The sequence below is a fragment of the Azolla caroliniana genome, unplaced genomic scaffold (genome assembly GCF_043228905.1).
Source record: "Azolla caroliniana isolate FFs.n. ecotype wild unplaced genomic scaffold, voAzoCaro1.0.p SCAF_10, whole genome shotgun sequence".
Taxonomy (NCBI): domain Eukaryota; kingdom Viridiplantae; phylum Streptophyta; class Polypodiopsida; order Salviniales; family Salviniaceae; genus Azolla; species Azolla caroliniana.
Window position 1 is genome coordinate 9,983,339 of NW_028230445.1, and position 72,089 is coordinate 10,055,427.

Consider the following 72,089-nt stretch of genomic DNA (forward strand, 5'->3'; position numbering starts at 1 on the left):
GAAAAGTGATCAAAGAGACGGAAAACAGAAAGAGCTATTGCGGAGGCGATGAAGGTAAAGGGAAGTAGGAGGTTGGCCCCTCCTACATTAAAACATCCCTTGATCGAAAGAAGGGGCTAGAGTCCATGATTCTCAACAACAAGTCAAGTTGACACTTCGAGTTATATGTGGATCGCAAAGAAAGAATTCCATGAAGTGATCATCGACGTGATTTGGAGGAAGAGATAGGTGGTCGAAGAAGTAAGCAGAATAAATACTGTCACGATACAAGAGGAAGGTGAGGATGAGGAAACTACACTCTTAGTTGAAGTACGGAGTGCCAACATATGGTGTAGGCATGAGGAAGAAAGAAGCAATTACACTTGTACGCATTGGGTTCGTGCAACAACTAAAGCTACAATTTGAATCAGATATAATGTACCTTGTTGTCGTCGAGCGAGGGTTACAAAAATTAACCTTCAGTTGTAGGAAACATGGAGTCGTGAAGGCAACACAGAGAATCCATCATAACTTATCGCCATGGAAGCAAAACACATTGTTTAAACATGCATTAGAAATCTCTCTCAAAGGGCTTTCCATTGAGGTAAAGAACAAAAAATTGTGAAGATATTAACCTCTCCTAGAACCCAAAAGTGGCCTATGAGACAAACCATGATTATGCAAATATGGATGAATCCATTATTGAAACAACCCCATCATCACTCATCGGAATGAATGCATGTGGTGGAATGATCTTTGAGATGGTTTTACATGCATGACGTGTGTAGCTCATATTATGCCTGAGAGTTGTGGTGATTGAACTTCACATCCAAGGTGGTTTGTTACGGTGAAATGGGATTAAGGATGGCCAAAATAAGATGAACCTTCATTTATTGTCGAGCCATTTGAAGGAGAAATAAAGAAAGAACCATATTCTTGGGTTGGCCACAAGGTAGCAATAAAACATGGCTCAAACCATAAGAGTTAGCAAATGGGAATGAAATAGTCAAGGGTTTGAAACTCACTAAAGATAACAATCGGAAAAGATGGGTTAATAAAGATAAAAGACAACAAGAGAATGTGTGATAAAAGAAATTTTTACCAAATTTTTTTGCTGAAGTCAAGCTCTTGAGGGCCATAAAATAAGGAAAAGATCTCACTTTTGGGTTCACAAGTTTTCAAACTCGAACACCCAAGCTTTGTCAACAAACTGAATGTTGTGGGATAGCTTGTCATGAGGGCACAAATGAGGAAACTACGATGATGAGGCATCATTGCCGTCAATGGTAAACTTGCCACATTGAATCAAGAATATCCCCCCAACTCTTTCTTATCTATTTTCCTTTTACCCTGACTTGATGGGTTTAACATAATGTGTTTTAACTTATATCAAAATATGTATTTGTGTAATTTAGACTAATCTAATCAATTCCTACTAGTAAATTGTGGGTGGGTTTATACAACTTTCCTCCTATTGGTCCAGTTAAACCATATCGAAGGAGACATGACTAATTGAAACCTTGTGAAACTCGAAGGAGAATTTGTTCCTTCCACAAAGACTCAAAGAGAGATAAGTCCACCTAATGGCTATCCACAAGAGAATGCGCTCATTGGTTTATTACCAATAGAAATTCATTGATATATTTATACATAAAGCCATTGGTATTTTTATGTCCACGTTTTGATAACATTTTAAGAGAAATGCACAAAATCAAGGAATTCCAGTAAAATATCATTACCGAAATCCTAGTTTGAATAGTCTTGACTTGCTTTTTGTTGGTTACAAACAAGGACCATTCAAAACCCTTAAAAACTTAATGTTCCTATGGCCGCCACTGCCATGGAATTTCATGCCGGTAAGCTGACATGGCATTTACAGGGAATCCATACAAAGAATGGCATCCAGCCCCTACAGTTAAAAAACTACTTACAAATGACCAATTCAGATATACAACAAACTATCCCTCCCCTACTCAATGCAACATTCTTGTCCTAAGTGTTCAGTAAATATCATCAGGATTCATGTTGAATCTGCATCTTTTGGTTCTCAATCAGATCTGGAAACCAACATATAGCAGGTCTGAATATATATGTATGTGGCATTGCTAGGAAAAACTGTCTGAATTGCATCGAGAATAATCAACCTCCATAAATTGTTCTTCTTGTCCATAATCCCATGGCCTTTCTAAGGCCATAGGCTTTTCCAAACCGTGCACTGAATCACTATAGCCATCAAAGCAATGTACCCCACGATCCACACATGTGCCCATAGGTTCTTCCTGTTTACGTTCAGGACATGATTTATAGTCATTAAAGTTGATCCGGTGCCTATGATAGACACCATTTCCATTATTATAAGGCTGTGAAGACCCCTGCCTAAAGGATTCTTGTCGGTTGTTCTTCCTATTGAATGGGAAATTCTTTCTAAATCCTGTATCGTTCCTATTCCAGTGGCCATGAGGTTTTGACCATCTAGATGTGCCATTGCCTTGGAAGGCTACAGGAGGTTTCCGTTTGTGTCCCCTAATAGAACCAGGTTCATGGTGCTGCCAGTAGTGCATATTTGGTTTCGTATTCGGATCTTTGTCAAAATAGGGTCGTTTTAGATGGGGGGTTGGCAATATACGAGGCGACAAGCATGGGACAGCTGGCTCCAACTCGGGATCATAGCCTGGTGGTCCACTTGCCATGTCTGTCTCATTGAACACCGGCGCACGAAATTTTGGTCCGACTTCCTTGACATCCTTGATTCTAGCATCTCCAGACACATATGGACCCCAGGCATGAGCAGCCATAAGAGACTGCAATTGCCAGGGGTGAATTTCTGGCCCAAAAAGAGCATGCATTTGTTTGAAGAACTTTGAGGGTGAGATGCCAAACTCTATGTCGGATATGTTCGTGGCTCGATCACACGGTGCGCCAGACTCATTTCCAGGCACCATATTCTCTTTTAGCCCAGCTGATTCGGAACTGATGAAGGGTACAGTACCCCAAGTAGCGCTGCTATCATGCAACTGATGTGCAAAAGGAAAAGTTTGTGGGAAGTAAGAATATTCTTGAACAGAGGTATGGTCTACATGAATTTGTGCTACTGGAATACCCATACAAACAGATCCATCATGCGGGATATATCCCATAGATGAGCCTGAAATGAGCTGTTCGACTGGGATTCCTTGAACCACACCAGATGGATCTATCCCCTTCAAGTGAAGATCAGGAAATGAATGTGCATCTGGATATGTTGCATCAAGCTGATCTGCATCATCCATGTCACTTTCATGGATACGAACATCATGGTTGGTGTTGTTGTGGTGATTGGGAGGAAGAAGGCTATTTGCACAGAAAGGCCAGAAGATCTGTGGCAACCTACTGGCCACGACTGCATCTAACATCTCTTGTGATGGTTGAACCCACTCCCATGACTGCTTGCCTCTTCTATTATCATCCTCTACAAAAGATGCACCATATAATAACAGAATCAGGAAAAGGTTGCAAATTTCACCTGATAATTGAAAAAGAAGTAATAAAAAAACCTTATGTACCATTAGTTCTTCTGGATAGCCTGTAAGGTAGATTTTGGTTCAGTAAGTTCTTTTTTAATCTATGTGCAATTTGTTTGACCTGAGATACAAGTACATATCAATTACCCTTATCTGTTCTCATGAAATTAGGCATGAATGCAAAATCACATATTAACTCCTAAAGAAACTCAGGGAATTGCATTACCTCATTATCTGCATGATGGCAAAGATGCATTATAGTCTCTGTCAAACTGTTGAAGGCAATGAAACAGGATTAAGCATGTTCCATAGGCTGAAACACGAAGATCTAGCTTTTCTCCAACTATAGCATAAAAATTATAGAATCACAGACCTGTCTGGGCCAAGGTCTGCATTAATTTGCTCACGTGTCACAGTGCGTCTAGCTGCTAGAAATTCCACCACCTGATTAAAATAGGCAAGCAAAAGCTAGTAAAGAATTAAAGATTTTATTTTGGAGAGTAGACCTAGGAAAAGAGGATTAAAATTAAAACAAATGACAATCAGGTTGGCTCACACTCTCTTGTGGGCTCGTGTTCCCAGGACTTGGGTTGTGTTATCTGAAATGCTCATTCATCCTGTAAGCTTTTGACTGGATAAATATAATCAAATACTTACAGGGAGCCAAATTTTGGGGCCAATCATGGTGTAATATATCAAATAGTCTCAAGCACTACTAAGTCAACCTCAAGCAAAACAACGTGAAAACAACGAAGAGAAAGCAACTTGATCAACCTCTCTATATGTAACACAATCAACTTTTCTGACAACATGGTATGTAACCAAAGGTTGGAAATACCAATCTGAATCTCGTAAATGCTTCATATGCTACAGTTACATGAAGCTATTTGTTGGGGTTCTAGACTATCAACCTTTACATAGTGGCATTGAGACAGAAATGGTGCACTCCACTTTCAAGTCTCAAGTTCAAGCTAGCTCGAAGTTACCCTTTCTCCACTTCTATCATCATGGTTAGACTCCAAAATTGACGATTCATGTATTTTACGGCTATGATCTACCACAAATGATGATCCAGACTATAGGCTCATATTTTAAGTTGGCAATCATAGGAAAAATGAATGATGCGTAAAAAGATATAAATTTACACAACTTTCGAAGAAACATATTCATGTCTTTAACCTACATCAAGAACATTTTGACAAGCTCTTTTAAATACGACAAATCAAGTTAAAAACAATGATTAAGAATTACAATGAGTGAGGTAGGTTGAAAGAAGGAAGAGACACGCATGAATCCAATGGTTCTATCTATTGGATATTGCTGTCTCATGTTAATCTTACAGCCATAATCTTCCCACTCTGTACTTGGAGATTGATGAGTGTTCACGTTTTCAATGAGGTTTCACACTCTTATTATATGTGGGTTCCCATTTCCCACATTTAATCAGGGTGTAGCTCAATCTTGGTCATTCCTAAATGTTATCAGAGTAAGATTTTAAATTGGCTCCATTTTAAAGCATCAATATTTGATAAACATGCTCATATATTTAATCTATATACTTTCAAATAACATGTTAAAAAATGGAACTCAATGAAAGGAAATAATTTTTACTAGCTCTTTCTAAATTATAATAATCGATCAATCTAAAAAATATGTTTAGAAAGAAAGAAATGTATATATATATCAACATTTCAAAAAAGATTAAGACAGATTATGTTTATTCGTAAATGCAAGGAACAAAAGAGAAAATTGCAAAGATGTGTGAAAACTTTGAGTTCGTAAATGTAACAAGTTGTTGGAGATAAACATGCACAAAACAAAAGATAATGAAATCCATATTCTTGATTACAGAAGATATTAAGTTCCACAATAAAAATATTGTAGTATTATAGACATATAGAGATACTTCAATGATGTCATGTCATGTATAATGAAACTTTATTACTTCATATTATTATACTGCAATTAAAATTATCTGCAAAATCATGAAGTCGTAATTTTCTCTATGGTAGATTTATATTCTGGATATAATCTAGTGTGAATTAACAAGCGTATGCACTTTCCTTCCAACATCCATTTTTATATTCTTTTATAAAATTTCTCGTGGAAGGTTAGCTAATATCATGAAATGAAGGTCACATCCGACTAGGAATAATTTACATGCATAAAGAATAGTCATGACTCTTTATAGTAAGATGGACAAATACTTTTCATAGACAGCCAAGACTGTTCCTTATGGTAATAAGATGGGAAGTTACTTTTCGTGTCCTTGAGACATGTCATCATGCTTTTAAAGTATTCTATCTTTATATGTAGAAGGAACTCATCGCAACTACTGCGCACTCATCAACAATAACTATAAGATTTGAAACTCAAACTTGGAGATATCATTCACAGAAATAAATAAGAAGTTTGCATACATATAACTAAGACCTCTAGACCTTCATCTATGTTTTTATCAATCATTAGACTCTAAAAAGGGATAGTTCAAAAGAATTTTGTTTGAAAGGTTTCCATGTATCTTTCTTTTTGGCATACAATTTACTCCAAGACATGTCTCAAATCACATACACTCTCATAGTATAATCATTTCGCCCCATTGCAATAATGAATATGAATTCCATCACTGTGATATTCTCAATTCATTTCCATCTCTCATCTCAATCAGATCTTTTCCATTTCTGTATCATTTCTAGATGTGTATTGGAAGCATGAATGTGTTCTTTCAAGCACTTAACTTTAAAATTATGTTGTTTTTTCCGCATAAATTTCTTCCATTCTTTAGGATACTTTTGAACCACACGTTTTTATCAGAAAAAGGGGCAAACAAGTACATCAGTTCATGACCAATTCCATCATCATCTCTCAACCCATCTCTCATGGATATCTAGGAACTTACATCTAGTAGATATATATACTGCTTTAAAATATGCCTTCAGCATGGATCAGAACTGAAAGCAGAGAGATATGCAGCTAATGCATCCATCAATTAAATACTTCTAACATTATACACAATCTGAGCTCCTACGACAGGATTTCCACACATTTGAAACCTCAAATTCATAGTACTGATCATTTGTTACTGGATAAATGCCCAGAAAACCTCATGCAGTTGCCATTACACCATATATAGCCTGTCAAACCTCTCCACAGGAAGGTTTTCCTTCCCTAGAATATCCCCATGAATAATCAAAACCAACCATACAACAAAAAAACGCAGGTACCTGCCAGACTTCTATACATGGTCTAACCTTCCCTAGAACATCCCCATGAATAATCAAGACCAACCACACAACAAGAGAAAGCAGGTACCTTCCAGTCTTCTATACATGGCCAAAAACATGAAAATTTTCAAATGAAAGATGGAGACACTAGAAGGTTTTTATAATCTGGCATTGGAGACACAAGAAGGTTTGGAACCAGAAATATATTTACACAGGCAGTGTCCACAGAGCCACCAGTGACAACAGGTCAAAAAAATGTTCATTGGGAAGTTAAAGAATACGCTCTACATTTTGAAAGTGCAGATCTACAATGCAGTTATCTACATAAAAAGCAAATGCAAATGTGCACTTTTTTATTGACTTTTAAAATCCCCAATACATATAAGCTTGCCAATTGTCACCAGTGAGAATAACAAGAATAATATATTTAGCAAATAAAAAGTGCATAAGGAAACAAAAACTCTCAAAGTGCGGAAGAGAATTAGGAATTTTCAAACCTTCAAAAGTTTGCGGACAATGGGTGTTTCCCTGTAGTCTTTCCTGCTCATTATCATGTACTCATTCAACTTCTTCAAACCTGTCATAAAAGCATCCATAAAGATGTAGATATAGATACTTCAATGTTTCATGCATTCATTCATTGACACTTTAAGTGCAATTCATCTACCGTTTTCTATAAGGAGCTAAAAATTATTTATTGAACAGCTTTTTAAAATATTGAAAATAATGAAAACAAATCAGAAAACACCACAATGGAAATCATAACATTCTTCCAATTCCATCCGCCAATGGCACAGTTGCCATATCCATTCTTCCATAGGTTTGAAGAGATCCATATCTGCCTATGTCCATTTCGAACTGATTTGAAGAGATTCTAAGCTGCCCCATCACACTGGAGTGCATAGGGTAAATATGTGTCTATATAAGAAGGCTCGATAATAATAAACTCACCCTGCATGTGTAAAAAGAGTGCTTTGTAGTAGGCCATCTTGAAAGTGGAATTGGATATGTGCACATAGTCTTTCAACCACATAAGGGCTACATATCCACAAGAAAGTTGAGCACAAGTAGCCTCCTATTGGGAGAACCAAGGGCTCGTGAATGTTACTCCTTGACATGTGTAGAATAATTTGTATGCCAGCTTTTCCTCTCCCAAGAAGAATTCTGCTTCTGATCTTGTTAACCCTGCTTGTTTCATGTTAAACACCATCACTTTATCAAGGTTTATCAACAAATCCCAAATCCTTCTGTATACAAAATTACTTTAAAGCATGATATCTTCGTAGGCCCTCTTAAGAGTCGGAGATAAACACAATGTCATTGGTATACAGTAAAATAAATATGACTACCTGTGCTAAGAATGCTCTTGAACCACCCAATCTCTCTACGTAATTAGATATCTCATCTATATAAAGGCCAAAGAGAGTGATAATGGTTGTCCTTGTTCTATTGCAACTATGCTAGCTACGCTAGCCCCCACCTCAAACAATGCGATAAGAGTGCACACTTTCGAAAACCTCAAAGCACATTTGCATATTCATGTAGGATCTGAGGTGAGGTCAGTTGTTCGTTACGTAGTCCCTCATTGAACATTTTCCATCCTTTTTTACTTTTTTGTCTGAGGAACAACCATTACAGCTGTTTTTCAAATTTAGCCAAATACTCATAAGGCATTAAAAGGCTTTTTTTGCTTGTTTATATGTACAAATCCTATAAGTTCCTTCTCATTCCAAGCTTCTCCTTGTATCACAGAATTCCTCATAATACCAACTGTTTGTGTGGCTCTATCACATAGGGGCACATTGCTGACCGTGATGTATGAAAAGGATTTGTTATAGCATAATGCATTGACTTAGACAACCTTTGTGTGACTACTTCTAGAGATGCGAAAGGATCCAAATCAAGCATGCCATTATGCATTCCACAGTTATACATTGATTTGTTGCCAAACCAGTAGGTCTACCAGAGATGGTAAAATCCCCTATGTCACTAGTAGAATGCAATGTCATGAAACTGTATGATTACTAGTTGCTTAATTATTGTCTTACAGCTGGGGAAATGCATTTGTGGCTGCAAAATGCAATGACTTTGACAGTGTAGGGAAAAGCATTTGTTGTAATTGCAATGTCTAAGGCACTTTTATGAAACTGTATGACTACTAGTAAGGTAGTTGCAATTGCTTAAATTATTTTCTAAGAATAAAATAAAATGAAAATACTAATCTCTAACGCTATGTACAACCCTATATAAATGGTGTATGATTTTGCAATGGGAGGCATATCCATGAGGAATATTTGAAAAGAAACATCAATGAAGTATGTTATCTTAGTGTGTTGAAGTTTATACTTTGTTAAATCAAAGATTGTAGTTCCTAATACTACACAAGGTGGAAATCATCTATTGTAGCAACTTTTGCTTGATATGTGCTAACCCATAAATAATAAGTCTTAAACAATATAAATGAGAAGATTAACTAATTTATGGGGGTCTTTTGCTAAGCCTGGACTACAGAGACCAGGAGTGGGAGTGCTGAAGAGACGCACTAATAGTAATGAAACCTTGAGAGTTGATTGGGTTCATTCATGTTTGTGATGAGTTGGCCAGACCTATCTAGTTTAGCCTAAAGGTCGAGGGTTCGATTCTTTTCTTTCCAATCCATGATTTTGCTACTTGAAACCTTCCTCATCACTACCTACAGATAGAGGCTCATCACCTACACATACAAAGCGTGTGATAGGTGATGGCGGCACTGTGGTGAGTTGGCAACATCTATCTACTTTAGCCTAAAGGTCAGTTGTTGGATCCTTTTCTTTACAAACATCTTCTCATCACTACATATGGATAAAGGCTAAAGGTCAGGTGTTGGATCCTTTTCTTTACAAACATCTTCTCATCACTACATCCAATCCATGCTTTTGCACCTAAAACCCTCCTCATCACTACATATGGATAAAGGCTCGGAGTTGAGGTCAAGGGAGGGTTAAAGCATTTGATACATGTGAGTCAAGTGATCCAATTCGAGCTACAGGGAGATATTGAAGAAGCAAAGAACTTGAAGAACACAATAGCATTGTGGAAGATGGTCAATGAAAATTCTGAAGGATGTGAGGCAGCTCTTATGTGCATGTTGACACGGGAAGCTAGTAATAGAGGAAATTTTGGTATTCAGTTTAAAATTGCAAATATGTATGATGTGTTTATGAATTATATTGCAAAGAAAAATAGTGAAGTTGGAAAGCAAAATAAAGGTAAAGCTGATGAAAACGATAGATAAACATGATGATAATGTTAATATTTATATTATAGGTGTTACAACACAAGTTGATGTTGAAAAAAAACGTGGGTGAAGTTATTGAGAAAGATAGATGATGGATGATAAGGTTGAGAATACGTGATGGGTGTGATTGATGATGTGATGGTTGTGATAGACAATGTTAATGATGTGGATGATGTGATGGTTGCGATAGATGATGTTAATGATGTGGATGATATGATGGTTGTGATAGATGATGTTAATGATGTGGATGTGGTGATGATGATATGGAGGTGAGGGTCGATGTCGTGTTGCCAATCACACATGATGTGAAACCATACCCAAGCAAGACACATTCTCCCCTTACACATCATTACTAATTTGTTTATGCACATAATTGTGAATAAATAAAAGTGAAGTGTGGGTTTTGAACCCTTCAACCTTATGTTATATAACTACCAATAAGATAATATATAATTGTTTTAATTATTTAGTTACGAGAAAAAAAAGATGAATGTATTAACTTCTAATGATAGGTAAGATCCTATAAAAAGGACACCTCATTTTATAAGCAGAAGTGGTTTTATATAGAACATATGAGAAGAAACATCAACAAAGCAAGTTAGCTCAATGGATTAAAAGTGTATGTTTGTTAAGTTACAGATTGCACATGTAATCTTACATAGGGTAGAAATCAAAAAACAAAAAATTGAACGATATAAAAGAGAAAGTTGGCTCATTTATAAAGGTCTTTTGATTAGACAAATCTTGGGAGACCGAGCGGATTAAGGGAGTGATAAAAAGATAGACCACACTATTTGTAATTATATGCTGATTAATGAAATTTTGGGTTTGAATATTTGTGGGTGTGTGCTTCTCAACAAACATCTTTCAATCTACCGTTTTGCATTGTCACCACATCAAATTAGAGGCCTGACACTTGTCTATGCATCTGTGACACAATTCACATGAAGAAGAAGTTTGTCGACATATTAGATAGAAAGACGATATTTGTCGACATACATACACATAAATAAACCCAACCCAATTTTACATTAATCAACATAAAATTACAATTATTGAAGATTCTCTCTTCCTCATGCAATCGCTTTGGCCTCCAAAATATAGACTTAACAAAAAAACCCCAGAAATGAACCAACCCTTCTCTTTTATATGGTTCAGAAATTTCTATTTTTGGGTTGACATATATCAAATAAAAATTATTATCAGAAATGATTTTTCTCTATGCAACACTTTCAGCTTACAACCTGTAAATTAACAATTATACCCTATAACCCATTGAGCTAGCTTGCTTTGTTAAAAGAAATTCTCAAACATTCCTTATGAACACACCATTGCTTACGAAACAATATGCATTTATACAAGGTGTTATGTACCATTCGAACTATATTCATTTCTCTTTTATCCTAGGTAAATAATTTACGCAATTACAACTACCTTGTTAATCATATACTTTCATAACATAAGGTTGTGGGGGTTTGAAGCCAGCATTTCACTTTTATTTCTTTACAAATATGTATGTAAAAAAGTTGTATTTAATGAACAACGAGAGAATATACTTGATTTTGAAAGTGGTTTCAATATGCTTGATTTTGAAAGTGGTTTCAATATGCTTGATTTTGAAAGTGGTTTCACAGTGTCTCATTGGCAACACAGCATCCACCCCCCTCAAAACTAGCACATCCTCCAAGATGCACCCAAAATAAGGTTCACATTTGTATTATCAAGACTTGATCCACATGCCAGTGCTTCACGTTATTGGTAATTATTTGTTAACCATGATAAAGTTGGCTGCCCACCATCTTGAGGCACCTTGCTTTTTCCAAAAATGGCTCTTCTAGTCTTTATCACCCATATCCCAAACATTCCAACTTTGCTGATCGTCATCATTCTATCTCCCACTATTATCATCGTCCTCAATTCCCACATCATCATCCTCCTCTTTATTTCCCTTATCACTCTTATCATCGTTTCCATTTTAATCAACATCATTATTAAGTCACATCCACTTTCACATCATCCATGATATTTACATCAACATCCATTACACCCTCATTCACGTCATTATAAAACCCTACAATATCATCTTACCCATTTCATTATTCCAAATAATAGCATTATGTTTGACATACTCAACTTCCCTAACCCTATTTTTATCGTTATATCTATTATCCTTCTCCCGAATTATGTCATTATGAACATGATCGTCTTTTTCAACACATTCTCTAATCTAGTTGGATAGTTGACATCAAAAAATGATTCAAAAGATGGAGTATGAAAGATCTCTTAGAGCTTTCAAGTGATGCTACGAAATATGTAGTTACTGAGGACAGGTTAATGGTGTTAGGAATATGTCCCTCCTATGGGAGGAGCCGACTGGTCGGGCCGAGAGCTGACAGTCGAAGACATGGTATAGCCTACTGGTCGGGCCAAGAGCCGACAGTCAAAGACTATAGCTGACTGGTCGGGCTAAGAGCTGACAGTCGATGACAAATGGAGAGTCGACAGTATAAAAGGAGGTCCAAGTCAAAGACATGACCGACTAGTCGGGTCGATCGGATGGTCAAAGACTGATTAACTAATACTGTTATTAGGATAATAATAATAGGAATGAACGTAGCAGAGGCTACATTTCTAAATAGCCTATTTAGTGTATAAGTATAAATACACCTAGGGCAATGCTTGTGAGAAAAGAGAGAATAGAACAGAACTGTGGAACGAAGCAGGCTAGAGATGTACTGGAGAGATAGAGAGCGGCGCCATAGCCGAATGAGGTTTTGACGCCAAGAGCCTTGTGTGGCTGATAAACTCTGTGTGAAGTGTTGTATTCTGACCTCATCTGGTATTCTCTTGTGTATAGTGGAATCCCTGCTCGCGTGGTTTTCCCCGTTTAGGGTTACCACGTAAAACGTTGTGCATTGTGTATTTTGTCTACTACGCTGTTTTTCTATTTCCGCTAGATTTTTATATTTCAACATATCTTTCGTGGATCAACGATTCGATTCTTAACAAACTGGTATCAGAGCTTGAGGTGCAAGCATGGAAGGAGGTGTGAGCGGCTTCCCGAGTATGATAGTTCTAAACTCTCAGAACTATGCAGACTGGAAAATAAAGATGGAAGACCTTCTCATAGTGAAAGACCTGTACGAGCCCATCGACAGAGCAGAAATACCCACGGGGGTATTAGAGTCTGAATGGAAACTCCTAAACAGAAATTCGACGGCCACCATCAGCTAATGCGTCGATGTGAGTGTCCTTCAGCATGTAGCGAACAACACAAATGCCTACGAGATGTGGCAGAAGCTGTCAGGCCTATACGAGAGGAAGAATGCCCTCACCAAAACATCCTTGATGAGAAAGATTGTAAGGCTGAAATACAGGGACGGAGAAAGCACGTAAGCACATTCATGGGGTATGTGAATCAACTTGCTGCAACCAAGTTTCCCCTTGAAGATGCAATGCAGGCTATCCTGCTGCTGTGCACACTGCCGGATAGCTAAGAGAATCTAGTGGTGACTCTCAGCACCTCGTGTCAAGAAGAGAACTAGTCTCTACAAGCGGTGAAGACAAGCATCTTGAACGAGGAGACGAGAAGGAAGGACAAGGGTATCCAGTCCCAGTCCGAGTCAAATCTGACTCAACAAACCGGCAAAGGAGATCACCAAGGAGAAAGAAAGAAAGAAAGAAAGATATATTAACGTCTTTTAAGAGGCCAAAATGGCCTATAAGACCAAATAAGAGAGTACATCTTGAGTGTTGTCTCGTCTTTGAGAACAAATCAAAATAAAATAAATATTACACAGTAAATATAAAAGTAAATAAGATGAAAAGAGAAGAAACGAGGGAATCTGGTTTTTGGCACATGTGAGATTCTCAAGTTAGGTATATTGTAGCTTTTGTCTTCGAAAGATCTCTAGCATAGGTCAATCCAGAATAGAAATGTCCAAACTGGAGAGAAAAGTCTCACGCCAGGTCCAAGTCCAGAGGTAAGCTAACATGCTTTTATTGTGGAAAGCCTAGACACTTTAAGGACTGCCGGCACCTCAAGGACAAGAGTGTCGGAAATAATGTCGAACCCAGGAAGATTCCTGATGAAAAGGGCTACAAGTGCGGAGGAGATCCCGTTCATTTGTGAGCAGGCAAGCACAAATCTTGCAAGTGAAGAGTGCACCTGGGTAATCGACTCAAGTGCATCTTTCCATATAACTCCGTCGAGAGAGTGCTTCTCGACTTACACAGTCGGAGATCATGGTGTAAAGATGAGAGACAATGGTGAGTGCAAGATAGTCGGCATTGGAAGTGTATGCCTGACGACGTCGACTGGTTGTCGACTGATGCTGAGGGAAGTTCGACATGTCCCCGATATCAAATTAAATCTGATATCAACTAGAAGGTTAGATGATGAAGGCTACAGTGGTAGCTTCCGAAACGGCAAGTGGAAGTTATGCCAAGGAAACCTCATATTGGCACAAGCACAAAAAGAGGGCACACTGTATATGATGCATGCCCGACTAGGCCACATGAGTGAGAAGGGAATGCATATCCTAGCTGACCAGGAACTTCCAAAAGTGAAAGGAGTTCAATTGGAGAAGTGTGTCAACTACTTAGTCGGAAAGCATAATAGAGCAGCATTCCACATGAGACCACCAAGAAGAAGAGAAGGTGCATTGGAACTAGTGTACACCGACGTGTGCTATGTAGACACTCCACATCATGGTGGACAGTACTTCGTAACGTTTATTGACGACTATAGTCAGAAGACATGGGCCTTCATACTGAAGTCGAAGGATGAAGTACTGTCGATGTTCAAGGAGTTCCAAGCAAGAACCAAACGAGAGTCAGGTCAGAAGTTGAAGGCTGTCCGAACCGACAATGGTGGCGAATATAGAGGGCAGTTCGAAGAATATTGCAAGGCCCAAGGTATTCGAATAGAATACACTATACCGAAGACCCCAAAGTTGAACGGGCTTGCAGAGAGGATGAATCGAATGATCATGGAGAGAGTAAGGAGCATGCTCTCTCATGCAAAACTGCCAAAATCGTATTGGGCTGATGCGATGTATACAACTATTTATCCGATCAACAGGTCTCCCTCAATATCATTGAAAGGTGATGTCCCACAGAGGGTGTGGACAGGAAAGGATGTCTCCTACCGACACCTGAGGGTGTTTGGATGTTTGGTGTATATGCATGTGTCTAAGGATCAGAGGTTGAAGCTCGACAGTAAGCGAAAGCATGCATATTCATGGGATACTCGGAGGACGAGTTCAGCTACAGAATGTGGGACCTAGTCGACAGGAAGGTAGTGAGGAGTTGGGACGTAGTTTTCCCGGAAGACAAGACGATTGAGGACCGGAAGCAATAGAAGTCGGAAACAACTTCCCCATCACCTCCCACTACTACGGACTTAAGGCTAAGTGAACCGACACAGTCGGCTGTTCGGAGACAGCCAATCGGCACAACTGAATCCGAGTTGGTCGACTTGGAGCAGTCGAACAATACAGATGAGTCGGAATCGGTAGATCTATTGAAGTCGATCGAGGACTACGAGTCAGAATCAGCTAACCCTCAACGACCGATCGACATGAATGAACCCGAGCCGACGAGTGGAAAGAGATACCCACTCAGAGAAAGAAGAGCACCGACGACATATGCCAGTCAATACATTCTCTTGACTAATGAAGGTGAACCTGAGTGCTATGAAGAGGCCATTGCCGATGAGCACAAGGAGAAATGGCAGAGTGCGATGCAAGACGAGATGGACTCCTTGCATGAAAACTATACTTACGATTTGGTGGAGCTACCAAAAGGTAAGAGAGCACTCAAAAATAAATGGGTCTGTAAGGTAAAGACTGGAGAAGTTGACAGAGCACCCAGACATAAAGCCCGTATAGTGGTGAAGGGTTTTCAACAGAAAACGGGTGTCGACTTCAATGAAATATTCGCACCAATCGTGAAGATGACATCAATTCGAACTGTTTTGAGCATAGTTGCCAGCATGGACTTGGAGATCGAACAGTTAGATGTCAAAACAACATTCTTGCATGGGGAGTTGGATGAAGAGATTTACATGCAGTTGCCCGAAGGCTTTGAGGAGAAAGGGAAACAAAACCTGGCATGTCGACTGAAGAAAAGTTTGTATGGTCTGAAACAAGCTCCACACCAATGGTACAAGAAGTTCGAGTCCTTCATGCTGGAACATAGGTTCCACAAAACACAAGCAGATCATTGCGCGTTCGTCAAAAGGTACGATGAAGGTGACTTCTTGATTCTCTTATTGTATGTTGATGACATGTTGATAGTTGGACAAGACACGAAGAAGATTGGAAGCTTAAAGAAAGAAAGAAAGAAAGATATATTAACGTCTTTTAAGATGCCAAAATGGCCTATAAGACCAAATAAGAGATTACATTTAAGTGTTGTCTCATCTTTGACAACAAATCAAAATAAAATAAATATTACACAGTAAATATAAAAGTAAATAAAATGAAAAGAAAAGAAACAAGGGAATCTGGTTTTTGGCACATGTGAGATTCTCAAGTTAGGTATATTGTAGCTTTTGTCTTCGAAAGATCTCTAGCATAGGTCGATCCAGAATAGAAATGTCTCCGAAGCGAGGGAAGCACCTACGATGGCGGGAGATAATGGCTTTTATCTGTCGATGACAAGGGTGTCAAGGTTGTGGTTCATGGGGCCGGGGCCTACATGCACGGCAAATTGCCATTGCCCGATCAATTGTAACCCCTTTGTTATGTCCTGGTCTGGATCTCATTTCTGTATCCCGGGGTTGATTTCTAGCATTAGGAGTGATGGGGCTAAAGAAAGTTGTGATTGTTCTTTGTGGATGAGCTTGAGTGGCTGTATTCTTCAACAACTTTTCCCGATGTCTCTTGAGCTCTAGCAAGAAAAGTCCTAAGCATCGTTGGTCCTCATATTCCATTACCTTGCGTAGTGGGCCAAAGCCTTGTTTAAAGAGGCAATGGTATCTCCCTCTGATTTCATAAAAGACACTACAATGACAAACATAGTGTTCTTCAGATTCCATTCCTTGATGACACAATTGGCAAATTCTCTCTTCTAGAGGTAGTCGTGTATATCTGCCTACCTCAATCTGTAGCTGATGTGATGAAGTTCGCAGCTGCCCTATCACACTACACCGTGCATAGGATAGATGTATGTCCATATAAGGTGGTCCGATGACAAATCCATCCTCCGATGTATGTAAGAAGTGTGTTTTATAGTGGGCCATCTTTGTTCCAAGTGGTATTTTGGGGCTGATCCATGTTATCTTGTTTTCCAAGTTAATAATATCAATTCGGATCACTCTATTCTTTTCCACTTTGGTCATATTTAGATGGGGACAGTCCAAGTTATATTGGAACGGGGGTAGTGCATTTATACTCACGCCATGTGACTCGATCCATTGCGGCATTTCAGCATACCAACAATGAGTGTCTCCATTTTTAGCCAGTTGTCTTGATGACATAAGTGCCAACCTTGGGTACCTTCATTTAGGGAGCTTCCAAAGACGTTGGATAAATGTCACTGATCAGAACAATGCCTCGGTTATTAAAGAATGTGTTAGGCAAGTCGTTTGCCATGAAACATCTTGGACCGGCGAAGCAGATCTTAGGGATGCACATAGTTCCGGACAAAACTAAGAAAGAGTTGTGGTTGTCACAAGAGAAATATGTGACGAAGATCCTAGAGAGATTCAACATGTCAGAAGCAAAGCCAGTTGGCTCTATGTTGCCGGCCATCGGCAATCTAATGTATGCTATGGTCTGCACGAGACTAGACATAGCTTTTCTTGTGGGGGCAGTAAGCCGATATATGAGTAATCTAGGACGAGAACATTGGGCAGCCGTCAAATGGATACTCGGGTACTTGAAAGGCATCTCGGGGTTATGCCTAAGGTATGGTGTCGGAAAACCTATGCTCGAAGGTTTTACCGATTCGGACATGTCGGGGCATGCAGATTCAAGTCGATCCACATCAGGGTATGTGATAACGTATGCAGGGGGAGCAGTGTCGTGGCAGTCACAACTTTAGAAATTTGTGGCCTTGTCGACTACAGATGCAGAGTATATGGCAGCGGTAGAGGCCGGCAAAGAGCTGATTTGGATGAGAAACTTTCTCAGTGAATTGGGAATGAAGCAAAAGGAGTTTTTGCTTCATTGCGACAGCCAAAGTGCCATACATCTAGCCATACAAAGTATATTTCTATCCAATGTGGCCTACAACTTGTTTCTCACTACAATTGGGTGTATAATGAATGTCAAGTTCGGCTCGTTGACTGGTGACTTAATAGAAAAAGTCTTGTGTGGCACCCTTTAGTTTTACAATTTCAGGTCAACAAGGTATGGTTTAAAAGCTGAAGAAGACTTATATGGCTTGAAACAAGCTCTCAAGTCGTGTCTTGAAACAACATCTTGATTGCAAGCAGTTGCAAAAAGCTTTTGGTTGGCAGGCAGTTCATGAAGCTAAGGTCCAGCCTGGAAAAGAGGCGTATTCCTCAATATGGAAACAAAAAATGGATATGAAGAAGGACATCAAACTAGCATACAGGTCAGCATTGGACATGACCGGTGAGGTTTAGGAACAAGACATCATTAGCCATGTAGACACCCCTCAAGAGGTGGTTACTCGTGAAGATGCAACAGAATTTCACATATTCAGGAAGTTCGTGAAGCTAGAATCCAGCATGGAAAGACGGCATACTCAATATGGAAGCAGAAACCAAGATTACAAAGAATATCAAACAAGCATACAACTCAGGATTGGACGTGATCAGTGAGTGAGGTTCATCATATCTTGTTGAAATGGGAACACGATGTCATTAATCATGTAGACACCCTTCAAGAGTTGTTGCTCCCACTCCACCTGAAATTATTGACTTAATATTGATTGAAGCCTTAGATCTCCACTCATCTCTTCCCACTCTCCATGTTGAAGCAATCAGGATAAACCATACCCCAATTCTTCCTCTTGTGGGCTTTCTTTTTCAGTGAAAGACCAAACAAATATATATATTCCAAAAAATAAAATGCAGTCATCATGGTCAAGAGTGGAATTTTCAGCTATGGCCATCCAGTTAGTTATCTGGAGACTATAGCATTGTGAAAATATTATCTGGCTGTATTTTGACAGTTAAACACAGCACAAAATATCATTACTATTTGCCTGTGTCACATGGAGTAAGCTAGATACATCTTATATTAAAACAAGATGCATTACGATAGCAAGTGGACCTATAAAATGTTCCTAATGTCTAATAGAATTATATGAATAAAATCATGCCTATCTTGGGCTTTGGTCAGAATGCAGAGCATAATACATACATTGGCTGTATGCAACTACCATTGCCTTTATTGGGATGCAGCATCTTGCACGAAGAAATTTTGGCCAATCTCCACATCTCCGATCTTCACCGTCACATCCGAACAAGCCGCAAATAGATCTTCACCGTCACATTCTCTAGTGATAATCTATTCTCAGAATATTTTGACAAAACTATTTACTTTTGTTCTGTTTATAATATGGACAAAATTGATAACCAACATTTATAGTCACTCCGGGTATTTAACATGCCATATCTTCCCATTATTACTAATAGTGAAGATGCCAACTCAAGCCTGTGAGATCTTTAAATCACGCCTTGCTTACTTTGAAAATAAATTGCAAGATGGATTCATAACTTCCACTAAAGAATCCACATTGTCATGCTATAACGTGAGCATATAGTTTAGCATAGTACTTACCATCTTCATTCACAATTCCCATCAGAATGGCCCAGGACTGAGTCTTCAACAAAGCATCCAACACCATGGACACATCCCTTGCTCTGTCATTAAAGAACATGTGCAACTTTTAATGATTAACATAATGTAACTCATGAAAAATTCATAACAATCTGCATTGAAGATGCATCACTATTAATCACCTCCTTAATGCCTCCCCCTTGGATTCAAATGCCCCCTTAGATATAAATGCATGATACAGAAGTTTCAGATACTTCGTAGCTGTTTTCTGAGCATCAGACTGATCATAAAGCCAAGAAGGGCAGTAACATCAATAATATGTAATATCCGAGAAAAGAATATATATTTCAAATATATTTGCCATTATTCTTACCTGAACCTTACATAAGCCACCATTTTCATCAACCAACTCATCCAGTTCCACTGATCAAATGAAAATGTCAATATTTCGTGATACATATATACAACAGTGCATAATATGGCTCTTCTGTACCGTGTTCCTCAGTGTCCTTCCCAATATCTGACAACTCCATTGATGTGTCCACCTTAGCTTCCTCCACCTGCTTTTTGCTGCTATCCATACGTGATTCTTCTTCAGACTTTTCTTCAACCATGACAGGTTCTGGATCATCTTCACTATAATCACTATCCACAATGGTGGGCGGAGTCATTGAATCACCTCCAATGAATCCTCGACATTCACGGGAACCGCATAGACATTTTTTTGCTGCTGCACCATACACTCTTACAAAATTATAGTCGAATGTGATCTCTTCTCCCTGTAACATGCAGGGAAAATGTATGTAGTGTCAGATGCAAACGAGTAAAAGATGATGTGTTAAGCCAAATGATTAGTGAGGAGATAAATTGCATGAGAGATCTAACATACAAAATGAATGGAAAGAGGAAATGGAAGAGACAGTGCAAAGAGGGTGAAAAAAGAAAGAAAAAAAAAGTTATATGCCCTTTTGAAGAAAGAATTTCATGAAGCTTTAAATGAAATCGAGAACCTTGAGAAAGACAATTGATTGTGAAAGTATGATCCTCGTCATGGGCTCAGCCCCAGATTCCTGTGGATGTTAAAAAATCTGTCCATCTCTTTGTTCCATTCATATTGGGACTTTCCCCAGTGGTAAGTCACAGTATCTATTTCAGGTACAGTTTTATAATTTGTTTTTATTTTGCCATTCTATAAGATTCAGATGAATGTAACTTTTGGTCTCAAAGCTCAATTGGGCCTTTAGAAGACACTCTTATAACATTTCATTTCGTTAATGCTTGCAACAGGGTTCAACTGGCAATAAGTTCCACTGATTTACCAAATGACACTGCAGAATGTAGGGGTTGAATAATTGACCTTATGGTCTCTGCCAGACAACCTTAGCAATTGAGCTACATCCTCCCTTTCCCTCCATTTTATTTGTTTTTATTCAGGCCAAAAGATGTGTACTTATTTTCTTGAAGATTTTCCAGCTCACAATGTAACATGCAGCAGTAATAATTGCACTAAGTTACTAAATAGCAATGTGAGATACACAGGTTGGATGCATCGCCTTATGGTCTCTTGCAAACAACCTTAGCAATTGAGTTACATCTCCCTCCCTCCCTCCCTTCTATCTGTTTTCCTTCAGGCCAAAAGATCGTGCTAATTTTCTTCAAGATTTTTCACCTCACAATGTGACATGCAGTAGTAATACAAAATTCTAAAATAGGTGTCTAGCTATTTTATAAGGAGATAGGGCACACCATCTTAAGATCTCTGATGGCGAAAATTCCAATGCACACTTCACCATTTACAATCCACTGCCAAAACAGTATCCTAACAGAGTCAGATCACAATGTAAACAAAAATGAATGTACATTGTAATTGCTGAAGTTTTTACAACCTTCTCTGTTCGACAGTTGGGCTCACAACTGTGGTTGATGAATCGCCCCAAGTTCCCTTTACTACAAGCATCAATAACCTTCAAATGATGATTATCTAGAATCAGAACAGTGTGATGAAATGAAAGCACGTAGCATCATCATTCAAGCCTCCAAAATGTACAGCATCGGCCATGATGTACAGCCACAATCCTGATGTGGAATTGAAAACAAGCAGAAATTACCTCGTTATTGTTCAATGTCATGAAATAGTAATGCTTTTGCCCTCTCAAGGCATACTCTTTCTGCCGAATTTCATAAGCAATGATATCCAGCACCTACAAAAAGCATGCAACATTTATTACAAGTACGAATGTTATACAAATAAAAAATTCCTAGTTTTCATATCTTCTTCTAATTCATTACCTCTCCTACATACTCAATAATGAAGGTCCCCATATGGACATCCTCTTGTACATGTAAGCCAAAACCCTTCTTTCCGCAACGCACTAATCCAACTTTTGAATATAGCATTTTTTGAAACTGCAAGTCAAGATGCAGTTAACAAGCATGAATTTTTTAAAATTGTTGTTTTACATACCCCATATATACCTGTTGGTTGGAGCAGCAGTTCCCGCAAGGACAGGTCTGAGCTATGCATTCAACATTCATGATGCGATTCAAACAATCATCTCCACAACCCATGTCACCATCACGAGGTGGCATGCAATTACAAACGGATTGCTACAATCAATTAAAACAATGGCAGACTAGATCAAAAATGAGATGAAACATAGCATAAATGAAATCCCACACCACAGTTGAAAAGGAGTGACAGGTCAAAAGTGATGGAAAAAAGCGGTCAACCATAATCAAATTATCAATGCCTTAAATGAAGGCTGTAACTGAAATAATACAGTTTGGCCCAAAACATCTTGTCTAATTCACATATATTCCTGTTCTTTTTCTTGAAAACCTCCGTATATGAATGCTCCCAAGGAGAAAGCCCCAAAAATCTGCTCTGAAACCAACAACCTAGACATCAATCCATGATAACTACAGGTTACACAAGAAACCACTTACTCAAATGACTCAACACCAAGGAGGAAAAGGTATTCACTTGTGTTCTATTTGGGGAACTTTCCCCTTGAAACCACGTAAACAACCTGTCTGAACACAGATGTCAATGCATATGATGCATCACCCACAAGGGACTTCAGCCCACAAACTAGAGATAATGAAGGACAAGCTTTTACCACTAGACCATGTGAAGGACATCGTGCTTTTCATTTTGCTTCTCAACCACACTCTAAGATTTGCATGTTTCAAACCTTCCCTTCCATAGACAAAGGGTTTCTTTTGCACCCATGGAGAACCTACATGCATCCAGATTCCATATGAAAGAGTACTCAAACTGAAAGTAGTCGTTCACCTTCCTCTCATTTGTTCGCTCACCTTTTTAGATTATTTAAATGGGACCTTTTACACATAGTTTTTTCCAAAGTTTCTCTTCACACTTTTACATAGACCACTCTATATCAAGCCAAAAAATATTGCAAACATCATAAAACTTTGTATTCAGGCAGAAATATGCATATTTAAAAAGTAAACATTCACAGAAAAAACTTTTACACTTCAGAATGCATCTTCAAATCCTGGATGCATACAGATTCACAGTTCATAGCTGCCATTTTGAACTTCCGAATGCATCCTCAAATTGTGATGCATACAGATTCATAGTTTATAGCTGCCATTGTGAAGTTTTTACATTGCAGTAGAAGAGCCTTAAAGCAAATAATAAAGCCTCACGCTAAAATTAACATTAACAGCACATCTACAAGTAAAACAATGATTTGTGCACCTTTTATAATTGTGTGTTTGAATAGTGTTAATTGTGTTCATGTTAATTTTACACGTTAATAGTGGTGATTGTTAAAAGAAAACAATAGACCAGTTTCTGCCATCAAAACATTAAGAATACATCTGTAAGTGTACCAGAGACTTGTCACATAACCTCATCACTTACCTCATCAATGGTTTCTGACTTCCTTCGACGATGATGAAAAACATTATGCTTAATCAATGTCCATACAGTCCCTGGTTGCCCTGCATATCGTACACAGTATCATCACTTAGAACGTTTATGTATGTACATAGAAGCTAGCCCCATTATTTAGACACTTACTGTGATTATCTAAACCCTTTGAATTACTTGAGTCTACTGCACGATACTTTCCATCACCTTCCTCACATGTGGAGTGCTCAGAAAAGTCTAGGTCTAGTTCTGCATTAATCTCTGAGTTAGACTTCTCTTGAGGCACAGAGCAATCTGCAAAAATTTTATTTGGGTTCTCTTTACATGACCTAGATTGAAGAACACAAACATAAAGAATTGTTAACACAGGAAAATGTTGGACATCCAAAAAAGACAACACGTTCAACCACATAAAACAAACACTAACTAGTCCACATTGAAGTGCAGGTATCGGAAACATATAGAGAGAAAGAAAGAAAGAAAGACATATTAACGTCTTCTAAGAGAGAGAGAGAGAGAGAGAGAGAGAGAGAGATTCATATATAGTGATTACTGCAAATTACTGGGATTGAGGTAGCTCATTTGGTCCATATAAACAGAATGCAAAAGGGGGTTGAATAATAGCCTTTACATAAGTGACAAACATGACTATCCTATTCAATCTTTTCTTTCCTTTTACAATTCAATGCACAAGACTTCTAGATGTCTATCAGACAATATTAATGAATGGAACCTATTTGCTAGATGCTAGAGCAGATACAAGAATCTTTACCAGCCACAATTGGTAGCTTCAATATGCTCTGCTAACACAGAAGGAATGCAACGCCACTTATGACAAATGTCACATAAGACCCACGCATCATCATGCTCCAAATCCTTCTTCTTGTTTCCTATTTCATAAGTCATTAAATGTTTCTTTCCTTCACCTTCTATGAGACCACTAGAAACTTCCTCCCCAACAACATTGTTATCAGCATCTTGCTCAGCAGCATGTATGTGGTTCTCAACAACACTATGTACAGTCTCTAAGCTTGTACTTAGTTCCTTTGTAACTCTGGCACTGCCATCTTGAGGCACATGTGTTTGTTCATTCAGAAAGTCTGGATGATTTTGTGTGGATGATGATGTTGAATCCTCAACATACTTTATCATGTGGCCTTGGTGTAATTTGAGTTCTTTGGATATTCTTATCCACCGCAGACCATGCTTGTGCTTAAGATCCTTGTGCTTTAAGGATCTCTGCTTTGTCAATTTGGGGATGCCGCTGATATCAATATTTCCATGAGCTAATGCCAGTGTGGTCATCTTCTGAATCCTGCGCTTCATCTCTGTACCCTGTCTATTCAATCTGCCTTTCATTACAGCTACCAATCCAACTACCCCTGCAGCTCTACATAGTTCTTTCCTCCTCTTGGAACTTATATCCAATAAATCAATGTCAGGTTGAACTGCACCCATTCTTCTCTTCCTTTTTGGCAGGATATCCAGACATGCCTGTTTATCCCACGCATCCTTGATGTCATTTGAGCTAGTTAACTGAGATTCCCTCCATTGTGGAGATTCCTCTGTAGAATGTGCTACTGTCTGCTTTTTTAATACATTCTGGCTCCTTTTAAAGGGCTGAATCGTATCTATGTCTGCCTCGATGGCTAGCTTGCCAGTTTGGGTATTGCAGAACTCTCCGCATAACTCATCAAATTCATATCCATTTTCTTCATTGTATTCATAAATTGATGCATCAGAGAAGTATTTAGTATCATCATCATCATCCAATAAACCTGTGAAGTGAGACAAATCTGCTATTTTGCTTAGCTGGCAAATCGGTAGCTCTATGAGCTTTTTCATCTTCAGCAGTGTAGAAAATAGACCCTGATACAAAGAAACATACTGCGTGTGTGATCAGAAATATCAGCTTGGAGAACAAAAGAATGGGTTGCACATTTATATCAGATTTCAATGTGCATGTCAAGCATCTCGAAAACACAACATCTTTCCATCCCTAAACCAAGTGATCAACAAATGATTATCAGTTCAAGTGCACTTCCATTTTCTTTCTTCAATTGAAATGAAGGTACAAAAATATATATGCTTAGATACAAATTATCAAACATTCATGTCGCTATGAGAAAATAGAGTGCAAAAAACAGGAACTTCATAGATGTTCCACGACAAACACATTTCAAGAGATGGAAACAATGTAGAAGAGGGACTATTTATCTGCAACATACATGTATGCATACATAAACTTGGCCTTTTTCACATGAGTGAAGAAGTGTAGGAAAACCCTAATAAATCATGCTTGTGCAAACAATTGAGTTTGTACATGTGACATAGAACAGAGCCCAAAGGATAATAATTGAAGAAGAAAAGCACGTATGCATATTCAAAGCCTTCATCACAAGTCCCCTGCAACGAAAAAGAAGATGCATACCTGTTTCTATGTTTGCCCCTCGCTTTAGGATATGGAAAACAACCCATGAGAGATTGATTGATAGAGAGAGAGAGAGAGAGAGAGCACAACCTTCAGAACTCTCGTTGAAGCAGAGGCAAAAGATACAGAGAGAAAGACAGCGATTTTGTTCAAAGGGGTTCCTTTCCTTCATTCATTCATTCATTTCATTTACAGCATTTTTCTCCACCATTGGAAATGCTGTAGTAACATACACAGTACAATGCGTATGTACGCGATTATGTTCGACGGGGTTCCTTTCCTTCATTCATTCATTCATTCATTCATTCATTCATTTACAGCATTTTCTAGTCCATTGGAAACGCTCTGTATTTATACGATTATGCTCAAAGGGGGTTCCTTTCCTTCAATCATTCATTTACAGCATTTCCTAGTCCACTAGAAATGCTGTATGTATACATACATATGTTCAAAGGGGTTCCTTTCCTTCATTCATTTACAGCATTTTCTAGTCCATTGGAAACGTTGTATGTATGTATGTATGTATTTATGTATATGAGGAGATAGTTTTGAGTGGCAAGGCCATGTTTGTGGCACACCTGTGTGTGTGTGTGTGTGTGAGAGAGAGAGAGAGAGATTTGTTCTATGCTCGCTAAGTAGTGTATTCAATTTTGTGTGAGAAACAAATGCGCACAAAGACCCCTTGGAGAGTAAAACTCCAAGCGAAAAACATTCCAACCATTTTTCCAATTGTTAGGTAGTTTAAATATTCAAAAACTCTGTTGAAATAATCAACCATTTCTCCAAGTCGGCATAGATACACACCTTTGGGACACACGAAGCATGTGAAGGTTGCCTGAGTGGAAACCATAATTGTCCAATATGGATGGAAAATATGTCAACTATAATGCATTTATCTAAATCTTGATGGAGTGGTCGCTTAACATGTCACGATCAAAGTAATCATTTTGATAGAAATATCCAAAGCTTATAATAAAGTTGTTGGTATTGTTGGACTCTTGGAGATGCTTTCTCCTCCTTAGAGAACACGTACCCTTTGATCACATGATCCATAACTTTTTGATATTGAAATATTTTTAGAGAGAGAAAACAACTATTTTCTTATGCTATACATATTTATGCCTTAAACCCTCAATAATTAACTCCCTATGATTGGAATAGGAAATTTTCCATAAATTCCTTTCATGTGTTTGGAGCGTAATCTCCATATGTTTGTTTTTTTATCGTGTTTTGATTAACATAACTTCCCACACATTAAGAACAAAGAAAATGTAGATTATTCTTTGTTTCAAAGTGGGACATTTGTTTTTGTCATGAGAACAAAATAACATGGACAAAACGAAATGTCGTCATTAACAAGTTAGATGTCTTTTTTTGTTGGTGGCTAAAAGCTCTTAAGAGAAATGAGTGGATCTCAAAGGGTTTAAGGTCAATATAAACGTCATTTAATAAGGATAAACCCTAATACAATAATTCTATTTGGTTAGATCCCAATATACAATTGAGTGTTTCATAAATGAGATTAAGGGTGGATACATCCAGTATGAGAGATTGAGATATTGGGAAAGAAAGAGATTCTCAATTTTTGGTACAGTCGACGACCAAATTGTCTTGTCATTGTAGGTCTCCTACACGCCACGCCCTCTTGGTTTGTCATCCGTCACCACTTGTCCCCGACACTCAACTTTTGAAAATGTGAATTATTCATTTCATTGTATAGAATTCTACTTGTATATATTATGTATAATTTAGGTCACCTTTCTTCCCTCATCATACATTACTAGATTCTTACACTTGTATGTTATCATCATAAGGGTTAATTCTAGCCAATTGACCTATATCTTTTTATTGGTATTAATCTATCAAGATTCAACTCACCCTTGTTATTTATTTGACAATGATCATGTTGAGATATCAAGCTCAACTTAGTTTAGTCGTTTTGTCAACACACGTAACTTGGGAGTTACCTAGATAGAATCTAGTTAGTGTGTTGACCTTAAAGCCTTCAATAGGATTTTGTACTTGAGTGGGATACATTGTAGATCCTCCACTCCCATGTTCATTTAATATAGGACTTACACCTTTGTACCTATATTCTTCTAACACATGTGCACCTTTGCACATGAGATGTATATATATCTCATTGTGGGTATTTTTTGTATTTGATGATGCTTTTTAATCATCCCGCATTTATATTATTGTTCATAAGTGTAACTTCCTCTCACACACATACCCACACATATCACATAATTTTCTACTTAACTACGCACATAATTAGTCACTAATTAACCCTTGCTTAATTACCTAATTATTAACATGGTATCAGAGCGTGTGGTTTAACACATCCACTAAGCCCACCCGACTCTTCGTGATTGTGTGTTTGAAACGCCGACGACAAATTCCGATTATCTACTACCGTAGTGCCGCTATGTGGCGTGTGTACGTGATCGAAGGAAGAAAAGTGAAAAATGAAGACACTACATCAACATGAACACACAAATGGGTAGCTCGCTCCCTAATGAAAAGTTAGACCGGAGCAATTATTCATCTTGGGAGTATAAGATGAACCAATACCTAGTCGGCCAAGGGTATTGGAGCTACATCAACGGCGCACTCGAAAACAAACCCGACATTACACACACCAACTACCCAACGTGGGAGCAAGGAGCGAGTCGAGTAATGTATTGCTTGGCAACATGTGTCCACGATCACATGCTTAGCCACATTCGAGACGCTAAGACGCCTAAAGAGGCATGGGAAAACTTGAAGAAGATGTTTGCCGCCAACGCGATCGCTCGCAAGCTTCAACTCCGACAAGAGTTAAACAACATCCGACAAAAATACATGTTTGTGTTGGACTACACCGCCAAGATCAAGAGCATTTGCGACTCGCTTGGCTCCATCAACATAAACGTCAACGAAGACGAGATGGTTCACGTATGCTTGGGCGGCCTTGCACAACGATTCGACTCGTTAATAACGACTATCCTAGCGAGGGAAAATCCTCATTTGTTCTTCGACCTTGAATCAATGCTATTGGTTGAAGAAAACCACGTCCGAACCAAGACCAAGACGTCGCAAGGACAAATGTTCTTCTCAAATTCGGATGGTGGCCAAGGAAGAGGTCGAGGCGGTAGAAGAGGTTGATTCGACCCATCACATGAAGGGAGCTCAAACCTTTGACAACAAGATGGAAGCCATTGAGGAACCTTCGAAAAGAGAGGAAGCTTCCATGCCGAACAAGGTCGGCAAACGAGGCCCGTCACTTGCAACTATTGTGGCAAAATCGGCCACCGCGAAGACGAGTGTCAGAAGAAGTGAGTCGGCTTCAACAAGCTGACAACTCACAAACTACACCACCAACTCCGAATACGTCGACTACGGTGGACTATTCGTAATGAGACATAGAGTGAACTCTATGACAACCTCCGACTCCACAAGCACCTCCAACTCAGAAGACGTGTGGTTCGTCCACTCTAGCGCCTCACATCATATGACATCACACCAAGAGTGGTTTTGTGACTTAAGAATGCCGGATTGACCCAGCTTCATAGAGACGGAAGACAACACCACACATCCCATTCAGCACATCGGCAACGTTCCATTCGGCAACGATGGCCAAAACAATTGCATCAAGAATGTCTTGCACGTGCCCACAATAACAAAGAATTTGGTCTCGGTCGGCCAAATCGTGGAGCAAGGCATGCAAGTTCGTTTCAACAACGAAGGATGCTTCATTGAGAAAGATGATCGACTAATAGCTAAAGGACGGAGAGATGGTCGAATGTTCATTTTGATTCGAACGAGGTGAAATTGGCCATGTATGCCAAAGGTCTCAAAACCGAGACAAGCAACGAGTTGTAGCATAAGAGAATCGGTCACATAAACCTCCAACGGCTCCGAGCGATGCAATCAAAGGGAGTCGTCATTGGACTTTCGGCATTCAAGTCGACCGAGTATGCGAAGCATGTCAACTCGGCAAACAACATCGACTCCCATTCCCGAAGGAGAGCTATGCAAGCAAAGGGAGTGCTCTCCCACTTCCAAAAGCTCAAGGGCCAAGTCAAAAAAGAAATCGGTCAAGACATTCAATGCCTACGATCGGATGGAGGAAAGGAGTACTTCTCCAACGAATTCATCTCCTTCCTCCAAGGTGAAGGCATTCGGAGAGAATTCTCGTGCCGACACATGCACCAACAAAATGGAGTCGCCGAAAGGAAGAATCGACACATACTCGAGGTAGCATGCACCATGATGCATGAGAAGCACATGTCAAACTTCTATTGGGCCAAAGAAGCATCAACGGCCGTCTATCTCATGAATCGATGCACCACTAATGGAATGCATGAGCTAACCCCATACGAGCTCCTTGTCGAAAGGAAGTCGATCCTGTCGCACCTCAAGGTGTTCAGAAGCATTGCGAATGTACGCATCCCGAACGAAAACCGACAAAAGCCCGTTGCCCAATGCAAAGTCGAAAAAATGTATCCTTGTAGGATACTCGTCCGAGAAGAAGGCATACAAGTGCTATAACGCTTCGACCCAAGCGGTTCAGGTGAGTCGAGACGTAGTCTTCGACGAATCGGCATCATGGTATAAGCCCAATTCGGCTCCACCCGACTCGACCAAGGAAGAGTTGAATGACAACTCGGAGGACGATATTCGGCCAAGTCCTTCACAAAAGGACTGTCCAAGCTCTACCGAGCTAAGTGAAACACTTGAGCCTTCAAGCGCCCAAAGGACAAAGGCAAAGGTAAGATGCCTGAATACGAAGTCGATCACCCCGATGACAATGATTTGAATGTGTCGACTAGACAGTGAGTTTGGTGTGCCCATTACGTGGACACCCGGAGTAAAGAAGGAGCTCACATTGGCAAGCGAAAAACTTCGACACTTATCTAGAGAGAAGAACCTTGTCGCTTGGCTCGGCTACAACGAGTATATGGCCTATCATTATGCCTTCGCGATGAAGGCCCGAGTGCCCAAGAGCCTGAAAGCTCGTGGCCCATGATGGGTGGAAGCAGTCGGCCTTCGCCCATTTAATACAAGCCTTCGTCATTGGATTGCGGGGAAGGAACCAAGACTGTCTCGAAAAGACCGAAGAAAGACGAAGGCCGAAGGAAGCCGACGAAAGCCAAAGCAGACGTTGGACACCTCACACTTGAGCTTGAGGGGGCGTGTTGAGATATCAAGCTCAACTTAGTTTAGTCGTTTAGTCAACACACGTAACTTGGGAGTTACCTAGATAGAATCTAGTTAGTGTGTTGACCTTAAAACCTTAAATAAGATTTTGTACTTGAGTGGGATACATTGTAGATCCTCCACTCCCATGTTCATTTAATATAGGACTTACACCTTTGTACCTATATTCTACTAACACATGTGCACCTTTGCACATGAGATGTATATATACCTCATTGTGGGTATTTTTTGTATTTGATGATGCTTTTTAATATAGTTAATCATCCCCCATTTATATTATTGTTCATAAGTGTAACTTCCTCTCTCTCTCTTCCTCTCTCACACATACCCACACATACCACATAACCTATCATAAGCTAAGTTTCAAACACTTTTTGCCTCTATACACACCGCATCACATGACCCAAAAATATTAAGTTGGGGGGATGTTAAGTGCATGCCCTACGTGTCATTGCTAATGAGGACCTGTAATTGAATATAAAGGTCAATTTTTTGCTTTTTTAGAGCTTCCTCTCAAACATAAGGATTTATGCAATAACTTTTCTCTCTCCCTCTTTCACTTTACTTGAGATTAGTGTTAACTGCATGTTTGAAGCCAAGCAAATCTTTTTGTATTTGTTTGGGGTGTTTGTTCATTAATTGAAGCATGATTAGCTTGTTAGTGTACATTCTTATATGTTATTAATTGCAAGTTAATACTTAAGGTCTAATTGAGGCATTAGCTAACTCTTGGTTAAGAAACCCATGCAGGAGAGGAAAAGGAAACATTTGTACAAATCATGGTATATGTGTGCTAGTAGCTCATGAGTGTGTGATGACCACTCACACTTATTTTGCCAACAAAAGGGTACATATAAAACAATCCATCCCTGTCATATGATTTTGGCAAGAGAGAGAAACTTTGACTGAAATGAATATGTGCATTGTGACGCACCTCGAGACGATATAATACACTATACAATATTGATTACATCATATAATTTTGTACACACATAAATTTGATCACACCATATAATATAGATGACACATGCAAATGATTTACACTTGGAATTTCCCCTTTTGAGAATGTAGAGTGCATGTGGATGGTTTACACTAGCTTGTTCTATTTGTCACATATGTATGTTCATACATAGTATTGTACTTACATGTAAATGTGTATTTAGTTGAGAAATTGTAGATATGTGTTTGTGTAACACGATGTCGTGTTGTTTCGCTTTCGCGTGGGAAATAAGACGGGACCGTGGGGGCCCTAAACCGAGGAGCAAGAGAAAGAAAGGGGAGAACGGGGGGGGGGGGGGGGGGGGGGAGCACGCAAGCGTAGGGCTGGTTAGGCCTGTCGCAACCAACAATGCTCACCGGCCGAATGAACCACCAACGCGTATACCGACTGAACAAGGAGGACGCTCGTGGAAAGGAAAAGAAAAGGGAGACTCACAAGAACACAGATAGACGAGAACAGGAGATTCAATTACATAAATAGTAACGATTACAGTGTTTGCAAGATTACAGCCGGCTAGTCAACGACAAACACGACCCTGACAGTCGTTCACCCACACACCCACACAGTAGAGCCTTGGCGGAAGGCACACGACATTCCTCGAAGCAGAGGCAACGAACACAGAATCCTGCAGAGAACAACGAAGGAGGAGAGAGCTTGGTTCCCAGTTCGACAACACCTCGACCTTGCCCAAAAACGCGATACCCTGTTAGTCTTCTTCCCGTCCCTTTTATAGGTCGTTGGGGAGGGACCGTTACACCCCGGTCAAATCACTTTTATTCTCTGTCCCTTCGGACAGAGATCCTTCGATTCACTAGCCTATTAATAATCTTCCTAGGATATTTTCATCAGCCTACCTATTCCTAATTACGTATCCTTTATCAATACTTGTGCCCGTGCGTAGGGCCGGTTCACGCGCCTTTTTCACCGATTCTGCCTAAGGCCGGTTTTCTTCACGACATCCACCCCCACCAAACCGTGCATCCACCGGCATGCGCCAGAGAGGGACAAATGCTGGAGAAAACCGGCTCGCGTTTACCCGTCGCATTCCGAAACTTCATCCTCTCCGTGCCGGTTGTCATTGTTGCCCTCACTTCCCTGGTTCGGCTTGTCTTCATGCCGTTACTTAATGGCCTTGATCCTCTTCCCGGCAACCGGTACCGCTAACCACGCCCCGTTGAGCTCTGCTAGGTGGTAAGTATCGTTACCGTTTGCGCTTGTTACGGCGTAGGGCCTGAACCACCTCCTCGCAAACTTCCTCGTCGCCTTGTGTTGATTGTCGAGGCTGTTGTCGTAAACCAGCACCCAGTCGCCTTCCTCGATCTTCTTCGGCCGTAGCCAGTGTGTTCGATCGAACCGACCTTTGTTCCTTTCCCTCGCCGCATGTAGCTTAGCCTTTGCCCGCTCCACGTCCTCCGGTCTTCGCTCGAGCTATCGAATCTGCGCCGCCAGTAGATCTTCCTGGCTCATCTCGTCTCTCCAGTCCACCGCGGCCCATGAGGAGATCGTCCGTTCAATTGACATGACCGGCTTCTGCCCGTGCATCAGCTTTGCCTGCATGAACCCAGTCACCGAATTATGCATAGTTTCGTCTGCCCATAACGCGTAAGGCAGAAGTCGCGGCCAGTTCCCAACTTGCCCCCCGCATGCCCGCACCAACGCTTTTACGATCAACTCGTGCCCGCACTCCACCTTCCCATTAGCCTCTCGGTTGTACGCCGTAGTGAGGGAGAGCTTAACCCCTAGACATCCAAACAACTCTTCTGCTTCCTACGCATCCAGCTCTCCTCGGTCAGCCACAATCTTCCCTACACACCCATACCGGCATACCACCTCTTCCATCAAGAACCGACACACAACTGCAGTCGTCTTGTTCAGGAATGCACGACCCTCCACGTGATACATCAAGTCCTCTCGCGCAAGCACCAGGTACCGCATCTGCCCTACCTCCATCGGCATCGTCACTAAGTCCACCATCCACTTGAAATGGACGGTCGACGGGTAGGTCGGGTGCAACTCGTCTTGATGTCTGATCGCGGAGTGCATTTGGCAGCTCTCGCATGTTGTTACGAATTGGTGCATGTCCTGGTACAGCCCCGACCACCAATACTTCTCCTTTAGCTTTTCGAATGTGGCCCATGTCCCGCGGTGCCCGACCCAAGGACTCTCGTGATACGCTGACAGCAACGCCTCTTGCTCTTCCTTCCTTGCCACTACCTAGAGCGGAATGCTGCCTCTCTTTTTCGGGAGCTTCCATATGTCCCCTTCCCGTAGGAAGAACCAGTACGCCTTCTTCTGCATCCGGCTAGCCTCTTCCCTTGTCCATGCCACGTCCGGCGCCATTGTTTTCAGGAACCTGCCGATCTGGAGCCACTCCCTGTCGTACTCCCCCTCGTTGAACTCGTTAAGTGCCGGAGTGCTCCCCACCCTTGTCGTCACGTACGCCGACTCGAAGAAGTCTACGCCGACTTCTACGTCCTTAGAAACCATGTTGTCCTCATCGTCGAACCGTGCTCTAGAAAGCATGTCAGCCATGGCGTTGTCTTTACCGGCGATATGGCGTATCTCCGGGTTCAGAGACTTAATGTACGTGATCCACCTGAGCATTGCCAGGTCTGGCGTCGTGCATCCGGAAACCATACCAAGGATCGGTAGGCAGTCCGTCTCAATTATCACCTCTGTCCCGATCAGGTAGTCTCTGTCGGCCTTGACTACCGAGACGATACCCCAAAGTTCGCATTTAACTTGGGCCTATCCTCGTTGTCGCTCACGCAACACCTTCGATCCGAACCGGATGGGGAACCTCGTGCCAGTTTTGTCCTCCTGGTTGACCACCCATCCTATCCCGGCCGGGCTCGTGTCTACTATAACGTAAATCGGGACGTCCTTGCCGTAAACCGCTTTCCGGAGCGCCGGTGCCACGGTTAGTGCCCCCTTTAGTCCACGAACCGACTCTGCATGCTCCTTGCCCCACTCGAATTTGCGCCCCTTCCTTAGCAACCCGTAGAGCGGCTTTGCGACGTGCGCGTAATGCGGAATCCAGATATGGTAGAACGCGCATGCACCCAAGAACCTCCACACCTCCGTAACCAACTTGCATTCTTCCTTCATTACGGAGATGGCCTCTATCTTCGCGGGAGACGGTTTCCGGCCGTAACGCCCGCACAAGTGTCCAACCACTAGGATCTCCAGCAGCCCGAAAGCTGACTTCTCTCCAGAGAAGGTAAGCCGTTGTCGTGAAAATCCGTCCTTATGTGCGGATCGCGAGGCGGAACCGCCGGGGTTCTGGAGTAGAAGGATTTAGTGCAACACGTACAACACAAGCAAAATTCACATATAAGACGAGTATAAGAAAATAAATTCTTTTATATTTCAAGAATCTTGTTACAACGGGTTGGAGATGAAAATGAGAGATAAATTTTTTTAAAGAAAGGAGCCAACAACCATGTAAGGAGTGGTCCGATATGAATAAGAGAGATTATTCTTGAAAGGAAGGAGCCAACAACCATGTAAGGAGTGGTCCGATATGAATAAGAGAGATTATTCTTGAAAGGAAGGAGCCAACAACCATGTAAGGAGTGGTCCGATATGAATAAGAGAGATTATTCTTGAAAGGAAGGAGCCAACAACCATGTAAGGAGTGGTCCGATATGAATAAGAGAGATTATTCTTGAAAGGAAGGAGCCAACAACCATGTAAGGAGTGGTCCGATATGAATAAGAGAGATTATTCTTGAAAGGAAGGAGCCAACAACCATGTAAGGAGTGGTCCGATATCAATATGATAGAGATTTCTTCCCCATGGACTGGGAGAGAGAAGAAGAAGGTAAAAAAAAAAGTAGAGGCTAAAAAATGGAACATATATTCAACTCTTTGTTGATCCTCCTCCCCCAATGTTACTTTGCATGTCCACTTTTAGTTGCATGGCCTCTATTTTTAGTTGCATGCCTTTTACTTTTAGTTGCATGGCCTTGGCTTTTAGTTGCATGTGACCGTCCGTATAATTTGGCCAAATGACCCAATCATCCGTAAAGTTTAGCCCGTGTGCAATCCGTACGTGCGTCGCAACCAAACTGTAGACGTGTTCGTGCGCAAAAGTCCCGATCGCGCAATGTACGCATTGACCGCACCGTGTACGCATTCGGGCGCTCGTCCGCACACACGCATCCGTCTGAAACATCCATGCGGCCGTGCACGCATCTGCGCGCAAAAGTCTCGACTGCGCCGCAGTGTACGCATCCACACATGCTGTTGGGATTACGGTCCCTCCAGATGGGATGGTCGGATGTCCGGGAATCGGGAATGAAGACCCGAATGAGGAGTACCCGGTATCGGAGCCGGATGATGAAGACCCGGTTCCGGAGCCGGATGATGAAGACCCGGTTCCGGATCCGGATGATGAAGACCCGGTTCCGGATCCGGATGACGAATGTACCCGGAGAGAGATCCGGATGCGGGGACATATTTGTGAATATGTTTGCCAAGGGCCCTTGAGGCTATATTTGTAAATAGCCCGAAAGTCATATGTGTATAAATATGACTTAGGGCAAACAGTTTTGAGTTGTTACTCATTTTTCTGTTTTCCACTTAGAGAGAGTGAGAGAGAGAGAGAGAAAGGAAGAGGTCGACGCCTCTGTGTAATACCGCCGCCGGTGGCGAGGACAGCGAGCTCAAGGTCGTCGCCTTGCAACTCGTCATTGTACATTCCCTGCGTATAGTGATAGTTGGAGTCTTGGACTCCCGTGGTTTTTTCCCGTCTAGGGTTTTCCACGCTAAACCCTGTGCATTCGAGTCTCTCTCTGTGTTTTCGATTTTCTGCTGCATTGATTCGTGTTTCCTCGGTTGTGGTCGAGAGGTGAAGGTTTTGAAAGCGTCAATTCCTAACAATCTGGTATCAGAGCGACTGCAGTGCAGAAAATGGAAGGCGGCAGCAGCGGGCAGCCGGGGATGATAGTGCTGAATGCGCAGAACTACGCCGACTGGAAGATAAAGATGGAGGATCTGCTCATTGTTCGGGACCTGTATGAACCGATCGACAGGTCGGAAATACCCAAGGGGGTACTTGAGATGGAATGGAGGCTTCTGAACCGGAAAGCCGTCGCAACCATTCGGCAATACGTCGACGTGAGCGTTCTACAACATGTGGCGAACGACACCAATGCATATGAGATGTGGCAGAAGCTGTCGGGCCTCTACGAGAGGAAGAATGCGTTGAACCGGACCTCCCTGATGAGGAAGATAGTGAACCTCAAGTATCGGGACGGCGAGAGTATGGTGGAACACGTAAGCACGTTCATGGGATTCGTGAACCAGCTTGCGGCGATCAAGTTCCCGTTGGAGGACGCAATGCAAGCCATCATCCTGATGTGTACATTGCCGGCAAGCTGGGAGAACTTGGTGGTGACTCTCAGCACCTCATGCACCGAAGATAACTTGTCCCTACAAACGGTAAAGACAAGCATTTTGAACGAAGAAGCGCGTCGGAGAGATAAAGAACCGGCCTCCGATCCGAAGATGCTGCTTACCGAATCGGATCGAGGAAGACAACGGAACCGGAGTCCGCAAAGACGGGAGAAGTCGGGGACCCGGTCGCAGTCAAGAGGAAGGCCCACATGCTTCCACTGTGGGAAGCCGAGGCACTTCCGAAAGAATTGTCGGCATTACCGAAAAGACAACGGAGCCGACGACACCGATTCGAAGAAGTCTTCGAAACGGAACGGTGCTTACCGGGGAGCCACGGACCGGAATGGTTCGGATCGGCGAGAGCAGGACCGGAAAGGAACGACGGCACTCGCGGCAAGTGAAGAGGAGATCATGCTCATCACCGAAGAAGGTGAACTAAACATTGCCGGCGATGAGACTACCTGGGTGGTTGATTCCGGAGCGTCGTTCCACCTGACCCCGGAAAGAAGATACTTCTCATCCTACACAGCCGGTGAGCATGGCTGTGTTCGGATGGGAAATGAAGGTACGTGCCGGATTGCCGGCATAGGAGACGTGTGGTTGACAACCTCGACCGGATGCAAAATGTTGCTGAAGGATGTCCGACACGTTCCGGAGGTTCGATTGAACCTGATTTCGGCCGGGAGGCTAGACGATGAAGGCTACACAGGTAGCATCCGGAACGGCGTAATGAAGTTCAGCAAGGGGAGCCTAATAGTGGCTCGGGCCCGGAAAGTCAACACACTGTACCTTATGAATGCCTGGTTGTATCCGGAGGAGTTGAACGTGGCAGCCGACACTGCCGGTGAGCTGTGGCACAAGAGACTGTGCCACATGAGTGAGAAGGGGATGAAGAGGCTTGCAGAAGACAACCTTATTCCAGTGAAGCATGTGCACCTGGAGAAGTGCACCGATTGCCTGGCCGGTAAGCAGAACCGAACCTCCTTCCACTCAAGGCCACCGACGAGACGTAGCGCACCATTGGAGTTGGTGCACACTGACGTGTGTCAAGTAGAAACGAAGTCACATGGCGGAGCCCAGTACTTCGTGACATTCATTGATGACCACAGCCGGAAGCTGTGGATGGCACCGTTGAAGACAAAGGACCAAGTGTTGTGCGTCTTCAAAGAACTCCACGCGAGAGTGGAAAGGGAATCCGGCAAGAAGCTGAAAGCGATACGAGCGGATAACGGAGGGGAATACCGGGGGCAGTTCGAGGAGTATTGTCGCTCGAAGGGAATCCGGCTCGAGTTTACTGTGCCGAAGACGCCGAATCTGAACGGGCTGGCCGAGAGGATGAACCGGACCATAATGGAGAGGGTCCGGAGTATGCTGGCGCATGCGAAATTACCCAAGGGGTTTTGGGCTGAGGCAATGTCGACGGCGACATACGTGATAAACAGATCACCCTCAGTACCTTTGGACGGAGACACGCCGCAGAGAGTGTGGACCGGTAGGGAAGCATCCTACCGGCATCTGAAGGTGTTCGGGTGTCTCGTATATGTGCATGTGGCAAAGGACCGGAGAGGAAAGCTAGATCCAAAGACCCGGCCATGCATATTCCTCGGTTACGGCGATGACGAGTTCGGCTACCGTGTATGGGACCCGGTCGACAAAAAGATATTCCGGAGTCGTGATATCATCTTCATGGAGGACAAGACACTCGCCGACTGGGAGTCGGAGAAGAAGATGAAGAGCTCCAAGTCGACTAGTGAGGATCAACTCTACGAGGAGCAGTCCCGACCGGCAAGGGACCGGTTAGCACTCGAGGATCCGGCCGAAGACGGTGAAGAAACAGAACCGGCCGAGGAAGATGAAACTGATACCGGAACCGGCCCCGATCCCGAAATGGATTCGGATGAAGAGGAAACGGAGGAGCCGGTTACCGAAGCTCCGGAATGGAGATATCCTCTAAGAGAGAGAAGGGCCCCCCGGAGATTTCCGGAACCAGAGCACGTGCTACTAACCGACGAAGGGGAGCCGGAGAGTTTTGAAGAAGCAAAGCTTGACACCCATAGCCGCAGGTGGTTAAGTGCCATGCAGGAGGAGATGGATTCCCTGCATGAGAACCACACATATGAACTTGTGGAGTTGCCGAAAGGAAAGCGGGCACTTCGAAACAAGTGGGTGTTCAAGCTGAAACCGGGAGATGCCGGAAACCCCCCGAGATACAAAGCCAGGATCGTGGTGAAGGGGTTTCAGCAGAAGAAGGGCGTCGATTTCGACGAGATATTTGCCCCGATAGTGAAGATGACCTCCATCCGGACGGTGCTGAGCATAGCGGCAAGCATGGACCTCGAGGTAGAACAGATGGACGTGAAGACGACATTCCTTCATGGTGACCTCGAAGAAGAGATCTACATGCAGCAACCGGAAGGATTCGAGAAGAAAGGGAAGGAGCACCTGGTATGCCGGTTGAAGAAGAGCCTTTACGGACTGAAGCAGGCTCCCCGGCAATGGTACCAGAAGTTCGACTCTTTCATGACCGACGAAGGGTACCACAAAACGCAGTCCGATCACTGCGTGTTTGTGAAGAAGTTCGAAGGAGGAGACTTTCTAATACTCCTCCTGTACGTGGACGACATGTTGATCGTCGGACGGGACCAGGTCAAGATACGGATGCTGAAGAAAGCGCTTCACCGAACCTTCTCAATGAAGGACCTGGGTCCGGCGAGGCAAATACTAGGGATGCACATCATCCGGGACCGGAAGAAGAAGCAGTTGTGGCTGTCACAGGAGAAGTACGTGACAAAGGTGCTTCACCGTTTCAACATGTCGGAAGCAAGACCGGTCGGGTCAACCCTCCCGGCAAACTGCAAGTTGTCCAGCAAGCAAAGCCCCAAGACAAAGGCTGAGAAGGAGGACATGATGAAAGTACCATATGCCTCTGCCGTCGGAAGCTTGATGTACGCAATGGTGTGTACAAGACCGGACATAGGATATGCAGTCGGAGTGGTGAGCCGGTACATGAGCAATCCCGGCAAAGAGCACTGGAACGCGGCCAAGTGGATACTCCGATACCTGAAGGGCACGGCAAACGTGTGCCTCCGATTCGGCTCCAGTAAGCCCGAACTCGACGGCTTTACCGATTCGGATATGTCGGCTGATGCAGATACCAGCCGGTCCACATCAGGGTATGTGATGACGTATGCAGGGGGAGTTGTTTCGTGGCAGTCGAGGCTGCAGAAGACGGTTGCGTTGTCAACCACGGAGGCGGAGTACATGGCGGTTGTTGAAGCCAGCAAGGAAATAATATGGATGAAGGACTTCATTAGAGAGCTCGGTATCCGGCAGGAGGAGTACCAACTCTACTGCGACAGTCAGAGTGCCATCCACCTTGCGAAGAACGCGGCCTATCACTCCCGGACGAAGCACATCCAGCGAAGATATCACTGGATCCGGGAAAGGATAGAAGACCAGGAGTTCGTGCTGACGAAGATCCACACGGACGAGAACGGGTCAGATATGCTGACCAAAGTGCTCACACCCGACAAGCTGGAAGCGTGCCGGAAGAGGGTCGAACTGGAAAGACATCCCATGCCGAAGTGAAGGGGGAGTTTGTTGGGATTACGGTCCCTCCGGATGGGATGGTCGGATGTCCGGGAATCGGGAATGAAGACCCGAATGAGGAGTACCCGGTATCGGAGCCAGATGATGATGACCCGATTCCGGAGCCGGATGATGAAGACCCGGTTCCGGATCCGGATGATGAAGACCCGGTTCCGGATCCGGATGATGAAGTCCCCGGCTACGGAGCCGGATGATGAAGACCTCGGCTACGGAGCCGGATGACGAATGTACCCGGAGAGAGATCCGGATGCGGGGACATATTTGTGAATATGTTTGCCAAGGGCCCTTGAGGCTATATTTGTAAATAGCCCGAAAGTCATATGTGTATAAATATGACTTAGGGCAAACAGTTTTGAGTTGTTACTCATTTTTCTGTTTTCCACTTAGAGAGAGTGAGAGAGAGAGAGAGAAAGGAAGAGGTCGACGCCTCTGTGTAATACCGCCGCCTGTGGTGAGGACAGCGAGCTCAAGGTCGTCGCCTTGCAACTCGCCATTGTACATTCCCTGCGTATAGTGATAGTTGGAGTCTTGGACTCCCGTGGTTTTTTCCCGTCTAGGGTTTTCCACGCTAAACCCTTTGCATTCGAGTCTGTCTCTGTGTTTTCGATTTTCTGCTGCATTGATTCGTGTTTCCTCGGTTGTGGTCGAGAGGTGAAGGTTTTGAAAGCGTCAATTCCTAACACATGCGTGCGTCCCGACCGCGTCGTGTACGCATCCGCGCACTCGTCCATACACACGCATACGCCCGAAACATCCACGCGGTTGTGCACGCGTACGCCCGAAACTTGCACACGTGTGTACATCCGAAAATGTCGACGCGCGCATACGTCCAAAAACATCCATGCAGCCGTGCACACATGTGTACACCCGAAGTGTTAACACAACCACGCATACGCACGTACGCCCAAAGCGAGCACACCACACAAAGTAGCCCAAGTCACCTTGAACATTCTATGCTCCACACATTGATAAAATGAATATGTTTTGGTTTCCCTTATATATCTTGGGTTCCAATGTTGTCCTATCTATGTGGGATATCTCATAGTTTTGTCTTTTCTTTCTTCTTCTTGAAACTTTACACTCACATAATTTGATACTTGTTTATCAGTTTCATGCGTAGTAAAATATGCTATGAAGCTCTTGAAGACATCTATCTATATGAATACATTAAGCTAATCTTAAATAATTGTTTACTAGTTTTCATATCGTGTGTGAAAAACCACATGACATTCACCCCCACCAAACCTGCACATCCACCGGTATGTGCCAATTGTAGTGAGGTTCCTCTTTTAATTACTCTTTTTCAACCTCGATGTTCGAGGCTATATCATCTAGAGCTTCGATCCCAAGATTTGGGGCCTCTCTTCTCTTAAAGATCTTGATTCTTTTTCCTGCAATTGGCAAAGCAAGTCGAGTTCCATCTAACTCCGCTAAAAAATAGGTTGCATTACTTTCTATTTTCTTGACCATATATGGGCCAAACCATTGTTTCGCGAACTTTCGAGCAGTGCTATATTGATTATCGAGACTACTATCATAGACAAGAACCCAATCTCCTTCTTCAATTTTTCTTTGTCGAAGACGATGCTTTCTATCAAAATATTCCTTGTTCTTCAATCGAGCTTGGCGCAACCGTTCTATTGCCAACTCAACATCTTCGGGCCTTCATTCTAATTGTTGAATCCTTGTGGCTAGCAAGTCTTCCCGACTCATTTCCTCTTGCCATGGCAAAGATGTCCACGAAGCAACACTTTGCTCAATAGGCATTATTGGTTTTTGTCCTAATATGAGTTCAATGAGCATATATCCCATAGTCGTGCTATGTGTAGTTCTATCTGCCTACAATGCATAAGGTAGTAATCGTGGCCAATTTCCCATCTTGCCGTCACAAGCCTTTGCTAGAGCTTTTACAATTGGACTATGTCCTCGTTCCACCTTCCCATTTGCGTCCGGGTTGTATGCCATGGTGAGCGATAATTTGACGCCTATTCTTAAAAAGAACTCTTTAGCTTCATTCGCATCTAATTCTCCCCTATCGGCTACTATTTTGCCGACACATCCGTATCGACAAATAACATCTTCAAGGAGAAACTTACAAACCGCCGAAGTTGTTTTATTCCTTAGCGCCCGTCCTTCTACTTGGTTGGTGAGATCCTCTCTTGCTAGCACGAGATACTTCATTTGCCCCAATCCCATCGACATAACCATGTCTACCAACCACTTATAGTGCATTGATAATGGATATGTCGGATGAAGTTCATCCCTATGTTGAATATTCGAGTATAATTGGCATCGCTCACATGTTTCAACATAGCTTGCTACATCTTTGTAAACACCCGACCACCAATACTTCTCCTTGAGCTTTGCAAATGTTGCCCATATACCTCGATGACCTGCCCACACACTATCATGAAATTTAGCAATTAGTGTTTGTTGATCTTGTTTCTTGCACACCACTCGAAGTGGAGTTCCATTCTTCTTCCTTGGAAACTTCCATAGATGTCCTTTGAGGAAGAACTTGTAGGCCTTCTTCCTAATTCGGTAGAAGTCTTCCTTTGACCATGATTCATCCTTTGTAAGAGAGCTTAAGTACTTGCCAATTTCGACAAATTCACCCTCATAATCTTCTACTTTAAACACGGCAAGCACCCGAGCACAAGAAACCATAAAAAAGTTTAGGCCAACATCTTCTTCGTCAGAGTGCAAATCTTCTTCACCCTCATACCTTGCCCTTGATAACATATCGGCCACCACATTATGCTTCCCATTTATATGTCGAATCTCGGGGTTGAGGGACTTGATATAGGCAATCCATTGCAGCATAGCAATATCTGGTGTAGCACAACCGGATATCATTCCAAGAATAGGCAGACAATCAGTCTCAATTATGACCTCTGTTCCGATAAGGTAGTCACGATCAGTTTTAACTACGGATACTATTCCCCATAACTCTCTCTTTACTTGGGCATACTTCCTTTGTCTTTCAGTTAACACCTTTGCACCGAATCAGATTGCATACCGATTCTTTTCTTTATCTTCTTGGTTTATCACCCATCCAATTCCGATTGGGCTTGTATCCACCGTCACATATATCAGGGTACCTTCGGTGTAGTCGGCTTTTCGCAGTGCCGGAGCTTCCAATAATAGTTTCTTTAGCTTTTGAACCGCGTAGGTATGCTCATCTTCCCATTCAAAATTCTTTCTTTTCTTTAGTAATCCATACAATGGTTCAACGACATGAGCATAATGTGGAATCCATATGTGATAGAATGCCCATGCTCCCAAGAATCTTCGCACCTCTGTTTGAGACACACATTCTTCTTTCATCTCTTGAATAGTGTTCACCTTGGATGGAGATGGCTTCCGGCCATAAGACCCACATAAGTGTCCTACTACCAATATTTCTGGTTGACCGAATGCAGACTTCTCTCCCGAAAACGTGAGATTTGCATCCTCAAGCTTTTGCAACACCTTCTCGCTATCCTTTATATGATCGATGACGAATCTTTGGCAACCATCTTCATCTTTTTCTTCCACCAAGCATCCTTTGATTTGAATATCATCTAAGAAGGGCATTGTGATATCAACGATACAATCTCTCAACACTTTGTTCATGGCATTCACCAACCCGATCGGCGTCCTCATTATCGTTATGTCTCTACTATCGACGGCCAATTGAAATTGATCATAGCTCGAGTAGAGATCACCAATGGAATAGATCGATCTTCCCATGAAGGCTTCGGCAAATTCATCCACACTTGGACCAATTCCGGCATTTCGGCACCGTAAACCATCTATTGGAGTAGGGGGCATTGGACGGCTCAAGTATTCCCATCCTAACCTTTTCCTTTAGAATCTCAATCAACTTCGGAATGTGAGCTCTTGGAACCGGTATCGGCTTGAGGTTCCAAGGTACATGCGGCACTGTAAAAATCACCATCGACTCTATCATCTTCGGGTCGGCACATCCGATCTCTTGTGGAGAGAAGGCAAAGGCTTTCCCATGTCTCTCAGGCATTCCACGGAACATTCTCTCCTCTTTAGGGAGAAGGAAATCTTCCCTTCCAACTTGTAGCTTTCCTTTCGTCTCTTTGGTGAAGACATGACTTATTGCCTTTGGATCCCTTAAGCTCAGATCATTAGCAACTTCCTTCATCTTCTACCAGCTATCTTCCGGTAGAGGAACCACAACTGGCTTGATCTTCTTATCCACCGTTTTATATTTTGTGTTGACTTCAGCTTCCTCCATCAAGATGCCTCAATGATATTCATCGATGATAGCGTACATGTTGATGGAGTTAACCGAAATCACATTTTGATCGTGAGGGTAGCTCAAGTCCACGCTTCCTCGATTTTGCCGATGGTGTCGTTAAATGAGGCTTCCTCTAGAATATGAGACACAAATTCTTCTTCTTCGATTATGCTTTCTTCTTTCAGCATCTTCTCAAAGTCTTGTATCCGACACTTGTCCTTCTTGTTGAGTAGTGTTAGTTTACATGCGCCACTAGGTGTCACACATGTTGCTTCTCCTTGCGATCCACTTATTTCGCTTCCTTGTGGGGACTTATGATTGCTTGGACTATTTGTGCCCCACGCTTCAATAGTTCGCTCTAAAAATCCAAGGATTCGCCTCCAAGGCTATCTCGGTTCCTTTCGTGATTAGCCCGCCCCGTAAGGAATTGAACAGACCTTTGATTGTCAAGGCTCTTGACTCGCGCGAAGGCCGCTCCATTATCGAACACCTTAGTCTCCATCTAGGACGATGTGATATATGGTTGTCCTAGGATGACGAGATGTGAAGCCAAGTCTTGCACGAAGAAGTGTTGATCCATCTCCACATCTCCGATCGTGACTTTAACATTGGGGCAAGCTCCGTACAGGTCTTCCGTGGCCTTCGTTGCCACTCGTATCTTCCATCCGTGGTTTGTGTTAATCGGCCATCTTCCTTTCTTATAGAATTCGGTCGACATGAGGTTAATCTCTGAACCATGGTCAATCAAAGATACCACGGTCTCTTTCTTCTCTCCGATCTTCACCGGCGTCTCTGTTGTCACTCTTGCCCAATGAGGCCGAGAGTAATGGATGTCCGCCATCACTTCTTCTTCCTCCTCCTCTTCTGATCTTGCCATAGTTATGGCACTTGTTTTCACCTCCTCTTCATCCGCTTGTTGCCGCTTCCGTTTAATCAAGTCCATGATAGTATCGTGGAACTCCTTCTTAGCGATCCCAAGTAGCTCTCTCAAAGTAAGGTCGACATGACTGTCTAAAACCTTCTCCTCAAGGACCTTCCGCAAGTCGGTTGTTTGTTCTATGTCCTACCTTAGCTTGTAAGTCGGCGCCGCTCGTTCCTTTCCTTTCTTCACAGATTCATCAACTTCCATCCGAGAAGGTTGGCTCGATCCATCGAGCTTCATGCTTGTTTCTCCTATCTCTTTTCGTGGCGCAGGTTGGGCTTGTCCTTCTTTCCTTGCATTCCTCGTATTATGATGCTTTGATGTGCCATCTTTTTCATTGGTTCTTTTCCTCTTCTCTTCAACAAGAGCTTCATAGTTGTCACACACAACCTCCGCAAAGCTTGTGTTATCGTCGACTGGATCCGACCATCCGGTAACTCGTCGCACATTCCGATCAACATGTTTTAGATCCTCCAAATCTATTTTTCCTTTTTTTTCATACTCGAATACTGTTGGCCAAAACCCAACTCCCGGCTTGATCGTCTTTAGATTCTCTCTTCCGACTCGTATTCCCGCCGATGCGGCGTAGTGCATGGCTTCCACATGCCTTGCATCTTCCTCTTCCACGATCTTTTTCAGGCCGCCTCTTCCGAAGTTCACTCGTAGTGGCTTTCGGGTCTCACTCGAGTGGATCATGTTACCGTCCAAATAGACGACATTCTTGCGAATCGCGTCTTGCAAGTCAGTGCACTCCCTTCGCGAGTGCTCGAAGCTATCGCACCACACACATCTATACGCTTCTTTTCCCTTGGGTCCGGGTCAACCTACGTTAGCCAACGATACCGCTTCAAACTTTGTGGAGAGCTCTTTGATTATGGATTCTTCCATCGCTTTCTTGTTGAAATTGTTGATCGGCTTGCTAGGCTCAATCGTCATAGGCGCCTTCCTCCTCCACGATTGTGGATTCTCCATATCGGTTTCCTCTTGCCATTGTCGACGCTTATCAAGACGGCTACAAGCCTTCTTCACTGCCGCCTAGTCCGCTACCAAGCCATTTGGTTGTGTTTCATCCTCCAAAAAGTTACCCAATTCACGCCGATCTTTCGCATCCACTGCCTTTAGGAATAGCAGGACTTTATCTCCATCGAGAACTCGTTGATCAACACTCGGAAGTCGGTTATACTTCTGGTCGAATTTGGCATATACTCCAAACATTCACATATTCTTCCCTTTCTTCTCGATCCAAGACATTAGCGTATGTCGAGTCATCCTTGATGCGTCTTCAAGCATGTATTCAACGAGAAGCACCTTTTTGAACTCCGCCCAAGTTGCATGCTCGTTTTGGATCTCCATGACGCGCTCGCGGATCCCTGGTTCCACCACACGTTTGAAGCTAGAAATTTGTTTGAGATCATTGACATCCCTTTCTTGCATCTCGTTCCGATAGGTAGCAAGAAAATCCGTGATGTTCTTGCCACCAAATCGTCCAGCTATCTCGACCGTACGATCAACAACTTTGTCGATTAAAGCTTCTCGATCTCTCACCTTCAACATGTATTCCACTATGGACACCATGCCTTTCGTTAATTCCTCTCCTTGAGTTCCGCTTGTGGAAGCCATCGTTGCACTTGATATCCTTCCTACCACCTCTTTCACGTCGGGTTCACCACTTAATTATGTCATGAAAATCCGTCACTATGTGCGGATCGCGAGGCGGAACCGCCAGGGTTCTGGACTAGAAGGATTTAGTGCAACACGTACAACACAAACAAAATTCACATATAAGACGAGTAGATGAGAGAAAACGTTCATTTATAGCATAAGAAAATAAATTCTTTTATATTTCAAGAATCTTGTTACAACGGGTTGGAGATGAAAATGAGAGATAATTTTTTTTAAAGAAAGGAGCCAACAACCATGTAAGGAGTGGTCCAATATGAATATGAGAGATTATTCTTGAAAGGAAGGAGCCAACAACCATGTAAGGAGTGGTCCGATATGAATAAGAGAGATTATTCTTGAAAGGAAGGAGCCAACAACCATGTAAGGAGTGGTCCGATATGAATAAGAGAGATTATTCTTGAAAGGAAGGAGCCAACAACCATGTAAGGAGTGGTTCGATATGAATAAGAGAGATTATTCTTGAAAGGAAGGAGCCAACAACCATATAAGGAGTGGTCTGATATAAATAAGAGAGATTATTCTTGAAAGGAAGGAGCCAACAACCATGTAAGGAGTGGTCCGATATCAATATGATAGAGATTTCTTCCCCAAGGAATGGGAGAGAGAAGAAGAAGGGAAAAAAATAGTAGAGGCTAAAAAATGGAACATATATTCAACTCTTTGTTGATCCTCCTCCCCCAATGTTACTTTGCATGTCCACTTTTAGTTGCATGGCCTCTATTTTTAGTTGCATGCCTTTTACTTTTAGTTGCATGGCCTTGGCTTTTAGTTGCATGTGACCGTCCGTATAATTTGGCCAAATGACCCAATCATCCGTAAAGTTTAGCCCGTGTGCAATCCGTACGTGCGTCGCAACCAAACCGTAGACGTGTCCGCGCGCAAAAGTCTCGACCACGCAATGTACGCATCCATGCATGCGCACGTCTCGACCGCACCGTGTACGCATCTGTGTGCTTGTCCGCACACACGCGTCTGTCTGAAACGTCCACGCGGCCGTGCGCAAAATTCCTGACCACGTCGTGTATGCATCTGTGCGCTTGTCCGAAAATGTCCACGCGCACATACGTCCACACGGTCATTCACACATGCATACACCCGAAGCGTTAACACAACCACACATACACGCACGTATGCTCGAAGCGTGCACACCACACAATGTAGCCCAAGTCACCTTGAACATTCTATGCTCCACACATTGATAAAATGAATATGTTTTGGTTTCCCTTATATATCTTGGGTTCCAATGTTGTCCTATCTATGTGGGATATCTCACAGTTTTGTCTTTTTTTTCTTCTTCTTGAAACTTTACACTCAGATAACTTGATACTTGTTTATCCGTTTCATGCGTAGTAAAATACGCTATAAAGCTCTTGAAGACATCTATCTATATGAATACATTAAGCTAATCTTAAATAATTGTTTACTAGTTTTCATATCGTGTGTGAAAAACCACACGACACCGCGCATCCTCTAGCTTTTGCAACACTTTCTCACAGTCATCGATGTGGTCCACTACGAATCTTCGGCACCCTTCCAACCTAATTGTTTCATCCTTCTCTCCCACCGGACACCCCTTTATCGGGATGTCGTCCAGGAATGGCACGGTGATGTCTGGGATGCAGTCCCTCAGCACCTTGTTCATTGCGTTCACCATGTGCGCCACCGAGTTGGTCCCTCCTTGCGGTAGGGTACACATCCGTACTAGCCCGAGAGGAGTCCGCATCGTCGTAATGTCCCTGCTTTCCACGGCTAGTTGGAACTGATCGTACCCTGAGTACAGATCGCTGACCGAATAGATCGACCTTCCAATGAAGGCCTCCGCGAACTCGTCAATGGTCGGTCCGATTCCGGCGTTCTGAATGGTCACCTTGTTGACCGACTGCAGGTCCTGAATGAAGCGCAACGTGCCGTTCTTCTTCGGCACGGTAAACCACCGATTTGAATACGGGGCACTCAACGGCTCGAGGATGCCCATCTTCACCTTTTTACATCTTTTATGATTTGGCCCTAGTGAAGTAAGGGACGCTTTATTTCCCCATTAAGAATATAGCTAAGAGTTTGTGAGTCACATGGCAGCTACGATTCTTTTCGAATTTTCGGAGAGAAAGCCTCAAAAAATAGTCGAGTTAGAATGTTTATTTCTCCAAATGCCTCGAGTTTTTCGTTCTTTCCTCAAAGATACAATCGGATTCATTTCCCTTGTATCCCGAGAAAGTGTGTAGATGTGTGATTCTAGCAATTAATTATACGGAGAAAGTTCATCGAGATCGAGTGATGATATGGTCACAAGTTGTGCTTATCTTTTTGTTGATTAATATTTTGTATTGTTCAAAAGGGGCACCTGCCAATCTTATCGATTTTCTTGGTGGTGGGACAAGGGGGGCTTATATGGACAAAATGGAAATACATATATCTCATTCATACATTACATATAAAGAGAAACCTCACTCTTTTTGTTGGGATTGTAAGTTTATTCTGGAATCAATCGTCTTCTCTGTTGTTGTTTCTACTGTCTTTTTTGTTTTTTTAATTACCTTCACCATTACCAACATGATGGAGGGCGTGAATCACAGAACCATCGCCACCAATGGCATCAACATGCATATCGCAGAAATGGGCTCAGGTCTGTCTCCTCCCAAGCTTTTCCTTCATGACCATTATCTTCATTCATGCGGTGGAATGATAGGTCATCCAAGATCAAACGAAAATAAAAGATATAGCTTTCCGAATGCTCCATCATCATTATCTTAATGCACGAAGTTTTGTATGCGCACCATACCATACCTTGACGTGGTACACAACTATTGATCCTGAGAAACGTGGAGTATTTGTCTGGTGGCTTTATCAATCGATGCCAAATTTTCACAATAATGACATGTTTGTTAATGAAAGATATCATAATACACAAATCATCTCACATCGAGAGATTTGGCATCATGCATTTCTCAATCGAGATTCAAATATAACTGATTTCCAGAGGGAATATTAAAAGATTAGTCTAATGGATGGAGTAAATTAGAGTTTTTGGAGCGATTCTTGAAAGAATTCTCTTGACCATGCTATATATGTAATGTAAATCCAGGTCCAGTGGTCTTATTTCTTCATGGCTTTCCTGAATGCTGGTACTCATGGAGAAAACAAATGAGTGCATTTTCGGAAGCTGGGTTTCATGCAGTAGCTCCAGATCTACGTGGCTATGGTGACACTGATTCACCTCAAGGTGTAGAAAACTACACAGTCCTGCATATTGTCGGTGATCTAATTGGCCTCCTCGATAGCTTGCAATGCCAAAAGGTATGTAAAAGTCGTTCATCAGTGATAGTGTATAGATCGGTTTAGTTGGAAAAAAACAAATTAATGTAGAAGATGAGGACATGTTCTTGCCAGGCATTTGTAGTTTCACATGACTGGGGTGCTATCGTTGGATGGTACCTATGCCTCTTCCGACCTGAAAGGATTATTTCGCTTGCTGCTCTTAGTGTTTATTACTTGCCATACCATCCGGCAGGTAGCATTTTACACTTTGTCCGAACTGCTCATGGTGAAAATCACTACATGTGCAAATTTCAGGTATTGGAAGTGTAGCATTTTTGACTTAAAATCATTTGTAGATAAATTATTATCTGATTCCTCGTGTTCATGCAGGAGCCTGGTAAAACTGAGGCTAGGATTGCAAATATTTCACCAGATACGTTTTACCGAAGAGTGTTTTGTAATGCAAGCAACCCAAATCTGGATGGAGTCCTAGTCAAGCCTGATGGATCTCCAACAATGCTTCCGGATTGGGTATCTGAAGAGGATATTGAATACTTTGTGAAGGCTCAGAAAAGCGGATTTACTCCGCCCCTTAATTATTATCGAGCACTCAATCTGTAAGAACGATAGGACCTTCATGATATCAAAGCACTTTTCAAAATTCCATGTAGCTTGACATCGGCTTTTGCACAGATCCATCTTCATGGGGTGCATATGTTTTACCATTAGTCTTGTTGACCCAGATTTGTTGCCTTCCAGTGCCATGATTATGGATTTTTAAGTAAATATTTCGATGTTTGATAGAAGCCCTTCAGTTCCACAACAAAATTTATGCTAACAAGGATTATTTAGTATCAGAAACTAGGAACACAATATATACATAGTGCAAGAGAAGTACTTAAAAAAAACTCTTTTCAGTTATTCAAAAGCTAATGGCATGTGTGCATGAATTTGGCAGCTCTTGGGAACTTACGGCTCCATGGGCTGGCAGCAAAGTGATGGTTCCGACACTTTTCATTATTGGAGACAAGGATCTTGTGTATAGCTTTTATAATGCAAAGGAATACCTACATGGTGGTGGCTTTGCTAAGGATGTACCGAACCTCAAGGAGTGTATAGTGCTTAAAGATGTGGGGCATTTCTTGCATGAGGAGAAACCTGAGATAGTAAATCATCACATTCTCGACTTTTTCAAAAGCTTCCATGTTGCATGACATGCGGAAATATAGAGCTTTTGAGCCATCTCTTGGAAAAGAAATATGCCGAGTTTCAACACATCAATGACTCTTTTGATGTGCCCTCATAACTTGTCATTGGAAAGTGCGAGTGGACAATCCTCTCGAGTCTCAACATTGTTATGTTTTTAAGAAACTTATGCTTTTCACAAACATAAATCACTTTTCGATATGCCCTTGTAATTATTTATCAGAGAGCGCCCTTTGTTCTCTTGTGTTTTATAAGACAACATGAGGGAAGGTAAGGGTAAAATATCGTCCAACATGCGATGTAATCTCTATGTATAATGTTTTCCAACTTGAATTAATATACATGAAAATTATATATATGAGTGTTTCTAGTCTTAGTTACATTTATAGCGAAGATTGTTAAGCCTATTCTTAAAAGAACTTAGCTCATTCCCACTTCCCCAAAAAATATCTAGACATTCCACTTCCTTGCATTGTGTAAATTGTCGTTTTCCTCTTATCCACACTTGGCCTTGCAACCTATGACGTTCTCCCATAGTGCAATGTTTTTCATAATCAACACAATACATTTAGTCGTAAGGTGCCCAATATGTTGTCTATGATAAATATCAACATTATTTCTAGATTGGTTGTTATTAGTGCATGCATTAGTTTTATGTATGAGTTGATATAGTTTATATTTATGTATATCGAAGAAAGTTAACTTGTTTGGAGGTACTGTTTTGAGGTGATTATGAATCTTTAAAGTATTTTGAGGGCAATTTAATTGAGTAGTTATTAATGTGGCCTATACCATGAAGATAGCGCATCACGTGTTTGTAAAATATAGAGTAAAATGAGTTAGTGAGAGGTATGCTAACCAAGCGGATAGATGTGGTACGACTTTTGTTCACGAGAGGCATGTCAAAATAGATTTACTATGCACAACTATGCTTGTCCATTTCTCTGGCTCAATGTCGCTGTAGGCTTTGTTATTTTTTGTACGCTTGGTTGTTAAAGAGCAAAATTTTAATGATATACCTTTTATTGTTAGCTTCATTGTTTCATGTGCATTTGCTTGAAAAAAGCATTAGATATTTGTGATTCTTGGAATTGCAATGTTGTATGTCTGGATGTCGGTGTTAGGGTTTAAGTTTTTTGGGAATGAAATGCGATTTGTTTTAGAGGTTTGGGTTATGACTCAAATGAGTTTAGAAATAAGGAAGCATAAGGCCAGAGTTTGAGGAGAAACAAAACTTTGGAACCCATAATTGAAAGAGATGTATATGTTTGCATGCCATTGGATACCATAAGTCACATTTGAAGGAGAAGACATATGTTTGTATTTTACAAAATTGATGTGACATTTCAAGGAAGAAACTAAATGTTTTCATCAAGCTTAGGATTGGACGTACAACCAACCGTTTCATTGAACATTCATTCTGAAATGCAAATGTTATTGCAATGACAAAATGGCAGTCCATTTCACTAAAAAATCTTAATAAATTGTCCAAAAGTACAAATATAACATGTTTTATTATTATACCTTGCTATAATAAAAGCAAACGTAACATTCACTCAAAAACACATATAGCATTATAGAGAGATAATGTACTCCAATCAGAAAACATAATAATGACATAAACTTGCATAATATTATAGAAGGATGATAATTCTACGCGTAATAATAGTATAGGAGGATCACAAGTCTTGGTACCCTTCCAAGCTTCAAAGCATTCCCTTCACACAACCTCTTCGAAATTGTCTCATTCGGTGTATTGATGTCTACAAACATCGATTAAAGTACATATTAAGATTATTTCTCTTCCACCTAATTAAATATTGTCTTTCTCCTTCAATTTTTCTCGATTGATCAATACATATGAAAATCTTTCCCAAAATGATTGCATAACACTTGTAACCACTCTCTTATGCATGCACATAATTTGGGCACGTTGTCAGTGTGTAATATAAAAAATTTCAAATTTAAATCCAACACGCAACATAATGATGGATGCTTGAAGATATTGTGTGCATAATTCATAAGGTATCAAATAATATGTATGTCCTTGTCCAAGAGTTTTTTATGTATCATTGGGTTGTTTTTGATTCTTTTATACACTTTAGAGTATTGTAAAATGTAAAATGTATTGTTAAGTACGTGAAAGCTAAAGGAGATGGTAGGAAAATAATTGAAGAGACATTTATTATCCCCCCATATTTTACTCATTGAAAGTGATGGAGAGTAAAGTTTATGTGGGCATAAAGTGCATATGTGATTTAAGATGTTTTTAATTTTGGTTGACAAAGAAGATAGAATAACGTTGTTATTAAAGGCATGCAAGAGGTTAAATTGACGAATGCACTTTGTATTGTTGAGAATATTACAAAATTATTTGACGATCTTTTTGCTATTCAAGATTTTACAATATATGCCGCACAGAGTTGGTAAGAAAATGTTAGAAGGAAAATTTTGCCGAGCTATGGTTTGTACAATCCTAGATGAATGCAATAGAGCTATCATTTTAGATATTAGCAGGGTGTATCTCAAGTGTACAAGTTTCTTTACAATAGATGATCAAACTCCAAAAGAGCAAGAACGTAAAAACCAAGCATACGTATTTAGAAAAGGATTTCAAAGTGCATACTAGTGATGACCCGTGGGACTACATATACCTCCAATTTGAAAATCATGTTTTGGAATTGTAGAGGATATCCTGTCGAGTAACGTGTCGTCGATCCACAAGATAGGAAATACGCTAAAATACACAACTCAGAAACACAGAGAAAAACAATGCACACAGATTTACGTGGAAACCCTAAAATGGGAGAAAACCACAGAGAACAAAGACTTCACTATATAGTGGATATACCATAGAGAAGATTACAGGGCGTCGAAGCTCTCTTAGCTATGGCACCTCTGTCTCTATGTCTCTGTCTCTTTATACACAAAAAAAAACAGAGGCCCACGCTATTCTGTTCTACTCCCACACACTCAACATTTGCCCTAGATGTATTTATACTCATACATCATATGGGCTATTTACAAGTGTCGCCCCTACTAGACATCACTACTATTATTATCTATAATAATAAGTAGCCATCAACCTACTCTAGTGTCAACTGTCTAGTCGGCCTGGTCATTGACCATTTGGTCGGCCCGACTAGTTGGTCGTGTCTTCGACCTAGATCTCCTTCCTGTCGACTCACCCAATCAATTCTCTTAGTCGACTCTTCAACCATCGACACTTGGTCCGAACAATTGGCTCCTCCTTGTCTTCGACTGTTGGCACTTCTTGGCCCAAATTAGTCGGCTCCTCCCACTGGAGGGACATATTCCCAACAAACTCCCCCTTTACTCCACTGGATGGGAGTCAGTCATGTTGGCCGGCAAGGCCAAAGGGCCGGTTAGAGTCCAGAATGTGAAAGGGGTATTTAATTAGGGATAGGGAGTTGTAATTAATAAGTATTATGTTATTTCGAGAAGCGGGCAGACAGACCCAAAATCGGTATGCCGATTCGGATCTGGACCAGATCGTTGCCGGTTACCGGTTGGCACCGGTTTATAACTCAACCGGAGACCTATAAAAGGACCCGGCAAGAATGTAATCAGGGACGGATAATTAATAGAAGCGCTGCTATTTTACATATTGTTTATTGTCTATTTGGTTACCGTTCTGTGCTTAATATAATTAATCTTACGCATGTGTTACGATCATTAAGAGTGCCGGTTTGTAATTGGTTAAGACCCATTCGATACCACGATCTATCCATATATCACCGTACCACCCTTTGGTGAAGTGTTCCATAGGGACACCCTGTGTTAGGGCTTGTCCAGCCTAAAGGATAACACAGATTTTGGCGACAACCGATTTGATTTGCTACACATCATAAATTCGATTTCTCGCACATCATCGTCACCCTTATCACACATTTTGTCGTTGCCATGTCTTTGCCGTGCATTATTCTTCGACTTCGTCTCCAAAGGGGGGTCACCTTAGTGGTCGCCAAAATAGTGTTGTAGGTTTTAGGGTTAATATTTATGATAATGGTGATGATTGATGATGAAGATAGACATGGTGTAATAGTGAAGATGATGAATGGTATGATGGTGAGAGAGATCATGAAGATGTTGACAAGCGTTGAGGGGTGGGGGGTGGTGCCTAGAATGGCTACACCCCCCTCCCAAGGGAAGGGGGGAGAGAGAGAAAGAGAGATGACAAGAGAGAGAGAGATTGAGAGAGCAATGTTCCTTTATGTTTCATTCATTCCCCATAAGGGGTTAAATAGTTACAAGAGGGGGTAGATACATAGGGGTGCAAGCCCCCTTGTCCATTCATACTAATCACTTGCTCACACCTCCTCGTATCCGTCCACATGCACACACATATGCATGTTACACATACGTAATTACTCACACTCACAATTACACTGACACATTTACACATACACATACACATAAACAACATTATAGCATTCGACCCTCACTCATCACACTCTACATCTCCCGTACATCCCGTACGGTAACAAAAGATAATTAGTACAAACTCTTCAATATTGGACAATATTGTGTTGTTGACGACGAGTACTTTACATCCATTAATACTAATTTAATATAGATACAACACACAATACAATACAATGTGTCCATGGAGAACACTCAACATGGATTAAAAGATAATTAGTACAAACTCTTAAGGATGGACAATACTATGTTGTCAATAACGAGTACTTTACATTCTTCAATAAATGCTGATTTAATACAGATACAACACACAACACAATACAATGTGTCTATGGAGAACGCTCTACATGGATTAAAAGATAATAAACACAGATTCACGTGAAAGGATAGTAATATGTGATCAATCAAGAACACTTAACATGGTTACAAACATAATTAGTATGCATGCTCCGTTTGGATAGTACTGTGTTGTCTATCAAGAGTTTTTTATGTAGCTGAAAACATAAAATAGTATTGATGCACAAGGGCGGACAAAACTAAGTTGGAGGGGACATGATAGGAGAATACCCACTTGTCTTGCAAGAATACTAAAACAGTTAGTGTGTAGACAATTATTACAAACGCAATAGGGAGTACCATATTAAGATGTAAACTTTGAACCCAACAAGTAGGAGAATTACAACAAGTAGTACTGATTCACGTGAAGGATGAGCATGAAAGTATTGCTTCATTAGACATTGCATTATAAGTGCTAAACATATGGATTTAAAATTACCTGGCGATAAAGTAGAACGATCGTGCCGCCTTGAACAACGAGGCAACACCATCAGATCAGACCCAATGGCGGTTAAAGCTAAACTTTAGAGACAATAAATCTGCATGGTGAAACTTAAAACAATGTTGAAGAAATAGTGTATCATGCTTTTTATCATCCGAAATGTAAAATATTGATTTCTTATGTAACTCACCGCCTTGTCTCCAATAGCAAATATGTACAAGTATTGTACATTGATTATTGTACCAATGCATTGATTGAACCTCATTTTGAACTTTAAATGTATAGTTTTCTATAAAGTCAATAACGGATACCATAACACCCGATGGTAAGTTATTAATCATTCCTTGAACTGTGAATTTTGCCAATAACTCCGGAAGTTATGTGGAATGAACTCCTCAAGTTGTTTCTTAAATTTTGAGACAAGGGTAGCAGCACATGTCTCCTTATATACTTCCTTGATACACTTACTAACAAGTCCCTTGCCGATATTTTCAGTCACACACACCATAGTGTTACCATAGTTATCGGATCTCGGATCACATCTCATATGTCTAGAGGGGTAAAGATGTGAGATGCTTTCGTGGATAAAGGTCTACAATCAAAATTTCAAGCATTCATTTTGCTTGCATATTTTCTGAACCCCTTTATTTATATTGCGTACACACAACTTCCATCATGGAACAAGTTTTGAACACTATTGGAGTAATATCTCCATCGAGACCTCTCAACTCCAATATGCATCTCGCACACAAGCTGAGATCACTATTGAGCAATTGCTCACTACTATCTTGAATCAATTGGCCGAAATGAGGCAAGCCAATATGACTTTGGAAAAGAAATTCCAAGAATTAACTATTGAGTTCGAGAAAGAAGGTGAACCTTCTTTCGTAGCCACGCCATTCAAGGGAGATAAGAAAGAAAGAACCAAGGAGGCCATTAGCACTTGGCTTGGTCGTTGGGTGTCTCACTTTGGGTTTCATCCCAAGCCAAAGGAAGGCGCAGCCTAAGGACGATAAAGAACTTACCCACAACTTGGGAAGGTTTCGTAGATGTTTTCAAGAAATGGTTCTTGCAACCACCTTCTCAAACTGAACAAGCGCAAAACTTGCTCATGTGATTGAGCAAGACATTTAACTCTCTCGAGGATTATGTGCATCATGATTGGACCCAGATCCAAAAATCGGAACTCACGGGTGAGAAATGGTTTGTTGCTTGTTTTTTGAATGGTATTCCCAATGGCGATTAGCATTGGGTTGTCCATGATAAGGACCCCACAACTTTCGAGGAAGCTGTCAACATTGTACTCCGGTACCATAGGACTTCCAAGAAAGACCACAATAAACCTGAGTTCGCCAAAACTCTGAATGTCAAGTTCATTGGGAAAAATGTAAGCAATCTAGTGACACTCTTGACTACGACTCAAAGAAACTGAACCTCTTTTGCGCATATTGCAAGAAGCGGGGCCACAATAAGGGTACCTGTTGTTGTCTTGAGAGGAAGTCAATGAACATCTCTCCTCAAGACAAATCTACGAGTCACACATGTGAGTCTTCTGATGTTATTGAAGTTCATACCCTCCACTTGAGTTCATGTGAATGCACTTATCCTTCAAATTTACTTGGACCTAATGATTTACTCCAAGCACTCGAGTATATCAATGGAACACAAGCACATTTCTTGTTTGATTCTAGTAGTTCTCACAATTTTCTTAATGATCACTTGGTGTAGCAAATGCAACTCCACATAAATGCAAGTGATAATATCTATCAAGTTCACATGGCAAATGGAGGCCTCCAATACATCAGTGGCATTGTTTGTCAACTGTCAATTCAAATGGATACCTATATGGAGAAGCTTGACTTTCATATTATGAAACTACAATCCATAGAGTCATTTTAGGATACCCTTGGTTTTTTAATAAAAACCATTCTTTGTCCATTGATTGGGCTAATCACTCAATTTAATATTGTAAACATTTTATTCAATGTTCCAAACTAAGGAAATGGGCATTATGTTAGGTCTAGTTTCATTTCCATCCAAGTCTTTCGACAATAACTGGGAGGTCAAAGGGTTTCGATGTGGATGTGGCCTATGGTCCCAATGTAAAAGGTATACCAACCATAGCTTCTAAGCAGCGTAGCTGTTCCCTTATCTCCTTAATTGTTTCTACTCCACATCGAGTTGCTTTGAAGTCCAAAATCCAAGGGCAATTGGTTGTTCTTTGCATTTTTGCTTCATCAAGAGAGAGGCCGAGTGGTGTAGGTGTGTCCACATTCATCGTCTCCCCTTGTTCCTAAAAAATTACATTAGTTACATGTTGGTGAATATTAAAAGGGTTATGGTTAACATTTTGTAATTTATTCTCCCTATGTTGTTTTATCTCTAAGATATACCTACCTAGTCTCTTTATATCCAGGGTATCTAACAATTTGGAGAGGGTGGGAGAGGTTCCTAGTATGTCTTGGTAGTTCGCACTTATCTCGGATAAGTTGGACACTTGCATGTAAAGTGATACTCATCCTCTATCTCGATGTGAAATAACCTACATAGCCTTTCCTCCCGAGGGACTCTATTAGCACGACCATTCTCAATCTCAAGTTGGTGAGATGATATCCTAAGTTGCCCAATGGCCACCCTTAGTGCATTTGATAAGAATGTATCTAGATATTTTGGTTGTGTAATAAAACCTAACTTAGAGAAGTGCACGAAGTGTTCCTTATAGTACAACATTTTGGATGGGAGTGGCTCTCGTGGGGTGATCAATTTATATTGGGTGTAAATTTGCCATTATTTCTTGGCGTATTATTTTATTACGGTCTTCATGAGAGATTAAATTTTGATCAGTACCATGGCTATACTTAATGGGTGGTAGGTTATTAATGTGTATGCCATTTGCAAGTAACCAACTCACTACAGTGTTATACCAAGAGCTAGTGTCTCTGGATGCATATAGGGATCAGGATGCCTCAAAAGCTTTATGGGATTTCCTATCTTGTGGTTGGCTATGTATCCGATGAATAAAAACTACCACTTGTAAAAGTGCTTCTACTAACATCGGGGGCAGACTGAACTCTGCTCTAATAATGTCATGTGGTATCGTCCATTTGCTTCCAACTTAAAGTGATAACATCGTCACCAAAGGTCTCTCTAATTGCGTCCACATGAAAGATGGTAGGACTAGAGCCCATACTACTTATGCATACATGAGGGAAGGAGTCACTAATGAGTCAAAGAGCCATCACTTAGTCTGTGGCTCTTGAAAGTATGCCTAGTGGCATTGTCTCTCTAAGAGTGAGAGGGGTGCATACCCTCTCATTAGCCTATCTTTGGTTGCCTAGGTCATCGAGAATTTACCTGAACGAGCACTAAAAGTGACTCCCAGATATACATATGATCCAACTACCTCAACTGGTTTATGAGAAAGGATTAGGTGACATTTACTCCTAACTTGAGACGATGTATGAAAGATAAGGACTTTAGTTTTCGTTAGTTTCACTACTAGTCCTTGTTGTGTGCAAAAGTCATCTAAGGCATTAAGGTGCTTTTGTAGGTCGTGTTTAGACTCCGAGAGCAAGACGATGTTGTCTCTGTAGAGTAAGATATGAACTTGTGTACCCCCCAATGGGTACTCCATTGTCTCCCTTACAAGCAATAAAATCAGTGATCTCATCAATGTAGATCCCAAAAAGTGTCGGTGATAGGGGGCAACCCTATTTTACACCAATGGTGCTAGTGAAGCAATAAGATAGGCCACCTGGCCATCTTACACACCCAGAGACGTGCTCATATAGAGCATAGATGGCCCAGATCATGTCATTTGGTATCTCCAAGCTTTTAAGCCTATCAAAAAACCGCTCCCTAAGAATTGTGTCAAAGGCTTTGCGGAAGTCCACAAAGCAACAATATAGTTTCTTTTTGTGAGCCTTCGTTTGGTCAATTAAGCATCTAAGTGTGAAGATATGGTCAATAGTGGAGAAGCTCGTCTAAAGCCAGCCTGCTCATGTGCTCGAAGACTTAAGGTTTCCATATAATCGTTGAGCTCTGCCTCCATTACTGCACCATATAGTTTAGCGAGTGTGTGACCTATCATAATGGTCCTATATGTATTTGGGCACATTGGGTACCCTCCTTTGTGTATAGGGGCCACTGTGTTCATGGTCCATTGTGGTGGAAAACCCTCGGCGAGGGCGAAGTTGAAGATTAGAGTGAGAAAAGGGGCTAGGTACTCTCGAGCATATATGACGTGTTCGTCTTGCAATCCTGTGTGGTCCATGGATTTCCGGCCCATTTGTTCATATAATAACTCCTTATTTGAACAAACATCGAAGTGGTTACACCACCAACTTTTACCAATCCTCCTTCTCCAACCACAATATCTAAAAGACTCTCACACACTAATCCAATCACTAGAAAACCTACACCCACCATCTAATAGTTTCTTATTCACGTTTGACGTTGAATCTCTCTATCCTAGTATCCCCCCTAAGTTAGGACTCCAAGCCCTACGTAGTCTAATCACCCCCCACTTTTCCCCTTCAAAAACAAATCTCATCTATACCCTTAGTGCCCTTATTTTAGAATATCACTATCTCACTTTCGATGACGTAGTTTACCAACAAATAAAAGGTACGGCCATGGGTAGCAACTTTTCAGTCGTATATGCATGCCTCTTTTTAGTATATCTCGAAAACTTACAACCATCGCCCCCCCATCTCTTCTACTTCACCTGCTATATTGATGATGCATTTGGGGTCTGGACAGGCACCAAATCTCAACTTTTAGAATATCTCGACTTTTACCCTTCACACACAAATAACTCCATCAAGCTTACCATTCAAACTTCCCCCTTTCGGCTACCTTTTTTAGACATATGGATCAACCTCGAAAATTCATCTTTCTTATTCAATTGTTTTCAAAAACCTCTCAATTCATACCAATACTTGCCTTTTTCATCGGATCATCCTTCCCATACGAAACAACACTTTATCACTAATGAAGTGAAGAGATATCTTATTAGAGAAAGCACCCCATTAGGTTTCTACCAAATGAAAAAACTCTTTTTCAATAGACTAGTTAACCGTGGTTACCCTCCATCCTTTATACTAAAAAGCTATAAGAAAATACCTTTTAGTCTTAGAAAAACACTCCTATATCAACCCAAAACTATTACTTCCCTTAACCCCACAATCTTTAAACTTAGATACACCAAACATACCCCAAAACTAGGCATTCATAGTTTTCTAAAAAATCTCTATAATGACTTAATGTTAGATCCCGAGCTTACAAGCATCTCACGCCCTTTCGTATGTTGGACAAAATCTAAGTCCTTACATGCCCTCCTAGTTAAGACCAAGTTTTCAAAAAATCCACCAAAATCCCCCACTTAAAACTAAGTTTTCAAACAATCCACCAAAATCCCCCACTTAAGACTAAATTTTCAAACAATCCACCCAAATCCCCCACTTAAGACTAAAGTTTCAAACAATCCACCCAAATCCCCCACTTAACACTAAGTTTTCAAATAATTCACCCACATCCCCCACTTAATATTATCCCAAATCCCCCTTTTTCATCACATTAAAAACTCCCCCCTCACCATCATCATTATACTAATTTCCCTTCTCTCATTCCCTATCACTTTCCTACACACATCTCTCTCTCTCTCTCTCTCTCTCTCTCTCTCTCTCTCATCACCACATTCTATTCTCTCTCATCTACTACACAAATCAAATCCTCCCCACTCCTTTTTCTCTCACTCCCTCTTCCTTCCCACCCCTTTATAAATCACATTCTCTTGTTGTAATGGTCTTTGCACTGAAGAGCTCCACTATTGAGCGAAACTAGTTGCCTAAGACCACCACCCTCTTTGAATTAAAAACATCTCTCCCTCTTTGAATTAAAAACATCTCTCTCTCTCTCTCTCTCTCTCTCTCTCATTAGTGTATGTTGCCTACTTTCTCTTGTTTAGCTTAAGCACCCTCTAATCGTCTTGTGCCTATCTCTACGCACTCCTTGTTTCGACCATTTGGTCCTAGTAAGAAAACCCTCGGCGAGGGCGAAGTTGAAGATTAGAGTGAGAAAAGGGGCTAGGTACTCTCGAGCATATCTGACGTGTTCGTCTTGCAATCCTGTGTGGTCCATGGATTTCCTATGTTGTAGTTTTTTTATGACCTTTATGAACCTAGAGGTCGTGAAAAGTGTCCCTATGGTAGGTGGAGGTGTGGAAGGCATTGGAATGGGTGGTTCTTTTAGGACGTGGTAGAGTCTCTCTGTATATGTGTGCCAAGTGTTGGGATCCTCGATGGGTGTTTATAGTCTTGGTTCGTGTTACGGGCATGGCCATATAATATCCCGTGGTGAGAATGTACCATAGTATTCTATACATGTGGATAAAGTGTGAGGGTTAAATGAGAGTGTAAAGAAGGGGAGGATTACTTTTAATCCTCAAAATTGAGACAACCCATTGGGCCAAGTGTGAACTTACCTAGGGGCCTTAGGTCTGGCTATAAATATGAGGCCTAGTTATCCTCATTTCATCATTTCTTGACTACATGGAGACTCTGTTCTTCTGGTTGGTAAACTCTTCTAGCGAGCGCACCAGCACCAGGTACGAATCAACGCCATGACGGTGGTATGGGACGCCGATCGTGTCATGATATGGCAAGACTCGAACCTATGACCTTATACTACATGGGTCGAGCTCTTACCATTAGACTATGAATTGTAATTTGTAGAATATTATTTTCATTTATGCTTTATCATAGAAAATTGATGTATATTCCAGATCTCTCTGGAACATTCTAGAAGCTTCAGGCTTATTCCTAAAAACACTATCAAAGGAGGCACAAGGCATTGTTTTGAACCAAATTGGTTCAACACCAGTCTTAAGCCTCTTAGCCGCGTTGTACTTATCTTTCACATAATATATTAGCTGCTGTCATCATCTCTCTCTCTCTCTCATTCTTGCTATCTCTCTCTCTCCTCTTCTCACTTCCTCTCTCAGGAGTCTTACCCAGTTCCATCCCCTTAATACTAATAGTACTACTCTTCTTTAGTACTAATTCCATCTCTGTTTTAGTACTATTCCTGACAGTTTGAACCAATTTTCTCCTCCAGCCTACTTGTCACGCTCCCTCATCCTCCTACCCTTTTCCCTATACTATGGCTACTGTTAGCGCCCAAGAATACCAATCCGTTTTCTCCGAGCTACAGTGCCTAAAAGAAAAGTTTGTTGCCCTGGAACAAGAAAACCAACGGTTGATAGGGGATCTGCAACAAATCGCTCTAGAAAAACAACAAACGCAACAACAACATGGGGAGTTAGCGTTACGGGTACAACAACTCGAAGCAGCGTTGCAACAACAAGGATCAAGTCCCCAAGGATTTCATAAAGAGCCCAAGATTGGACTTCTTGTGAAATTTGATGGAACGCGATCGCAATTCCGGGGATTCCTTAATCAGGTACGCTTAGTCATCCAGATGCATCCTTCCCGATATCCCACTGATGCATCTCGAGTCGGCCTAATAGGCACGCTACTTAGCGGCTCAGCCTTGGCATGGTTCGCTCCGCTTCTAGAAAAACAATCGCCCTTGCTTAATCACTTTGAAGATTTTATTGGTGAGTTTAAAGCCTGCTTTGGAGATACCGACAACATCAGGACATCGATCAACAAGATTTGAAGATTGCGTCAAGGCGATCGTCCAGCCTCTGTCTATGCGGCAGATTTCCGTCTACTCGCCTCAGATATCCCCTGGGATGATCAGGCCCTCATGGAGCAGTTTCGCTACGGCTTGCTCAACGATGTCAAAGACTTGCTTTTAACCTTCCCCGAAGAACCAAAGTCTCTTACGGAGGCAATCAGTCGAGCGGTCCGATGCGACAACCGCCTTTTCGAATGGCATTCGGAACGTTAGTTACAAATACCACGCTCTCGGCCGGAACCCACATATGCCTCAGTCACGGCTAAACCGTTTGCACGCGATGTACCTCACACCTCAAGCCAATATTCCGACACCGATGGAGATCAACACCATGCGTCGACGCGGCCCGTTATCGGAAGAAGAAAAGCAACGACGACGTGCCAATCGATTATGTCTTTATTGTGGTGGACCAGGGCATATTGCCATCAATTGTCCCCATAGGCCAAGAAGACAGGTAAATCAAATCGTCGCCTGTACTAAACCTGAGTCAATTCTTCCCTTCGGAGTGTCTGATAGTATTAATAGTACTAATAGAGTGTCAGATAGTATTCATAGTACTAATAGCCCAAGTATCTCAAATAAATTTGAAATCCTTAGTCAATTAGATGAAGAGTTAAACGATTGAGTCCAGGCAAAATAGGAGCCGTTTGGTTGGACAACAGCCCTAGATCTGTACAGCCCATTAGTGGTTCCATTCCTTCCAAGCAAGTTAGCAATGTGTTCCTAGCCCAAGTCATTGTTAGTACTAAAAGTACTCCCCCAGTACCCGTCCTAGCACTTTTAGATTCCGGAGCTAATTCCTGTTTCATGGATCGAAATTTTGCCCAAGCTTCTTAGATATCCTTAAGAAAACTTCCTTGTCCTGCATCTGTAGTAGTCATTGATGGTCGTTCCATTGCTTCCGGGAATATTGTAGAAGAATCAGAACCCATTCAAGTTGTCCTAGGTAGTTTTGTGTGTGTAATATCATTTAATATAATTAGTAGTCCAGAGCATCCCATTGTCCTAGGATTACCTTGGTTTGAATTACATAATCCAGTCATAGATTAGAGAACAAGAGAAGTCCGATATCGACCACCCCAAGAATCAACTCACCGAGTTTTGACCATTTCACTCCATCAACTACGCGAAGAAGGACCCAAGGAGGCAATGTTCCTATTTGCAATATCAGTACATCCTTCTAGCACTATTAAGAAGGACTCCTCAGTACAACTTCCAGCAAAATATCATCCTTATGCCGATGTATTTGACAAGGTAAAAGACGTTACCCTTCCTCATCACCGTCCCTATGACTGTCCCATCGATTTACAACCAGAAACCGAGCCACCATGGGGACCAATTTACAACTTGTCACCCACCGAGTTAGAAGTTCTTCGAGCCTACATAGAGGAGAACTTGGCAAGCGGGTTCATTCGTCATTCGAAATATTCGGCCGGTGCACCCATCTTCTTTGTCAAGAAGAAAGATGGCACTTCGTCTCGTCGTTGATTACCGCGGATTGAATAAAGTCACCATCCGGAATAGGTATGCACTTCCTCTTATATCAAGTCTTTTAGAGTGAGTTAATGGTGCCAAGTTTTTTACTAAAATCGACCTACGAGGAGCGTATAACCTCGTGCGGATTTGACCGGGAGATGAATGGAAGACCACCTTTCGCACGCGGTATGGGCATTTCGAGTATACTGTTATGCCGTTCGGCCTACCTAACCAATGCATCCGCAGTCTTCCAACACATGGCAAATGATATATTCAGAGACCTCTTGGATATCTGTTTGATCATCTATCTGGATGATCTATTGATTTATTCGAAGACCCAAGAAGAGCACGATTCTCATGTACTATTAGTACTAAAGCGACTCCGCGAGAATGGTCTTTATGCCAAGCTAGAAAAATGTAGCTTTGATTGCAAGCAAGTGGAATTTCTAGGCTACGTCATCTCCTCAAAGGGCATCGCCATGGATCTAGCTAAAATCCAAACTGTACTAGAGTGGCAAATTCCACGGTCGGTACGAGATGTACAATGTTTTCTAGGTTTTGCTAACTTCTACCGTAAGTTTATACAGGATTACTCGAAGATTATTTTACCTCTCACACAACTTACGAAGAAGGGCCAAGCATTTCTTTGGTCCATCGAAGCAGATATTGCTTTTCGGCATCTTAAGAAAGCCTTTACATCAGCACCGATTCTAGCTCATGTGGATGCAAGAAAACCATTCATCATGGAGGCCGACGCATCAGATTTCGCCCTCGGTAGCATCCTTTCTCAACAAGGAGGTAAAGAAGAGTTGCATCCGGTGGCTTTCCATTTGCGCAAATTTGATGTTGCAGAAATAAACTACGAAATACATGACAAGGAATTATTAGCCATCGTGGATTCATTTGTGCAATGGCAGCATTTCTTAGAGGGCTCTCCACATCAGGTCATTGTCTTTAGCGATCATAAAAATCTAGCTTATTTTCAGAACGCTCGCGTACTAAATCGACGGCAAGCTCGGTGGGCGCAATTCCTCACGCGTTTCGACTTGAAAATCACATATCGACCGGGGAAGCAGCAAGGAAAAGCAGATGCACTATCACGGCGTTCATATCTTGCACCTCGGCCTAGTGATGCAACATTTGATAATCAAAAGCAAGTAATCTTGGGACCAACACGATTGCATACGACGCGGATTTTTCACACCCCGATGTATTCACGGATTACCGATGACATACGTGCAACCTTGAAAACGGATAGTTTTGCTTAAGACATCCTGGCGCACATTGATACTTCTGGGGCATCTTGTTCTCGGTCTCAACAACCAGGTATTGACTACAGACAATTCGAATATCATGATGGTTTGTTATTCTTTAAAAAGCGCGTATATGTCCTCGATTGCTACTGTCGCCTTCAAATCGTCCAGCATTGTCATGACACCCATACGGCGGGACATTTCGGTAGTACTAAGACGTTGGAGCTAGTGCAGTGATCTTTTTGGTGGCCCCACATGCGCCGTTTTGTCGACGACTACGTTCGGACCTGTGATGCTTGCTGCAGAGCAAAGATGCCACGACACCATCCATATGGCTTGTTGGAACCCTTACCGATTCCAAGTAAGCCGTGGTAGTCTATTTGTCTTGATTTTATCATAGATCTTCCGGTCTCGAAGGGGTTCGATGCTATCCTAACCGTCTTCGATCGATATACGAAGATGGCACATTTTGTGCCGTGTACTAAAGCCATCACTAGCGAGGAAACCGCCGCCCTTGTTATGCGTGAGGTATTTCGGCATCATGGCCTCCCAGACAGTATCATCAGTGACCGAGGACCGCAATTTGTCTCCAAATTTTGGCAGCATCTCTTCAAGATGCTCAAGGTCTCCTGCAACCTCTCCTCCGGCTACCATCCTCAGACTGACGAGCAGGCGGCACGAACAAACCAAACACTGGAGCAATATCTCCGATGTTTCCTGAGTTATCAACAGGACGATTGGGCCGAGATTCTCCACTTTGCGGAGTTTGCGTATAATAATGCTATTCACTCCTCGACTCGGGTCTCCCCATTTTTCGCTTATACCGGTTTCCATCCTCGCTGGTCGGTGATCGACACCCCGGAGCTACCTACCAACCCTCGTGCCGAGGATCATTTGGAGAGGCTATGCAAGATCCAGATGGATCTCTCTACTCACCTTCGTCATGCTCAACACACAGAAGACTTATGCGGATCGTCATCGGATTCCCTCCTCTTTTGCCATCGGAGATCGAGTATGGCTCTTACGTCGTCACATCAAGACTACTCGACCGTGCGACAAGTTGGATTATCGACGATTCGGTCCCTTCCGTATTACGGGTAAGATTAATGATGTCACATTCCGCCTTGATCTCCCTCCACAGCTTCAGATACATCCGGTTTTCCATTGTTCTCTTCTTGAACCTTATAAAGCAAACACCATTCCCGATCGTGTGTCACCACCGCCGCCCCCGTTGGAGTTGGACGCTGGCCCAGAGTATGAAGTTGCTGCCATCCTCGATTCCAAACTTGTTCGCAACAACCTTTATCCATAGGCTAAAACCATGGTTTTGTGTACACAGTTTTGTATGTTTGTTTCCTATGGAATACTAAATATGAGAAGGAAATATACAAAATCTAAAGCACTTAGTAGTAGCTTTAGTGGTAAGATAATTGCTTGCTATTTTAGAAGTGCAAGGTTCAAATCTTGCTTGCACCCTTCTATATGCACTTGAATGTCATCAAACCCTAGGCTAATTTTCATATTTATAATCATGTGTATAATGTGTATGGAGCCACACTATTTCACAATTTCTCCCATTGGACACAGAACATCTCGACAACGCTGTCGTGAAGATCCGTCACTACGTGCGGATCGTGAGGTGGAACCACCAGAGTCTTGGACTAGAAGGATTCGAAGTTTGCACTAACTTTAGCGAGAAAGTATTTAAGATAGATTGAGATAAAGATTGAACTTTTAACTTTTAGATTTAAGAGAGAAGATACATCAACAATAGGATTACAAGTTTCTTATTTTTCCCCAAATTTTTCATTAGTTTCATTTGCTTGATTCCTCCACTCTTTTATAGATGCCCCCATGCATATGGTGCATGTGTGGGTGCAAGATATGCACGTAATGCATGCTTGCCATGTCATCATCTAAGCTCTCATGTATGAGAATTTACATGTAAAACTGTAATTATAAAAATATAACTTTTAAGGAAATGACTTGGCTTAGTGGTAAGTATATTGCTTCCTACCTTGGAGGTGCAAGGTTCAAGCCTTGCTCATATCCCTTTTAAAACAAAAAATACTACTAGGCTTTTGGTCTTGTATTTACATCGAAAATCTTCAAAACACCATGCACCGCGATTAACTGACCGATCTGTCTATCCGGTCCTGGTCTCGATCGTTGTGTCACCGTCTCGCCGGATTCGTTCGGTCGTCGTTCGGCTAAAACCTTTACAACTAGTTAGACCACAGTCATTTATTCGATTAGTTTAGCTAAAGTCACCTTGAACATTCTATGATTCACTCACAAACACAAAGTAATAGATTTTGGCCCTCCTTATATACTCTGGGATCCTTATTTGTCCTGCCTATGTGGGATATCTCGTAGTTTTGTTTTTTCTCTTCTTCTTCGCAAACTTTATACCCACATAACTTGCCACTTAGTTGTCCGTTTCTTATGTGGTAAAGTGTATTTGAAAGCTCTTGAAGACTTCCATCTTTTTGTACCAAGATATTAAACTAGTATAAAATAGTATCTTCAATATTATTGTTTTATGTTATGTGTGAAGAACCACACTCGATTTTGTACATTCCATTCAATTTTAACACCGTTGGCGAAAATCTTTACGACAACGCAAGGCACCCAACGAATTCATGGATCGCGATTGTAAGCGACAACATACTTTTTGTGTATTCTGTAAAAAGAAGGGTCATACAAAAGAGCAATGTTGAAAGCTCCAACAGAAAGAGGACGACAGCAAAACAAAAGTTGCAGACCATAAAGGTAGGATTCCTAATGTCCTTGACCTGATGTGTTATAGTAAATCTCCATGGGATGCATTTGTTCTCTTGGTAAAAAAGAAACAGGGCACATGGCATATGTGTATTAATTACCGGTGCTTGAATAAAGTGACGATCAAGAATTCCGGGGCTGACGATCTAATTGACCATCTCTAGGGAGCTCGGTATTTTACAAAACTTGAACTCCCTACGGGCTACCATCAAATTCCTAAACCAGCATTTTGTACACGTTATGGCCATTATGAGTTTTTAGTCATGCCTTTCGGTTTTACCAATGCTCCGGCCACATTTCAACAAGAAATGAATGACATTTTCCAAGAACAACTTGGAAAATTTATCTTTATTTTCATGGATGATATTCTAGTTTATAGTCGTACATTAGAAGAACATGCTAAACATATCCTCTTTGTTTTACAAACATTGCGTGACAAACAGTTTTACGCGAAGATCTCAAAATGTGAATTCTTTAAGAAATCAATTATTTATCTTGGACATCTCATAATTGAACGAGGAGTTGAAATTGATTCTTCTCGCATCGAGAACGTCAAACTTTGACCAACTCTTTGGAATATTCAGAAGTTCAATCATTCCTTGGTTTTGTTGAGTTTTTGTGAAAATCTCTTTGTAATTACTACCAATTGACGACACCGTTGACTGATCTTGTTAAAGGTCAAATGCATAAGTCTACAAAACCTATTGTGTGGAACGCTATACTAGACCTCGCCTTTAAGGAACTCAAGGACTTGGTGTGCAAGGCTCCTTCGCTTCTTTTACCTGATCCTTCAAAACCTTTTTAGGTTGAAACCGATGCAAGTGATTATGCTATAGGTGCCGTCCTATATCAAGATGGTAAACCAATAGCATTTGAGAGTAAGAAACTTGACTCTCCTCAGTGTTGGTATACCATGCAAGAAAATGAACTATTTGCAGTTATTCATGCGCTCATTACATGGCACCATTATCTTTATGGAAATTGTTTTGTGGTAACTACAGACCACAAGTCCTTGAAATATTTTTGTGACCAACAAGACCTCAAAGGTCGTAAGGCACGATG

The 72,089-nt window shown here is 41.7% G+C and overlaps 2 protein-coding genes across 2 annotated transcripts; one reads left to right on the forward strand and one right to left on the reverse strand.

Moving 5' to 3' along the window:
• Positions 1–1,696: 1,696 nt before the first annotated feature.
• Positions 1,697–26,261, reverse strand: LOC147859009 (uncharacterized). The gene is made up of 18 exons (XM_087325905.1): positions 26,068–26,261; positions 24,409–25,505; positions 23,814–23,965; positions 23,628–23,707; positions 22,214–22,345; positions 22,028–22,144; positions 21,847–21,939; positions 21,625–21,702; positions 21,485–21,541; positions 20,232–20,517; positions 20,112–20,161; positions 19,921–20,018; positions 19,739–19,821; positions 7,201–7,280; positions 3,853–3,923; positions 3,706–3,751; positions 3,522–3,600; positions 1,697–3,427 (listed from the first exon to the last, which is right to left on the reverse strand). The coding sequence occupies exons 2-18, from the start codon at positions 25,479–25,481 to the stop codon at positions 2,085–2,087; spliced, it is 3,918 nt and encodes a 1,305-aa protein (XP_087182031.1). The 5' UTR covers positions 25,482–25,505; positions 26,068–26,261; the 3' UTR covers positions 1,697–2,084.
• Positions 26,262–50,613: 24,352 nt separating this feature from the next.
• On the forward strand, positions 50,614–52,951 carry LOC147859010 (epoxide hydrolase 3-like). The gene is made up of 5 exons (XM_087325505.1): positions 50,614–50,757; positions 51,217–51,428; positions 51,522–51,704; positions 51,780–52,006; positions 52,348–52,951. Exons 1-5 carry the CDS (start codon positions 50,685–50,687, stop codon positions 52,601–52,603), a joined length of 951 nt encoding a protein of 316 aa, XP_087181631.1. The 5' UTR covers positions 50,614–50,684; the 3' UTR covers positions 52,604–52,951.
• The last annotated feature ends 19,138 nt before the right edge of the window (positions 52,952–72,089 follow it).

Coding starts and splice junctions, on each gene's coding strand:
- LOC147859010 (XM_087325505.1), top strand. CDS start 50,685: ATGATGGAGGGCGTGAATCACAGAACCATCGCCACCAATGGCATCAAC. Junction 50,758..51,216: donor TATCGCAGAAATGGGCTCAG/GTCTGTCTCCTC, acceptor ATGTAAATCCAG/GTCCAGTGGTCTTATTTCTT. Junction 52,007..52,347: donor TATTATCGAGCACTCAATCT/GTAAGAACGATA, acceptor TGAATTTGGCAG/CTCTTGGGAACTTACGGCTC.
- LOC147859009 (XM_087325905.1), bottom strand. CDS start 25,481: ATGAAAAAGCTCATAGAGCTACCGATTTGCCAGCTAAGCAAAATAGCA. Junction 22,346..23,627: donor AGTCAGAAACCATTGATGAG/GTAAGTGATGAG, acceptor AATTGATTGTAG/CAATCCGTTTGTAATTGCAT. Junction 21,703..21,846: donor TGACATTGAACAATAACGAG/GTAATTTCTGCT, acceptor CATCATTTGAAG/GTTATTGATGCTTGTAGTAA.